General features: G+C 33.2%; 2 protein-coding genes and 1 pseudogene across 2 annotated transcripts; 2 read left to right on the top strand and 1 right to left on the bottom strand.

The window, feature by feature from the left end:
* Positions 1-26,479: 26,479 nt before the first annotated feature.
* LOC114167594 (uncharacterized) lies at positions 26,480-27,392 on the bottom strand. Its single transcript, XM_028052696.2, has one exon. It carries the CDS (start codon positions 27,289-27,291, stop codon positions 26,812-26,814), a length of 480 nt encoding a protein of 159 aa, XP_027908497.2. The 5' UTR covers positions 27,292-27,392; the 3' UTR covers positions 26,480-26,811.
* Positions 27,393-53,778: 26,386 nt separating this feature from the next.
* On the top strand, positions 53,779-57,286 carry LOC146882466 (uncharacterized). The gene is made up of 4 exons (XM_085667414.1): positions 53,779-55,275; positions 55,450-55,518; positions 56,338-57,153; positions 57,248-57,286. Exons 1-4 carry the CDS (start codon positions 53,779-53,781, stop codon positions 57,284-57,286), a joined length of 2,421 nt encoding a protein of 806 aa, XP_085523540.1.
* Positions 57,287-57,324: 38 nt separating this feature from the next.
* On the top strand, positions 57,325-57,992 carry LOC146882465 (uncharacterized; annotated as a pseudogene).
* The last annotated feature ends 14,097 nt before the right edge of the window (positions 57,993-72,089 follow it).

The raw sequence follows: 72,089 nt of genomic DNA, 5'->3' as shown, positions 1-72,089 counted from the left end.
ATTTTTCGTTTTGTTTTCATTTTGCTTTGTTTGTATTCGTATCATTTGCCCTGGATACATACCGATCTTACTACTTTAATGAAAATTTTCATCTTTCCAAACTAATATATGCATTTACTTTCATTTGTATGAATCCAAAAGGGGAGAAAATGAGTAAAATTGAGTTAAAATTGGAAAACCTAAAATAAATATGTTGGAACAATGTAATACTGTAAATTTAATTTGAAATCTAAAGTTAAATCACAATATTAGTGATAGGGGGAGCCTATGCATATTTGATATGTATGTATGCTTGTGTGCTTTTTCTTGGATGTATGTTTGGTATTTTGGTATCTTGTATGCAAAAGCTTTTTAAGGTTTCTCTATGGATCTTAGCTCATCAATTTAACTCGAGGATGTTGGCTTCATCAATTTAGGGGAGAATGTTGGCACAAGCATGCTTGAAGCAAAGAATTTATAAAGTCAAGTGCATGAAGATCACATGTGTTTGATGAAGATTGATAAATATCCACTTGAAGATTTTGGTTTTAATATATTAAATCGTGAAATAATATGTTAAATGTAATGATTAGATGTTATATCATGTTGGTAGGCTATATGACATAGGTTAAATGTCTTGTTAGTCTTAATGTGTCTCTTTTAATATGTTAAAATGAGTTTTAACAAGTTAAAAGGGTTGCAGCATATAGTTTCTGGTATGAATGTATTCATTTAGTTGAATTATTTTTCAATCAACTGATTTGATTTAAGTCAAGTGAAATCAGCTGACTGTACAAAAAATTCATTCGACTAATTTCACTTAAACTAGACTATATATGTTATGTTTTTTAGATCAGAGGTGTAATTCTAGGTTTTAGAGCGTAAAACTTTGTCATTCATCACTGGAAAACTACACAGCTACAACGTGAAGTTTGAAGATCTTAGTTGATCTTGGAGGCATTTTGGCTTGATAGTAGCTTGAAGAACACATGTATGGTTGGCTAGGGAGAGCCACCATCAGGTTTGGATGTTCTTGTGCCTCTAGTGTTTTTTCCTGTTGTGATTTCATGTCTATAAGTGTGATTCTTGTAGGTTAGTTGTCTAGACTTTTGTGTGACTCAAAAATCTCGTGAGGTTCTTTGTTCAAAAGTATAATCTTGGTGTTTGATTTGTAAAACTTTTGAATATAGTGGAAACCAGGCTCAGGTTTTCCTGGTGAACTGGATGTAGCTCTTTGATTGGGTGAACTAGTATAAAAATAACTGTGCAATTCTCTTTTTCTCATCTTATTCACTTTGAATCACTTTAAAAACTCAAGAAAATCAAGTAATCCACTCTTTGTTGTGTTTTAATGCGTTCTTGTGTAATCTGAGGCTGTATAATAGTTAGAAATATTAATTGAAACAAGTCTTGTATGTAAAATATTGTTTTTTGAGTTAAATCTATGAATTATGTCTACTGCATAAATTCCCAGTATTTTAGCTGACTGATTTGTCATTTTGATCGACTGTTTCATAGCTCAGGAGCAAATTATTCTGCTGTTTTAATTTTTGACCGATTAAAAGTGTACTAGTTTGCAGCTTTTACATTCTAACTTTCTAGTCTACTTGATTCAATTGACTTGAAAGAGTTTTGTGCTTTCGAAAAAGTTTTAAATAGTCAATTCAACCCCACTTCTTGGCTTAAATCACTGTTTCAAACCTACTAAAAGCCACTAAAATGTGTTTATACATAGGACCATTAAACAAGTTGATTAGAATACATCCATTATGTGTTAGGAATCAAGTAATACATAGGAGCAAGAATGTGTTTGACAGGACGTCTTTCAGTTCCAATGTTGGGGGCAATATTCTTTTTCACAGGCCTTTCTATTAGAGGGAACCATGGGGAAAAAGAATCAAACCATTCCAGAGGCCAGTGCATAATCATAAAGGCTTTGAGCATGGTAATCCAAGTCAATTGCTTGATGCTTTACAAAGACTTTAATGCTTTACATCGAACCACCCTTTGAGGAAACCAAGTTCCATTTTAAACCTTTGACGTTGCAAAAAAGGGCAAATGGTTCACAAACTATTGGTTGGTGGTGGAACTATACTGTTAACATTTTTTCCAAGACAATGTTGAAAAGGTTTGGCTTAGGAAAAAAGAACTTGGTGAAAAACAACATCATGGTGACTGATTTTTGTGGAAGGTCATCTAGCTCGATGGGTATGATAACATTGAATGTGATAGTGGGGAGTTATATGAGAGCTACGATGTTCATGGTTATCCACTCCCAAGCCATTTTTAATGTCTGTTTTAGAAGGGAATAGATCCATGGGGTAGGAGTAATACCTTTGACGATCCACACGAGGCTTTTCATGTGGAATCTAGATAAGCATCTTGAAGTGATATTGGATATCAAAGTGATTATGTGGCCTATGTTGATCTAGTCGATCAAACCTTGAGAGGTTTAGCTGTGACTAAGGCATTCACATTTGAAACTACCATGGATTTAAATTCAAAGTGTCATACTCTGTTGTAGGTTGAAATGGATCTTGATGAAGAGCTCATCCTGAATCCAAAGGAAGATGAGGAGGCCAACCTCAAAATGATTGATGAAAATGGTTGATAGGGATGAATTCTCTTCTTTCTTGACCAACTTGGAAGCTTATGCTAATAGACTAAAGAGTGAAGTAGGCATAATAAATAAAGCAGTGGACTTAATTGAGTTTGAAGAAATAGGTAAGAACCTTTTGGATTGCATTATAATAATGGTCTATTAGTAGGATAGCAAAAAAATAAAAATAAAATCCTACCATAGATATCCACGGATAAAATTCATGACAAACACTAAATGAATATCCTTAATGGATACTTGTGACTAATGGGTAAGAGTATTGAATTACTCGTTTGCTAATAGGGCGGGCACATGTATTATGTTATCCGACCCACAAATATCTGCTACTTATTCATAATTATTATTTTTATACTTTTTCTTGGAAAATAATAATTAACGAGTTTTATTTTACTATTTTTTAAATGAAGTTATCAAATACAACTACTAGTGTAAAAGTTAATAATTATTTAATAATTATTTAAAATTTGACTTTAAATATTTGTATTTTTTATTTAGGGCTATAAAATTGACATTATTTTAAAAAATATTATATTTTTAAAATTTATAGTTTGGTACAATTCATTTAAATTTGTATTGCATTAAGATTTAAATAAGTAATTTGATTTGAATTGTACTTTAAAAATAATTTTTGATTTAATTTTATATTTTAAGAATTTGGTTTTAAATAATTATTTAAATTAGAAAGAATATATATATATATATATATATATATATATATATATATATGAGTATCTATGAGTATTTACATGTATATAAAAACAAACTCGTAAATATATTTTCACTACCCGTTCTCGACTCGACCTGTTGTTATCCATATCCATTAGAATTTGGGAGGTCAATTACTGCAAGCTCGAGAAACATGTTGTCTCAAGATCCACTTGAAGAAATCATCATAGGGAGTTAAGAAAAAAAAGGTCCAAGTATGTTAATTGGATCTCGAATATAGTTGTAGTAGTTAAGAAAAATTGTAACAACTGAATTTGTAATGATTTTTGAGATCGTAATAAATCTTCCCCAAAAGATTAATATCTCATGCCTATTATTGAAATGTTAATTGATGTTGTAGCTAGAAATAAACTGCCAAGTTTATTAGATGGGTATAATAAAATATTCATAGTTGAAAATGATATTTCAAAAAACTATGTTTCAAGGCCTGAGGGCATTAGGAACATAAAAAATTGATGGGGCTACTTATCAAAGAGTTATTGTCCTCTTTGCTTATATTTTACTATATTATATGAAAATTTGACCATATTATCATAGTAAAAAATAAGTTTAGATAGAGATATTAAATTCATTTGATTTTCGAAAAGAGACAAAGAATACAAAAAACGAATATGAAAATCACTAAGCTTAAACGAATACGATGACCATTCCTGTGAACAGATTGACGATCCCAAGAAAATTCTTCTTTCAAAATTTTTACTCTTTGGAAAAAACAAATTAGTCCAATTCTCCAATGAGAGGGTATATATTCGAAGCATTCAACGACCATTACTATATATTCGAAGCTTTTTTGGGTTAAAGAACCTGAGCTTATGAGTGCCATGGCCTTTCGGGGGAATTGTGAAAATTGGGCTTGTGGAACAATATGGAAATTATGGCTTAAATGTTGGTGTCAGGCAGATATTGAATGTAGGAGCCAAGTAGATTATGGGCTTGGGGACAATGTGGAAATTCAGTTTAAATGTTGGCTTTCAAGAAGTTTGAGTTGACCAAACATTTACTTATTCATGAAGTTGATGTACTTGGTGCATGTATGCATGGTTTGAATTTTTTTTTTTTTGCATTATTTGAAAACTTTCTGAGTGATTTAAAAAAATTCAATTGGTCCCCTTTTTGTTGTTATTCTGAATTCATGGAATGATTTTGCTTTGACATTTTTCTTTTTCTTTTTCCAGTTTTTAAATCAACTCTTTAGTCCAATGACTTTATTGAGAAACCCTATTTTTTATATCATTTCTTCTGAAGCTTTATTTGAATATTTAGAATGGTGCAGTAGAATGATTCGCTTTTGGATAAAAACCAAGAGGGACGCTAAATTGGTTTAACTAATAAAATTAATACTTTAAAAAATTTCCCAAATTTTACAATTTAAATGAAAGTCTCAGTTCCTTTAAACGCAGGTGCTGATAAATAAAGAGTATAGGGAAAAAGATCAACACATGTATTTATACTGGTTCGGATCAATAGCCCCTACATCCAGTTGTTAATCTCTTAAACAAAGAGAATGGCTCAATTACTAAAATAAACATAATACAATCAGATTAAAAGATTAAAGATTTAGAGAACACTTTTCTTGAAGACACAAGAGATGAGATTACTTCCTCTAAGATACATAGAGATTGACTAGCTTTCCTGGCAACAACAACAACACTCAATCCCCCAAAGAACCCTTCTTTGTGAAAGTTATCACTCTACCCACACTAAGCTTTTCAAAGCTATTGTTAAGAACACTAAAAAAGTTCCCTTGCAATCACAAAACTTGATCTTCTGATTCTCAAAAATTTATTTTCGAAAGTGCAAAGAAGTTTTATAAATATAGTTCCAAAATTTAGGTCAACCAAGTGAACAGACAAAATAAAACTGATAGGGATAATCGATTATTACTTACGATTATCGATTATTCCAAAACATTTTCTAAAAATAAAAGTTTGAGCTGATAATCGATTATCCACAGAGATAATCCACTATTCTAGTGAGTCTTATAAAAAAATGAGTAAAACTTAAGATAATTGATTATCGCTTATCATAGTGAATTTTACGAAAATATAAATAATCCCAGAAAGATTGAGTACTAGCTACAATTTTATAAACTTCTAAGCTACCTTAAACTACTTAGTACATCAACGGCTTATTACAAGAGGGCTTTAAACATAAATCAAAATGGTCTTTAAATTATCTTCCAATATTTTCCTGAGGTTCCTTGTCATCATCAAAACTATCAAATCTTCCTGTTCTGCCAACATGAATGACTTGCACAAAATTGTCAAAGGTCTTCGAAAGGCTTGGATGAGGAGATGGAGATTAACTAAGGAGTTGCCCCAATTAGAATTGGTCTCATGGCATAAAATGTGTTTGGGCTTGTCTTAATTATTGGTGGTATGAAGAAAATTATGGGACTATAAAAAGTTGTCGCTAGTGTGAAAGTTTAGGTTGGTCTTAGGGTGTAAGAGTGTGTTTGGCTTTCCTAGTTGAGGAGGTTGAAAAATGTGATGGGGGTCAAGGTTGAAAAATGTGATCCTGGAGGTCAAGGTGAATAATTGCCCTAACTCGGTATGAAAGATGGGAATGTATGAATTACAGACGAAGCAACTACCCTAGTTTGGGTTTTGGAATGAAAGTAATATATACCGATAGGAAAATGTTGATAAAGGTTTAGGCTTAAAGTGGAGGACACGGTAAGAAACAAAGATAGAGTCCATTAAGAATGAAAGAATGAAAGGGATGCCACATTTTCGGCTTCTCAAATAGGTCAATCAAAAAAGAAAGAGCCATAAGGTTTGAAAGTAAATCTCATAACACATTTTCATCTTTGTCTCTCTCTTTTTTTCAACTTTTTCTCTCTTTTTTTCAACTTTTATTCAAAAATTTTCTTACTTTTTTTCAACTTTTATTAAAATAATTTTCTTACTTTTTTCTTCTTCTTTTTGACACCCCTGCTAACATTTGAAAATACTTTCCTCTAGTAACAATCAATCTTTGATATGTTTAGACTTTATTAAACTTGTATCGTGGCCAAGGTTAGGAGTATGGAAGAAAATTGATAGTAAAAGGAAAAAAAATATGTGTGTTACTTGAAACACTGATTTTTGAACAATGTTGCACCTTATATTCAACAATTTTTGGTTTTATTTTCTCTCTTTCTATTCTTTTCTCAACATAACCAAATCATTTTTTGTCTTCATTTATTTTTTCTCTTTCTTTTTTAAACCTTTTCTAATTTATTGTATTAGTGAACCAATAATTAGATGAAATAGATGCAAATATTATGTCATCCTTTTGTGTGAGGGAGACCCTTTTTCAAGGTAATTTGAAGTAAATTTGGTTTATTTTTAAGGATCAAAATAAGTAGCAAAGGATAATTACTTATGTTTTCTTGGATAAAGAAACATGGTTACACATAATTTCAAATCATGATTGTTTTTCTCAACAAAAAACTTTAATCCACAGAAAAATAATTTGGTTAATGTGAGAAGTTGGCTTGGTTTTGTTCTTTTTTTCTTTATTTTCTCTCTCTTTATTTTTCATCTTATTTTTGCCTAGAGTGCCCTTCAACAAACTTTTCTTCACTTTTTTGTTTTTTTAAGAGAGTTTCTTGTAATCATCTTAAGACACTACCCCTTTTATGATGTTACTTCATGAAAAATGAAAAACAAGGTATCTGGTGGAAGGAGATGGAAAAGGAGATGGATTTGAGCAATTTCATGTATGCAAGATTAGATGGATGCTTCAAAAGAAATGGTATCAAACAATATTTTATTTCCTTACTCAATCCACTAATTTGACCAAAGAATGTTTTATTATTTTCTCATTTTTCATAAGAAAGATTCCAAGAATTTGGTAATAAGAAAAATAGGAAACAATTTGAATTTATTATAGCACAAATGATTTCGTTTTTATTTCAAAAATTTATTTCAAAAATTTATGTCAATGCATGCTATGAGTTTGAAACTATGGACATGGTACCATGAATGACTATAAAATGAGAATGTAATGCATGGTTAGGCATCGAAGGACAATTATTGAAGTGATGTGCTAAAGAAATGTATGTCTATGCCTTAGGAGGCATTTTTTTAAAATGATGTGATGATAAAAAGTATGGTAAATTTATTACTATATATAAGAAAAAGGTGAGGGTAAAGGACACAAACAGTCTCCCTTTTATAAGACAAAGTATATGTGCTAACAAGGATAGTTCCCTAATACCTAAAGATTAAGGTCACTAGAGCTATGGTCCACTTCACGACATTTCCCACGACAGTTGGTAAACAACAAGAAGTGGGAGTACCAATGACACAAACAAACTCTAGTTGGGTTCTTTCAATTACCACCTAGAAAGTACATCCACCGTGACACTACTACACAATTTCATTTGATTCTAAGCTACACAGACCCGGGTATAGGGTCTCACTCATGTAATGCACAAAGAGTGTGTGTGAAGGGAGAATGCAATGTATACCAAAACCCCCACCTGCAAAATAGCTAGAAAAGTCACATGCATATATAACAATGTCTTCTACCCTAGGGTTCAATATCCAACAATTATTCCAAATATAAAATTAAAGAAGGATATACACAGGCAACTATTCAAAATATCAAAAAGAGATAAGAATATGCATACCCAAAAAGAAAAGCGAAAGAAAACACATGTAGAAAAACCACATCAATTTTACAAATTTAATTAAATATCCTGACTCTCTAGCATCCCTAATAGTGTCGTCATCTATCACAACCGAAATCACGACGAGACGACAAATATAATTGTTATGTAAAACCCTAGAAAATGGTGTTTTCGAAGTGATAATGATTTAAAAATTAATAAAACTCGATTATTTTAATATTAAAAGGTTTTAGTACAAATAGAATTTTTATAATAGAGTTACATTATTTTAAAACACGCAATCTCTCTAGAAACCATTTTCCTAGAGTTCTTTGGCTTGTCTCTCAGAAGTCTTTATCTCTGCTCGAATGATTAAAAACTGAGACGATTGAAGTGATCATCACAACGAACTCTTCAATATAGACCTATCTATTTCTCCATTTGTAACATCCTAGTCGGATATTACTAATTTAAATAAAACAAAATAATAAATAATAATAAATTGGTAATTTATAAAATCTTTTTCTCAAAATCGCGGGGAATTTATCTTTTTATTGTACGTGCCAAAGTTCAAAATTTAAAATGACAACATTACTAGTTCCAAACTATAAACATCATAATATTCAAATTATATAAAATATTATCAAATATTTTTTTTTTAATTCCCATGCTAGCCCCTCTTTGGCTCTATGCATCACCAGCTCCACTTGAAACATCATCTGCTTTCGTGTAACAAGTTACACGATCATCACCAAACATAAGTAGATAGGGCGAGCTCAATATAATCAAACATACATATAGAATTATTAAACCCTCACCCAAAGCATAATAATAGATCCCAAAACCTCTCTTGAGAACTATAAATCATGGTCCTCCACTATGTTCATCTAGCATCCACACACTTTGATAATGACCTTAAGATGTCACATTCTACCACTCATAGACCAACACGTGTGGAAAAAATCATGTTCCGAACCACCATCTATAACCACCAAGTGGAGCATACTAGTATGAATCGCCATCCATATTCTCAACACTAGATTTCCAACATCACCAGCCACAACCTGTGATGACAATCAAGTGGAGATAGTCAATACGAGCCACCACTTGTATGCTCCCTCAGAATTTCCAATGTCACCAGCCCCAACCGTCAACACCATGTGCTTACGTTACATTACAAGCCACCACTCGTAAATGGGTCTCAACATGTCTTACACCCAAAGGAATTATTCAAAGTTGTGTAACCCATGCAACATAATCCCAAAATTAGCCCTACCCTTATGCTATCGCCTGGCGTAACCCAAGCGTCGCCAGGCGATGAGTCGTTGTAGGCCACCTGGCGAGCACCAAACGCTGCCAGGCACCTTGTGCCCTAAAAGTCTCTGTTTTTGTAGTTATCATCTGGCGGGACAATCCTCACCACTAGGCACCACACATTCTAGTGGCCATTGCCCACACCGCTATCACTTGGTGGGAACCCCGCCCCTACCACCAGGCGTCACGTGCTCTAGAGACTCCCTGGTTTGTAGCTCTTGCCCGAGGGTTCCAACCTCAACATCAGGCGCTACAGTAGTAACTCGCACTGTACTGTTTTTAGACACTAACAAATTTTAGGCACATCAATCATGTAATTTCACACATCCAAAATACCAATGTTCTCATATATGAGACACTACGTATCAAATACCCCCTTCCCTCTTACATGCCTCCTTTTTCTATGCATATTCATACATATACTCCCTTATTTAAATTCATATTAGCCTTCCAATTCAACTTATAAAGAATACCCATTCACATCAAGTATAATCAACAAGACTTTGCAACATACTAACTACACCTTAGTATCCCTACATATTCAAGCCCTAATAGATAAAACTCCATTACAAGTTTCAACTAGGAAAAGAAGCACCATTCTTATAACTAAGACATGACTAGCCATTGCAACGTTTAGTAACTCAGACCACACCACACACTACAATAACCCCCTTATACTCATTCCTTCAATTCTTATTCCATTCCACACCTAGATGATCCAAATTCCTCAATCTTATGTACTACTTAATATATACAATGTACCCATGATCCAATCTTCACCTATTTTCACATAATTAATTCCACTCGAATCCCCCAACAGTTTTCCCTAGTGCGCAAACCACAAAGCCAACACATAATTGTTGCTTCCTTGTTGCTAGGCAATGCATAAGATTCTGCGCATTTTCTAGAATTTTCTGCACCTGCGAGAAAAACCCTAGGACCCCCAACCACTTGCACAATTACCCATTGCATGTGAACCACACATATTCCTGATTCCGATAATTAAACATCTGCAATTTGTCATACAACTTCAATTTGTCCCTAATCACACATAAAATATTATATTTCCCATTCTTTCCTAAACCTTAACATACGCACATGCAAATTCCCACGAGATTCATCCAATACATCAAAACACAACACTAATAAAAATATTTACAACACCCATCAATCAACAAAACACTAAGAACCATTTTTCGCTGATCAGAATCACCCTAGAATGCATAAAAAACAAAAACAAACCAAAATCGCATGAGTCTCCTAGCACTCATTCATCGTCGCTAGACAGTTCTTGCCAAAACCCAGAAAATTGGGTTATTCCTGATGTGTCGCCTGGCAGCCACTTCATGCCGCTGCGCGGTTTCTGGTAGAAACCTAGAAAATAGGCACAATTATATGTGCGTCGTCTGGCGGGCCTTCAACACCGTCAAACAGTTTCTGGAAAAATTCCAAAAATGTGAACACAATCCACAAAAGAAGAACGAATGACACAAAAGCAACTCATACAATCACGAAATTACTTTAAATACAATCAAACGCGAGTTTTAGCTCCCCTAACCTAGATTTCTTACTCAAATTGCACATCCTATAGTTCTCCTTGAACCAAATTTGACTTAGCCCTTGCCTCCAACTCCAAAGGTTCTTCCTAGCCCTCACTTCTCTCTTTTTAACACACGAACTCACTCCTCTTCAACCTTAGTTTTAGTCTCTCTACTAGCTCACCAGAACCTCTCCTTTACCTTCACTTTTCAGCCTTTATTTAATTGGATTAAAATAGCGAAAATTAAATAAAAATATAATTAATGGTCATTCAAGTGCCATTACAAGGTGGTTTCTCAGCCCTTCCAGCTGCTCTCTATGACAGTTAGTGTTTTCTGAGCATCCCCCATCTGGCCAAAATAATCTGGACACAAAATAGACTATTTTGCGCCAACCAATATTCAAACTCACATCCACCCACTCACCAAGCAAATGCATAACCAATCAACTAATTCATGTTTTATTGTCTATTTTTGTGTTTTTTTGTATGTGATCTCTCTTCCACTTGAATGCATCTTTTTAATCATTAGTATGAGTATTTACTGATCAATGATCATAACGGTATATCATGATTGTTCTTGTGATGTTTCTATGTGTAGATAGAGCATCTGGTGGAGTTAGAGATGTTTGGCATTTTTAGAGTTATATAATCTACATAACAGGTAATGGAAGCTAATTGCATTATTTTGAAGTTATGGACATGCTGGAATTACTACTTGTATGACTGTATTATGATTTCCTTGTCTATTTGAGTTGTGGAATGATATATAATGTATGAAACTTTGGAATTAAGGATTAAGTTTGCTTGCTTAGAAATGTTTGATGTTTTAGTATTGAATTTGAGATCAATTGGCAATGATGATTGTCATGAATTTTATTTTTTTATGTTTTTGGCATTTGGAATGACTATTGGACTACTTAGACTATACTAGACTGACATAATTAATGATGTAGAATCAAGTTCTGTAGAATTATGCAGACTCCTTGAGCAAGAATATCCCCATTGAGTGAATCTAAATTTAAGGAGCTTACTGACTTTGTAGTCGCTGAGTGAGAATGTACTCGTTGAGCGAATCCAAAGTCAGGGAGCTTTCTGACTTTGTAGTCGTTGAGCGAAAATACACTCACTGGGAGAATTTTGGAAAAATTTACCTTTATAAATACTGGTGATTTATTTGTTGAGCGAGCCATTTGATCGTTGAACGAGTGAGGCTTTAGGCACTACTCGCTGATGAATGGATGATTTTGTTGAGCGAATACATCATAATATAGTAGTCATTTTATATGCTCAATTTTAGTGTATTGTAGCAAATGTGGATTATTGTTTAGGAAATGGTTGGTATATGATATTGAATTGAGATTGGTTATATGAGGTTTAGTTGAGAATGGTTGATGCTGATCCAAGGAGGATCAATATTGGATTTTGTTACTGTGTGCATTGACATAAGGAAGGCAATAAGGAGGTATCTTGATACGCTAATAAACATTCACACTCAAAATAGTAGAAAGTGTTATATGGATAGAGTGACAAGAGGTCCTAGTCTAGGGGCTTTACCTTCGCCAAAGACGTTAACGAACTTACCTTGTGAGTAGTAAGGTGATAACCCCTTTGTTTATGGCTTTGCAAAGCTTAAATACTAATACAAGTGCACACATCTAGTGATCTCCTATGTCAAAGGCTTGTATCCAAATATTTGAGTCTTGTTTGAGTCATTATATGTGATATGCTGAAGTAACATATTTGGCAAGTTAGTTGCATAATTAGACTAATTAGCATTAGAAAATGTTTATTTTTATCTCTCTCTCTCTCTCCCTCTTTCTCTATGGTTCTCTAGTATTCTCACTTCTTTGTTTTAAATAATGAAAAAACTATCATTCTCTATGTAGTTGGGTGCAATAGCTTTTAAATATGGACCACTCTAAGAGTAATCCTTTGATTTTGGTTGATGATCTTGCATCTAAAACTCTTGGTCCATCTGAAAGTGGTGCCACAAATGAAAAAGAAGTCTCAAATGTTTGGAATTTTTTCAAAAAATTAAGGAAAGACAAAGATGGCATTTAAAAGGTTGTTGGTAAGTATTGTGGTCATAACTATAAAGTTGGCAAAATCCCCATTACTAAAATCAATTATGGGACTTCACATTTAAGTCGGCATGTCAATGCATGTAGAAGTACTGCAAACTTATATGTGGATTTGATTCTTTATCAAGAAGGAAGGTTTGGTACACGAAAAATCATTCAAAAGATTCATCGTAAGTTACTTGCAAGAGCCATAATTAAACACAATTTTCCCAATAATTTTATTGAATATGAAGGAATTAGAGAGTGGATAAAATATATTAATCCTAATGTTGACATGAAGTGTAGGAACACCATTATTTTAAATGTGGAAAAGGAATACATTGAAGAGATGGAAAAAGTTAAGCAAATCTTGTCTAGGATTCCTAATAGAATTTGTTTAACATTTGATGTTTGGACTGCAATTACTTCTGAAGGATATATTTGCCTAATTGCATACTTTGTCGATGAAAATTGGAAATTAACAAGACAGATTCTTAACTTCTGCCGAATGAAACCACCACACATGGGTGTTGAACTAGAAAATATTGTTTTTAATTGTCTTAAGCAATGCGGCATTGATAAGAAAATTTCTCACTTACCTTGGACAATGTTTATGCTAATAATATCTTGGACATTTTAAAAAGCCATTTTTGTGTTCATACAAACTTATTGTGTGATGGTGAGTTTTTCCATGTACGATGTTGTGCTCACACCCTTGATTTGATAGTTCAAGATGGTTTAAAGGTTGTTAAAACAAAACTTCATACTATTAGAGAGAGTGTTAAGTATGTTAAATCATCTCATGGAGGAAGTTTCAAACTCAAAGAATGTGTCAGTTATGTTGGCATAAATATGAGCATTGGTTTGAGATTAGATGTGATTACAAGATGGAATTCGACTTATTTGATGCTTAAGATTCTCAAAGTGGTTGGTAGAAACTATAAAAGTTGTCCATCTTTTGAGGAATGGGATAGGGGAGAGAAAATGGGTCAATTTTTAGAACAATTTTATGAGATTACAAACATCATGTCTAGTTCATCTTATCCCACTTCGAACTTGTATTTTGTGCAAATTTGGAAAAGTGTTAGAGCAAATGGATTTGAATATGAATAAGAAGTTTCAAAAGTATTAGAAGGAGTATAGTGTTAGGTTAGATTTTGGAGCTATTCTTGACCCATGACTAAAGGTTGATTTTATAATGTATTGTTATAAAAAATTGGACATTCTAACCTATGAAGAGAAAACAGAGAAAGTGTTAGAGAATTTCAAGAGGTTGTTTAAAGAATATGTAAAGAACTTGTCTATCCCTGGTGTTTCTCTTTCCCAATCACCTATTGAATCCATCTCAATGTCTCAATCCAATATTGAAGGAAGAAAGTTGAAGGATCAAGGATTATTTCTATAAGCCTTTTATACCTAGTATTCATTGTTTTTATTTTTATTTTCTGTTCTTTTTTAATATGTGTTCGTTGTAGGATTTTAAAATGTATTAGAATGAATCAAAATCTATCATTGGCAAGAACGAGATAGATATTTATTTATATGAACCAACAATAGATGATGATGAAGACAATGAAGATTTTGATGTACCCAAATATTGGAAGACTAATGAGAAAAAATTTCGTGTACTATTTATAATGGCTCGAGATGTGCTTAGTATTCCCATTACTATAGTGGCATCATAGTCGGCTTTTAGTAAAGGTGGGCGTGTTCTTTCGAAATATAGAAGCTCTATTCTTCCTGAGCATGTGCAAATGTTGATTTGTACTCAAAATTAGTTGTATGGATTTTCTGAAAATCCAAGCGGTAAGTTTATATGTTATTATTTTTAAAATTACTTTATATTAAATAAGTAACTCTAGACTAGTTGTTTGATTGTATTTCAATTAGTTGTAATAGATGAAGTTGTTGGAGATATTTTTGGCCATGAGGGAATCACTGATGAGTCTAAACTTGAAGATGTTGAAAGTCATCCAAAATGACACTTCTTCAGGTTCTGTTATATGCTTAATCCATTATCTCAATATATATGGTGTTTAATTCTTTGATATATGCCTATTTGTATGTTATGTATTGAATGGGCATTGCAAGTTAAGATGATTTTTAGTTTTTGATTACTCCTAGTTCCAGTAATTTTATTTGATTTTTAACAAGTGGTTTGTTTATTAATAATGTTAATGTTAATGTTAATCTTAATATTTATGATTAAATTTTTAGTAAGAACTGATGAATGCATAAGATGTTAGTTAATCTTACTATACCATTAAAATTGCCTCTCTTGATATCAGGTCTAAGATAATTGAGCCACCGAAGTCTACAACTCTTCCCACGCCTTTTCAAACCTTAGCATTTATATTGTCACTTCTTAACATGCTAAAATTCATATTGTCGTTACCTAGATGAATTATTTTGATATGTAGATATATAGTTTCTCTAAGAAATTTTATGTAAGTTATCTTTAATTTATGAAAAAAATTTAATTCTCTATGTGGTTGTGTCACTCTTAGAGTAATCTGTTACCTTGTGTTTGGATGAAACATTTCAACAATGTTTAGAAATTGAAATGCTTTGTATTTGAATTGTTTACAATTAAATTCCCTTCATTTTTTGAACAAATTGTTTGGATAAAGAAATTACAATACTTTACATTTCAATTTCTTGTTTGGAAAAAACAATTGAATATCTTGTGAGATAAATTTAATTTTAACAATATTTATTTTAGGTTTAATTATGTTTTCAGTTTATTATAAATTTGGAAATGGGTTCGACGACCTAGATGGGTCGGGCTGACCCGATTACCAAACTGGATTGGTCTGACCCAATGACCCACTTGGGCTGGGCCAGCTGGGAAACCCAGATAGGCTAGGTCGACCCGATGATCCAAACAACCTGGCCTAGTCTAGCCCGCCTCGGTCATTGGCCCAACTTAGCCTCACTAGGTCATCAACCCGCTCGGCCCATATAGGTCGTTGAGCCTGTTTGTGTCAACCAGCCTGCCCTACCAGTTTGTGACATTGGGTTGTGGGGTCAGTCGGGCATGCCTAGGTCATCGGGTCAATCAGGCCTGTCTTGGTCGTCAGGCACGTCTAGGTCGTGAGATCGGTTGGCCCCATCTAGCCTATCGGGTCGGTAAGGCCTGTCTAGGTCATCAAACCGGTTTGGCCCATTTAGGTCATCGAGCCGATTTAGGTCATCGGGCCGGTCGGGCTCATCTAGGTCGTTAGGCAAGTTAGGCTTATTGGATCGACAGGTTAGTCTGGCTCGTCTGGATTGTCGGGAAAGTCATGCTTGTTGAGGTCATCGGGCCTGCCCAACACGTTTGAGTCTTCGAGCCTGCCTGACACCTCTAGGTCGTCCAGCCCACCTGGCCTGTGTGGATTGTCAAGCCCGGCCAACCTGTTGGGGTCATATGGCTCGCTTGGCCCGTCTTGGCCGTTGGACCGCTTGACCCGTCTTGGTCGTTGAGCCCGCCCGACCCATTTGGGTCATCGGGCTAGCTTGACCCATTTGTGCCGTTGGGCCAACCGGTACGTTTGGGTCATTCGACCCACTCGACACATTTTGGTTGTCGGGGTCGCTTCACCCATGTGGGTTGTCGGTCCTACCTGACCTATTTATGTCATCTGGCTAGCCTAGTCCATCTGGGTCATTGGGTATGCCCATCTTGTTTGTTTCATTGGGCCTGCCTAACCCGTTTGTGTCGTCGGGCCAGTCCGGTCCATTTGCGTCCTCGGGCCTGCCTGACCCGTCTCGCGCGTCAAATCGTCAACCTGGCTCGTCAAGCCCGCCTATAGAGTAGGTCAAATTTACAACTCTACCATAGAATCTAGAATGTGAGGTTGAGTGAGAAGAATTTCAAATTCCACCTATTTTGAGGGTATTTGAATTTCTACTAATTTAGCTAATTGAAATCCTTCAAAAAAAATGCTTGCATTTGAAATGCTTTTTAATTTCTCTATCCAAACAAAGCATTTCATTACAAAGAAATCTAAATTCTTCAAAATAAAAATGAATTGCTTCATTAAAATACTCTATCAAAACACACCATTAATGTTAATATTTATAATTAAGACTATATCATGTGCAAGTGGTGGGGTTTATTGTGTCTTTATCTGATTACCAAATATAATTCAATTTATTTTATTTTATTTTGAAGAGCTTAATTGGGAATTTTCATTAGATTTTGTGATAAATCCTACTCCTGCACGCCAACTAACGACATATTTTCTTCTTATCTTATTGTTGCAGACTTTTAGACCATCATGGAGTGTGGTGTTTGGTTCATCATTAGACTTATTGTTACTATCTATGGATCATTGGTGTTTGGTTCATTTGCAGCAATGAAGTGTTTAATCTAATTTTTGTTTTTGGTTCATTTGAACCTTGCTTGTATTGTTGTTCTAATTGTAGAAACTAGGTCTCCCTCTATGATGATATAATTTCCAAGGCTTTTCACGGAAAAATTCTATTTCTCTCTCTACTTTACTTTTTTGGGTGATTTTGGGATCAAAATTTTGTATAAAATACTTTCTTATTCTGATGTTTTATGTGAAAATTATGTGATATTTTATCGTTGATTTCATAGTTGTACATGATGGTTTGTTGCCAAAAATTTACCTTTTTTACTTTTCGGCACATAGCTCTCATGTTTCTTCAACAGGATAAAGACTTTGTTGAATATTATTGTTTCTGGGTGCCATTACAATTGAAAATTCCCTAGTGCAAAAATGGGATATTAGATCAGGCATATTAGATCGGTTGTACAGGAACCGATATAACAGATCACATGGTGGCAATTTTGAAAATAACTTCATTTACATTAGATCGGTTGTGTGGGGAACCAATCTAACATGTATAGATTAGATCAGTTTAGGGGGGAATCGATCTAATGTTCTTTTTTTAAATTAAAAAAGGTGATGCTTTTAAATATTAGATCGGTTAGAAGCTGCTTGAGCTACTATCGCCGTTGCTTGACATCCTACCTCCATTTTGAAGTTGCTTGAGCTATTGTCGTCGCTGCTTTGTTTGTTCCATTTTCCGCCATCACTCCTACCTCCATTGGAAGATTACCATCACTTGCATTGATAAAGGTCAGTTCCTCCAAACTTCATTCATTATATTAAAATTGTTGACTGCCCTTTTTGGGATTTGAATTTTGTTGAATGCGTTAAATTGGTTCTAGGAATTTTAGTGCATATAAAATTGGTCAGTTCCTCCAAACAATTTACTTTGAAATTTAAAGCATAAGAGTGGATTTTTTGCTTGTGGTTGGTGTTATGAATTTGATCTTTTATCAAGTTCATTCATTTATCTGTTTGTAGAAGTAGTTAAGAGAACCAATTGAGTCACTAAATAATAAAAGTATATCGTAATTAGAGTCACTAATGAAAGCACCTGTTTGCATAAGAAATTAAGTCTTTATCACAGAAATAATATTTATTTAAACCAACTTCTCATGTCGTGTAGTAATGGATCGAAGTTGGATGAATGCAATTTGAATAAGTGATTTCTATGAGAATGGCGTTGAAGAGTTTCTAAAATTTGTTGAACGAAACGGGACTACCTTGAATGGAAAATACTTTTTCTCCCTGTGTTAATTGTTTGAACGTGAGACGACAATAAGTTAAGTTGATACGAGAACATCTTTTATGTGATGGTATCCTGAAGAGTTATACAACGTGGACCTGACATGGCAAAGTTGTACACCTTCCAACCTTATCTCAAAGTCAAGAGTTTAATCCATACTGTGAGGATCGCATGGAAGATATGATTGAAGATATTGGACAAGAAAATTTGTCGTACAACACACATATATGATTCATTGAAAGATGATTCAGAAAAGACTTTATATCCTGGTTTTACGAGTTTCACTCGTTTGTCAGCAACACTAAGATTATTTAACATTAAAGCTAAAAATGGGTGGATTGATAAAAGTTTTAATGAGTTACTAGAACTGTAGCATCTAATGCTCCCAGAAGGTAATACATTGCCAACCCGTCATTATGAGGCGAAAAAGATACTATGTATGATAGGTATGGAGTACCAGAAAATTCATGCTTGTCACAATTATTGTATTCTTTATAGAAAAGAGTTCAAAACATTAACTAAGTCTCCAAGATGTGGAGTATCGCGATACAAAGTTAAGGATGATGACGACGATGAAGATAACATGAAGAAGGGTCCCCCTACAAAAGTGTTATGGTATCTTCCAATCATACCTCGATTTAAGCATTTATTTGCTAATGTTGATGATGCTAAAAACCTTATGTGGCATGCAAATGGAAGAAAAATTGATGGATTGTTACGCCATGCAGCTGATTCACCCTAATAGAAGAAAATTGATACCCTCTACCCACAATTTGGGAGTGATCCAAGAAATTTGAGGCTTGGTTTTGCAACTGATGGAATGAATCCTTATGGTAATTTAAGTAGTAAGCATAGTTCATGGCCGATTTTGCTAATCATTTATAACTTTCCTTATTGGTTAGTTATGAAGAGAAAATACATGATGTTATCTATGATGATATCTAGACCAAAGCAACCTGGAAATGATAATGACGTTTATCTAACTCCGTTGATAGAAGATTTAAGATTCTTATAGGATGAAGGAGTTGAGGTGTTCCATGCATATGGAAAAGTGAATTTTAATTTGCGAGCTCTCTTATTTTGCATCATTAATGACTTTCCAGCTTATGGAAATTTGAGCGGTTATAGTGTGAAAGGACACCATGCTTGCCAATCTGTGAAGAAAACACAAGTTATCATCAACTAAAACATGGGAGGAAGACTTGTTACATTGGCCACCGAAGGTTTTTGAGACGTAACCATCCATATGGTCAATTGAAAAAGGATTTCAATGGATGTCAGGAGGAAAAAATCCAACTGCCACCCTTAACTAGAGAACAAGTTTATGAGCGTGTGTTCCAAGTAAATATCACGTTTGGGAAAACACAGAAGAAAGTTCTTGACAAAAGCATTTGGAAGAAGAAATCAATATTCTTTGATCTCCCATATTGGACAAAATTAGATGTCAGACATTGCATAGATGTCATGCATGTGGAGAAGAATGTTTGTAATAGTATAATTGGAACACTACTAAACATCAAAGGGAAAACAAAGGATGATGTTAATTCTCGTAAAGATCTAGTTGAGATGGGTCTTCGTTTGGTGTTAGAGCCAGAAGCTCACGGTAAATGAACATATTTACCTCCTACTTGTCATACTTTGACTAAACTTGAGAAAAGAAGTTTTTGTGATAGTCTACGAGAAATGAAAGTACCACAAGGATACTCTTCAAATATTAAAAGTTTTGTCTCAATGAAAGATTTGAAACTTGTTGGTTAACAATATCATGTTTGTCATGTTCTCATCCAACAACTTCTTCCAGTGGCTATTCGTGGCATCTTACCTAAAAGTGTTAGACATGTCATCACTCGTCTTTATATGTTTTTTAATAGTATTTGTCAGAAAGTAATTGAGTCTACCACATTGGATGACTTGGAAAATGAAGCTATTGTTATCTTGTGTCAACTTGAGATGTATTTTTCTCCTTCATTTTTTGGCATCATGGTCCATTTAATAGTTCATCTAGTAAAGGAAATTAAAATATGTGGACCAGTGTTTTTAAGATGGATGTACCCAGTTGAGAGATACATGAAAATATTGAAGGGGTATGTGAAAAATCCATATCGTCCAGAAGCATTAATTATTGAGAGGTATATAACTAAAGAAGCAATTGAGTTTTGTATAGAGTATATGTCTGAAAGAGAGACTATTGGCATTCCATCGTCTAGACATGATGGAAGGAATGAAGGTAAAGGCACACATGGTGTAAGGGTGGTTCGAAAAGATCAACGTGAAGTTCTCCAAGCACATTTGTATGTATTGAATAACACTGATGTCGTTACTCCTTTCATAGAGGCACACAAAAAATTGATAAAATCTATGAATCCTCAGGAAAATGAAAAATGGTTGTTGATTGAGCATAACAAGACATTTCTGAAGTGGTTTAGATTGCTCAATTAGATTGTGATGTTGAGGAACTAAAATGGTTAGCACGAGGACCTAACTTTGATGTTATAACATGGACAACATATGGCATTAACATGTCCTCTTTTTATTCAAAGGAGGAATATGATAAGAGTACTATGCTAAATAGCGATGTCAACCTTGAAGTAGAATCCATGAACTTTGCTAGTGCAAAAGATAATAATCCTGTTATGGCTTCTATAAGTTACTTTGGGGTCATTGAAGAGATATGGGAGGTTGATTATGCCAAGTTTAGAGTCCCTGTATTTAAGTGCAAATGGGTTGATAACAATACAGAAGTGCATGTTGATGAGTTGGGATTTACTTTGGTTGATCTTAATAAGGTGGCTTATAAGGAAGACCCTTTTATCATGGCATACCAAGCAAGACAAGTGTTTTATGTGAAAGATCCTTCAAATGAGAGGTGGTCAGTGGTTCTTAAAGGAAGGATGCCATCAGATACTCATGATCACTCAAGTCTTAATCTTATAGATAGTCCTTCAATCTTAAGGCGAATACCTCATCTAAATGAGGAAGTCCATAATGATGAAGAACATGTTACGTGTAATGATCATAATGAAGGAATATGGGAGAACATTCTAAAACTTCCATGATAGGTGCCTTTTTTCATGTTCTTGTTTTTATTGTTCATTTTTTTTAAATCAATAATTATCTAACAGGTGTTATTTTGTACAGGTAACATGGAAGAGTCATCCAAGAAAAAGACTAGAGCAGCTACCCGTCTACAAAAGCAAGCTCTAAAGCGATTGAGTAATGCTAAAACACATGTGGGCATAGACCCTCAGACAGGCAAGCCTATAGGGCCTAACCGTTAGAATTTTGTTACTTATCTAGGGGTGTTGGCTTGAACAAAGGTGTCGATTTTGGAACCTGATTGGGATCATGTGTCAGAAGTAGATAAAAATATGATTTCGCAGGATATTTGTGTAAGTTAACCTGTGAACTTATGAATATTTACTACTTATTTCTAATGTATGTTAATAAATAATATCTTATATTATTGTGCAGGAAAACTATGACTTGGACACTTCTGATTTCATACGGAGAAGGATAATATCGTTAGTAGGAACAAAATGGAGAGCATTCAAGACGATGTTGTCAAGCTTATATGTATTTAGGAAATACAAAGAAAAGTCACCTTGTGAGATGTATGGCATAAACGAGCAAACATGGGAATCATTTGTTCAAAGTCGACTAGATCCCTCTTCGGAGGTATATTTCATTATTCACACTTCAAATATTAAATATATGTAATGAAATTAACCATTTATATAAATTATTGTTTCAATAGGAAAAATGAAAGAAAACAAGCTATGCAAAGCAAAAATGAAACACCACACGGGCTTTCTCGTGGAGGGTATCTTTTGCTGAAACAAAGAATAATGGAAGAAAACCTAAAACAACAAATGGATTCAACAGGTTCGAATGAAGGACCGTTCAATCCTCCATCCCCTCCTAGGCGACATGAGAAATGGAAGTTGGCTCGTACTAAACTAGGAGGGTAAATGACATTTGAGAAATAAAAAATTATTGCTGAAAGAATTGTAAATTAGTAACATTTGATGCCTTAACAATTTACTATGTTTTGTGCTATGAGTAACAAATTATTTTTACAGGATTCTCTTGCAGAACAAAGTACACAAGGAAGTTTTGTTCCTCAGGGTCGTCAAGACATATTGACCATTGCTCTAGGTACTGAAGAGCACCCTGGTCGTGTACGTACTGATGGCTATGGTGTGGGTGTGAGACAATAGTTTGGAAGTTATCAACACCAAAACACCACACAGATAGGGCCTATCACACCAGAGATGATAGAGCACTTGACTCAGATGGCAAAAGTTGTTGAAGAATTAAGGTATGAATTTGATCAACGATGGGAGTCCATGTCGCAGCAACATAATGTGGTACAAGAAGACAATGAAGAGGAGGTCACAGAGATAAATATCTTAAACAAGTGTAAGTTGTATGTTGGAGAGGTCCCTCCTCGTTTAGTTGCCATTGGGAGATTATATCCAGGGAGATCAACCATGCATATTGTTCAAATGTCAGATGATTTGGCTAAAGTGGTAGTTGAAGATGTTAGGGATGTCACAACTCCAGTTCTAGTGCCCACAAAGGAGGTCAAAATAGTTGGAGATGAACTAGGAACATTCATCTCATGGCCTAAACAATTAGTTAAGGTTATTTAAAAAAAAGAAGCAGGTATATTTTTCTTCTTTACAATGATATACTTCATAATTTAACACAAACTTCGTATTTAACTTTGTTATTATATTGTGTAGGTTAATAGTAGACAAAAGTCCCCAGTTGCATGTGCTTTTAGCCTTAAGGCCCATTCCCAACTCCAACCCAAGCAAAATTTTAGTCCAATTCATGAGTTGGCTAGCATAGTCGGAGATCTTTTTCAAAAACCACTTTGCATTCCTTGGGATAAAATATTCTTCGGTGTTGACAATTGTGATATACCACTATATGTCCATATGAACGATGTGTACAAATCATCCAGGGGCATTAGATGCTAAACATTACAATTATTCAATTATGGATACTGGGAGTACATTTTATGTTATATTGTGAAATCAATAATTGTCTCTAAACTTAATGGTTTGAATGCAGGTATTTAAACAAATATGTTTCCAAAACAGGGAATATTGATGTCTATGGTTTCCTTGAGCCTCAGCATATACAAAAGTCTAGAAATAAACATATGGAATGTCAGACGTACATTCAAAATTGGATGGGGAAATCAAAGAAAAAAATTTACATGACACCTTATATTCATGCGTAAGTTCATCTTAGTCACTTTAGCTATTAATTGACTAATTCAAATCACTAATTATATTTCTTTTTCAGGTCTCATTGGCAATTGGTGATTATTTTTCCAATGGAGAATATTGTAGTTTGGTTATGCTCATTGCACAAATCCATCCCCTCAACCATGAGAAATATACTACAGAGGTATGTTGTAGTCCCTTTATAATGTGTTATTTATGTCATGAAATATGTTGTAATTGACTAATGACTTAACTTTTTAGTACTTTGAATGTGTACAATGTGGTGGGTGGTAAATCAACTTCATCTTCACAAAATTTCAAAGTGATTTCTCCTAAGATATAAGTTTCCATAGTTTATATTATATGGTTTGTACTTTTTTTCATATATTAATTACTATAAATTTGATCTTCTTAGTGTAATAACCAAAAAGGAAGTTTTGAGTGTGGATATTATGTCATGTACTAGATGTGGACCATAATTCGTGTTGCTCTAAAAGATTCTTGGGATGAGATAAGGAATCAAAAGACTCCTCTTTGAAACATGTTTTTATGAAATACTTAACTAATATGCATTCATTTTTTTGAACTACATGTTTTTAACAATGTTGAACCATTGGGATCTGAGAAGATCGATGAAGTAAGGACTAAATGGGCCAAATACTTCTTACAACTTAAAAATGTTTATATGTAAAACTTTTTCTTTATTGCATTAGTTTTCTTTCACTTAGGAAATATTTTGGTCAAATCCATTGTTGGATTTTAATTGTTGTTTAATTATGCACTCTATAAACTGCTGGAACTACATTGTCTGTATTTATTTGGTTTTGAATGCAATAGGTTTTGGTTAGTTGCAATTATAAAATGCACTTTTAAAAAACAACAAGTATTAGATCGGTTATGGTCTTAACCGATCTAATATATATATTAGATCGGTTAAGACCATAACCGATCTAATATTTGTTGTTTCTTTTCTAACAAGTGCTCAACATGTTAGATCGGGTTAGACCACAATCGATCTAAAAGACTTGATCATGATGCATTCGTAAAGAATAATGTAAGATCGGGTGACAGAAACTGATATAATATTGATACATTACATCGGTTTATTTCAACCAATCTAATAACTTACAAACATACTACATTGCCTTATATTAGATCGGTTTGGGAACCGATTTAATACACGCTCTAGAAGCGATCTAATATCCTGTTTTTGCACTATTGATTGTCTGGATTCTTGCATGTATAATTAATAGTTTTTTATGTTAAAGAAGGCCCATGGGTTGGCCCTAGCCCCGAGACTTTTGTGGATATTTGGGACCTACGGGCTTTTTCTATTAGGAGCTTTTTGGTCCTATGAGCTTTTTTGGTCCCAAGCCATGTAATTTAGGGTCAAATCATATGAAATGGGTTAAATTGACAAGTCTAATAAAATTAGAGTGGTGGAAGTTGGATATTAACACATTAAATTTTTCTATTAAATTAAGCATAGTATATGGCGTTTGACACACAAACTGTTTCAGGTGTAAAAATTTTTATTTTTTCTTCAAATTATTTGTTTCATCAATATAATTTATTTTTATCGACAATGAAATTATATATTCACATAAAGTTGTGCAAAAGTTCATGGCTTCATCAATATAATATTAAGGTTAAATTACTCTTTTGGTCCCTCTATTTGTGACACGTGGCACAATTGTGAAATAACATGTGTCAAAAATAAAAAAAAAAATTTAAAAATTTTAAAAAAATTATAAATAAATAAATAAAATAAATAAATAAAACTAGAAATTGACACATGGCGTTGACTTTAACACCGTTTGATCAAAGTTAACAGTGAGAACCAAATTGAGTCATTTTTAAGAAAATGAGGATCAAATTGAAACAACGAAAAACTTGAGGACCATAATAAAATTTCATCACAAATAGAGGGACAAAAAAGTAATTTAACCTAATATTAGTTTACAACTTTGGAAGCAAGATCATATAAGTAAAAAATACAACTGACTGATCTATCTATTTTAAAAATTTACGCATATGTATACTATATAAGCATTATAAATTTTGGATTCTTTTATCCTAATTTATTTCAGAAACACTCCTGAAATTTAGCATTTCCTTTTCATTCGAAGCAAAATACCAAAATTCGAACCAAAAGCACATATCACGCGTTTCAGTATGGAGAAATAATAAAGTTTTACAAAATGTAAGCTATCACTTAATAGAATTTTTTTCTGGTCAACAATGATTCAATATTTTTTTTATTTAATACTATTTCATTTATTTTTTATTTATTGTAGTTTTTACATTTTTTTAAAAAAAGAATCAATATAATTCTTGCGAGCGTTAACTTCATTCATTTATCCTTCCTGACATTAAATAATAAACGTGTAAAAAGTACAGGTAATTATTGGTATATATATATATATATATATATATATATATATATATATATATATATATATATATATATTCTAAACAACGTTAAGTTTATTTAATAGAAAGGATCATTGAGTTTTTCTAAAAAATATAAAAATTACATTAAATAAAAAAAATTAAATTATTACTAAAAATATGAAACCAAAAATACTATTAAATCATTCAAAATATCAATAAAGCACGTGAGATTGTATTATATATTGGTACATGCCAAATTTCCTAAACAAGATTGACCCATAAGAAATAAGCTATGGTAATCGTACCATAAATCTGCATGAAACAATTACGATGCAAGAGGAAAGTGAAGAGAAAAATGGTGAGTGTAATGACGAGAGGTGGAAAGAAAATGGATTGTACAATTCAAAGAAATAGTTTATACCACAAGCAAGAACCCTATTCTCTTTCACTTAGAAAATAAAAAGTTCCACATAGACTAATATTGAAACAGCCACAACCATTTCCCGTAAATGCAGCAAGAACAAAGTGCTCGTTACGTTTATACTACCCCCATAATTAAGAATTCAATACAGAATATTAACAATTAAATGCAATGTCTAAGCTTTCCCAAGTTCTCATAAGCATATATAGCAGTCATAAACGTATTAATAAAAATTATAGGAACTTGATAATTTCATTTCATACTATGAACTGTGGACACAGCACATAAAAAAGTAGAACACATAGAAGCAAAGAGGGTTGAGAAAGTAAGAGACTAATTAAGCAGGCCAATATTTGAAAGAGGCATCGAAGTAGGTGGGGTCTTCACCATGGAAGCTGCATTGTGGTGGTGGAAGATGAGGAAAATTGTGCATGTCATGATCAAGTGGTGGATTTTGCTGAGGGAAAATGAACTGTTCAGAAGGGTCAGAAGGAAAGTAGAAATCAGCAAGGTACATAGGGGAAAGTGAGTCGTTATCATCTAAGAAATTGATCATGGTTTGGTGGAGCCAAATCTGGGTTTTGAGGTACTTCACATACTGAATGGCTTCCTCCAACATGGACACTGTGTCCATCTTGCTTCCACCAGGAACCATGCTCTGCAAGATCTTGAACCTGTCACTGATTCTGTGCCTTCGTTCTCTTGCTGCCACGCTCTGAGGATCGGTGGAGAGCCTCACTCCTTTGCATTTCTTAGCACTCTTTGAAGTCTTCGAAGAGGATCCTGCGTCAGATGAAGCAGGGTGAGTGTGATCCATTGTTTCTGCTACAAGGGTGTTGCAGTGGTGAGGTGAGAGGTAGTGGAACTTGACTTGGATTTGGTAGGGAAGTTGGTCACTTTTAACACGTTGTTATATAGAGAGAAGAGATATGAACTTTGTTTGATCAATGATTTTGATTTTGATTTTGATTTTTGAACGAATGAAAAAGGAGAGATGTGGACGTGTGAGTCTGCCCAATTTTGCTTTGGGTATGGATAACGCGTGGAGTATTCTTGTTGTAGGTATAATCAATCAACAATTTAGAATAATAAAAGTTCTCAAATTTATAATATAACCCTTAAAATCTTAAATGATAGGAAAAAATATGTTAAATATATATATAAGGATTAAATCTTTTAAAATATTTTTCGGTATCTCTTAATCCGATTCGAGTGGAAAGTATATGTAAGGATTAAATCTTTTAAAATATTTACTAAGAGTATGATATATCTAACAAATATTATTTCATATACATAAGTATAATTAAAAATGTTCTAACTAGATATATAAAAATATAGTTAATAGTCAATTATCTCATACTATATTTATATATCAATAGGTAACACTACTGAAAAAAAAAAAACCTCTCAAATGAAAAATTTTAATGACCAAAAATATATTTAGAGACTAATTTCTTAATTAAAAATTAATTTAGAAATCAATTTTTTTGGTAAATAAAAAATGATTAATTTAAAGATTAATTATAATTTTTTAAAACTCTTTTAGTTATCAATAGTTTTTTAAGTTATAAATTGATATCTAAATTGATTACTTAATAATTAATTATTTATTGTCATTTAAAATTTTTCATTATTCCATAATTGTAGTGAAACATGTGTGAATTTAAATCAATAAAATAATATACTAAAAATGTATATACACTCCTGAATAAAAGTCTCATTGGAGGTGTAAAAATTGAGTCAAAATGTTTGTATTTCGGTGGAAATTATAAGTTCGTATAATTTGAGGATGTTTTATGGTTATAGATAAGTTGGACAAAAGCAATCATTATCAAATTTATGTTTAGACCCACCCTAAGAGTTTTTAATTTTAATTTCACACTTGGTCTTCTTTTGGATATATCTCACAAATGTTTTGTCTTTGTGATTTGTTAACTTTGATTAGGTATAGTACATATATCTCATCAAAATGTGACCCACTTGCATTGCAAGAGGACTGGAAAAAGAACAAAATCACAAAGTTCTTTAGCAAAAAATTAATTAGGTCATCTGTTCATCTTTTGATTCTAAAGCTAAGAGGTGATCAAAGAGAAAGTGAGTCCCTTTCCCCTCAAATCGAAGCAAAAATGTTTTATGGTTGCAGCATGTCGAAATCCAGTAACCTAATAGTCCATTAGTTTCTCTCTTTATTGTGTACGGTTTGTGCTTTTCACCCTTAAGTTGAACCCAGTTCAAAGGAACAACCTCTATCAAATTATGGCTTAATTATGTTATTTTATTCTATAAGTTTTCATCTGATTTTAGAATTGGTGAATTTAGTCCTTTAAGTTTAATGTTTCAAACGCATTTCATAATAACATTTAAGTTGTTTATACACACATTTTTATTTCAACGTTAGTTAAAAAACTATCATAAAACGAATTTAAAACATAAAATAAATTTAACAAAATTTAATTTAAATGATTAAATTCATATAGTTCTAAAGTTCGAAGACTAAATTAGATCAAAATTTCAAAAATGAATTAGTTCTGATTTTTATCTATCGAAAGTTAAAAAAAAACATATTTAACCTTAAAAACTGTATATCAGTTATATCAGTTATATCCTTACACTTTATAAAGTTTTATCCTTAAACTGTATAAAGAAATGTACAATGTCATTTACAGCTAACAAGCCAAATGTTTGTGACAAACAGTGTTATATAATATATTAAAATTGAATGCCCTCACAGTTGTGTGAGTTGATATTTATTTTTAATCCATTAACGTCTATAAATTATGTAATGTCATGGACAAGGATGTTATCCATCCATCCATAAAGTAAGAAAATAAAATTTGTACAAACATTACGACTGAAATGAAATGCAATTTTAAGTAAAAGTTTAAAGAATAAAAATAGAATTATTTCTAAAATGATTTAACTTTGTACTATCTCAAGAAACAGGTTTTGTTTTTTTCTAGGTTTCCTTCATGTTACTATTCATGTTTTTGGTTTCATCTGGGTAATGCTGTTTATATGATGAGATCGGGAAAGAGCTTAAGGTGGAATCAAGCAATCAGCACATCTTTTGAAGAAAAACAATCAAAGTAGTATTCCACTTGAATAATAAAGCTTTAAAGCTTCAATTTTAAAATCCCACACATCCCGAAGAAAACAAAGTTCTGTTTTTTCATCTGTATCTTTGTTGGGGCATCTTCTAAAAGCAATGTTTTATTTAACATTTCACTATATCTCATTAAGAAAATTTCATATCACTTTTGCATCATGAAAGGGTCCAACATGCACCATAAATCTGAACAAAGTGACCTCATCTTAAATTGCTTCTTTTTATTTATTATCTCCTTTTTGGCACTACTTGGAATTAGGGGTGTCAAAACGGGCCAGCCCGGCCCGTTTTGACCCGGCCCGATTTTGGCCCGTATTAAACGGGCCGGGCCGGACTGGCCCGACACGGTAAAACGGGCTACTTTTTTGGGCCCGGCCCACGGGCTGGCGGGCTGGCGGGCTGGCGGGCTGGCCCGCCAGTTTTTCTGATCTGTATACTTTTTGAATTTTTTCACATCTGTACAGCAATAATGATCTATTCTCACAACACAAAAACAGCCCTGGAATGCAATATATAATAATATAATTGATTCAGTTAAGCATCAGGCAGGTTCATTCAGATAAGAAAATGATCACAAACAATAGTCAGGGTGGTCTGCATTAATACAATAGTCCATGATTTAATGTAACCTAAAAAGAGGAGCATCATCAAAGTCCAAACAAATTGAAATGATTAAAAACACATGTAAATGACGTTTTGCTCTCTCCAACTGCAAGTCATCAAGTCTCCAACTGCAGCATCAATAACATGTCTGAATCAGAACATCATTCGGCATGGTCCATAACCAAAGTGCAAGCAACTACACAAATGAAAAATAGAAGCATTTAAGACTAGCATAAGCAGATTACACATAAAAATAGATGTGCATAAAAATTAATACATGTGCTGCAGTGTGAACTTAAAACAAACAAATGAGTGGCATAAAAATTGTGGCAGCAACGGGAAGAACCAGTGGCAGAAACTGTATAGCCTTGCTTTCAATTTAAGTTAATGGCAAACAAAACAATTCCAGTTTGAAACATGCAGAGTACAGTACACACATGTAAATATGAACCAGTGGCAGTACTTATTAAATCTGATTCACTAAATCCTAATACAAACAAAACAAATAGAACCACAAATAATGTTCAGCTTTAAAAGTGATTCAAAAAATCAAATAACCGAAAAACAGCAAGGGTGGTGAATAATTCATGTTGTGGCATAATTCATCAAAACAACAAGGGTGGTGAATAACAGAAAATCAAAACAGCAACGGGTGGTGAATAACAGAAAATCAAAACAGCAACGGTGGTGAATAATTCATCAAAACAGCAACACACATGTGGCAAGACTTCTCTATTGATCATCAGTAGGCAAGATTTAGAAACATCCAGAGGACAGTACACACATGTTAATAACAAGCAGTGGCAGCAATTACTTATCAACAAACAATGTATCTGTAAACAGCAACACAACACCACTCACTACTTCTTCTTCCACTCCAAAACCCCTTCACACCTCGCCACCCTTAAACCCAACACCACCGCACCAATTTAGAAAACAACACATCTCGTTGTCTACGAAATTGAAATTGGGGGAAAATTTTAAGCAAGAACAGCACAACAATTACGATTTACAGAATGGGTCCAATCAAACAAGGGCAAATCGCAGCAACAACAACCACACATACACCATAACCTCCAATTTAGGGAAACCAATTTTAGGGTTACGAAAATCATAAATTTAGGTCACAAATCGAAAAAAAAAGAACCAGAACTCAAATTACGAACAAACCTATCTTCGCGGTGGTGGTGGCCGTCGGAATCGTCGTGAATCGCAGTCCGATGGTGGCGTCGTGAATGGCCTGCACTCTGCCTTCGTGTTTCCTCGCCAGCGACGTGGGTGGAGGAGAAAGAAAAGTGGGTGGTTTCTGCTTTCCCAAAACGCGGGTGGAGTGGAGAGTGTAGTGGAGTGGAGGAGAAGAGAAGAGAAGAGAAGAGAGTGTGATGTTTGGCCGCGGGTGGAGTGGAGTGGAGTGGAGGAGAAGAGAAGAAAAGAGTTTTTCTGGTTTCCCAAAACGCTGCTGCACTGCATCTGCACGTGTTTTTTATGTATAATTAGTAACGCGTTTGGCCCGCGGGCTGGCCCGTTTAGGCCCGCGGGCTGGCCCGACGGGTTATCGGGTTGGACGGGCCGGGCTGTCTCGGGTTGGCGGGCTGACTTTTCTAACCCGGCCCATGTTTTTTTGGTCGGGCTGGCGGACCGGCCCGTCGGGCCCGGCCCATTTTGACATCCCTACTTGGAATACTCTACGTTTTCTGAAAATACAATAATGATGACATACATAGATGAAGCAAAGCAGGAGCAGAATTTGTTCTGCTACAGAAATGATGAGATAGAAGCTTCCTGCGAACACAAAGTAAAAACATTGGTAGTAATATAAGTAACTTACAGGAGATGGAAAAATTAATGAAGTCAGAGACAAAGGGGAATACAAGTACGAAGTAGACAACTACAGCCACATGTGGTTCTGGCTTTCATGACAGAGGACGGAAACAAGTGTGTATGTACTATTTAGATGGAGATATATAAATTTAGTTTCAAAACTATATGAAATAGATATTTAGTTCCTCTATTATTATACATCATTTTTCTAAAATTTCTTTTCCTTTTCTCATCATATCATTCATTATTACGTGACAGTTTTTTCCAACTCTCTTCTCTTTCAACCTGATTTATTAAGTGTTTTTTGTCGGTTTCTTCATAATCAATCTTGTTATAGCAGTTTCTTCGTAATCATATTAAAATACCAGATGACATCCTTTTAGAAGAAAAATTATATGATTAACTTTTAAGTTGAGAAATTAATTCTAGATTACAGATTAATTAAAGTAATTTTTAAGTTGAATAAAAGAATTATATCAATTCCTTTTTATCTTTATTCAATTTGTTAATTTTTTTTAAAGGAAATATTAGAATTTTTCTCTTTATATGATGAACGAACAATTTTAATAGTACTTGTTGGATTTTTTTGACAAACATATATTCAATATCAGTCGTACATAACAAAATTATTTAAGAAAATAAATATTATCTTTAACTCAAAACTTTAGGATAAGAGTGATTATATATTAAATTTTTTAAAATCTATTCTAAATCCAATAATATATATTATATATATAATATAAATTTATTTTAAGTATATCATACTTATTTTGATTTGTTCAATCCAATTTAAAGTGGAATAAATCTATTTTTGTCTATTATACTAATTTCGACACAAAATCAACCTAATCAACCTAATGTGTCACATGGTCCTAAAGCTTGAACTGACTTGACTTGAACGAGATGCATGCCAACTTTGCTCGACCTCTTCTTAAGCTGACTCGAATCTACCTACACTTGGACCGATTCAAGTTAACATGGGCCTGACTTGAACTGGGCTTCATTGAGTTGGACCCCATGTGGTCTTGGTTGGGCTAAGACCAACTTGATTGTCTTGGTCAAACTATGTTTTAACACAAATTATTTTGATGCATAGAGATTTGATGAAGATATTGCATAGAGACTTGATGAGGTTATGATAGATTGATGAAAACTTGATAAAGTAATGAAGACTTGAAGAAATGATGTGTTGATCAAGCTTGAAGTGTGCTTAATCGGGCTAACACATGAAGATCTTGAAATTTTAAGATTATAGCTGAACCTGAAAAGCATCTAACATTGAGTAGGTGTCTGGTATTGTTGTTATAGTTCTAGTATTGACATATTCAATCAGCTAAAAATCATTCAATCAACTAATTTCACTTAAATCAAATGAAATCAACAAATTGAACAGATAAATCAACTTGTTGAAATAGTTAACTAACAAACTATATAGGTTGTTTTTCTCAGGGAGGTCAATGACAGATTCATTTTGAGCGTGAAATCAATGTGAAATCTTTAGAAATCTCATCCTCTATGAATTACACAATGCTGAAAATGTTAGTGAATTGCTTCTTGGAGTTTTTGAGCCTTTGTGGCTTTCTGTGGGTGCCATGAAGAAAGCTTCTTTTTTTTTTTGCTAGGGAGAGCTATCACCAAGGTTTGGTCTTTCTTGGGTATTTGAATAGGGAAAGTAAAGTCTCAATTTTTTGATAGGGAGAGCTATCACCAATGCTGAAAATGACATAGGCCTAGTCCAACTCTACTGAATGTGAGTTGGCCCCAACTATAATGAACGTGGAGACATCCAAACTTGACTGAATGAAGGTTTGCCTTAACTTGGGCCAGGACAGACAAGATTCAGCCTAGGCTCGGGTTGATTGTGCTTCTCATGAGCCTAGGTCGACTCTCCTCTATTAGACCCAAGTTAAATTAAGTTGACATAAACCTAGGTCAAACCGCCTTCACTTAGGCTTAAACCAATTCAGCTCCACCTGGGTCTGGGTCGAGTTGACTCCACTAGACTTGAGCTAAATCGTCTCAACCTGTGCTTGTATTGTCTCGACTGGAATGAGGTCCAAGCCAACTTGTGTCGAGGCCAACTTAACTTAACTCGAGCTTAAGTCAATTCATCTCAACATAGAGCCAAACCTATTTGGCTCCACCTATGACCTAACTTTGTTGGACCAAGGCTTGAGTCCACTCAACTCAACTCAGGTCTAATCAATTTGGGTCAACTCTAGCCTAGGCCAGCTCTAGTTAATTGGGTTCAAGTCCACTCAGCTTGACATAAGTTAGGGTTAGCTTGGCTAAACCATGGCTTAGGCCAACACAACGAAACCTAGGCCCGAGCTAACTTAACTCAACTTGATTCGAGTTTGGGCTTACTTAGCTTTTCTTAAGCCTCATTCAACTCGGTCTTAATCGAGCTAGGCCTGACCTAATATTGATTGTGTTGGGCTTGACTTGGTTTTGATAGGGCAAGGTTCAAATTGGTCTTGATGGGTCGAGGCTCAATTTGGCTATAGCCTAAGACAATTGAACACATATCGACCTTGAATCGGATAAGCTTGTACCCCTCCCGACTCGGTTGAATGTGGACATGCCCCAACTAGGCTAGATCTAGACCCAAACCAACTCAACCTAATATGGGCTTTGGAAAACTTGAGTCAACTAGGGTTGGGACAACTTGGCTCAAATTGGGTCTGGTTTGACTTGAGTCAACTCTACTTGGACCTAGATCAACTAGATTTGACAAGTGCTTTAGTTGACTTGGTTTGACTTTTACTTGTTTTAACTTAGTCCTACCTTGCATGACCGTTACCCAATTCTACCTTGGGTCTGGCTCAACCTATCATTATGGAACTTGAAATGAAATAGATGCATTTTGATTTTGGATTTTCAAATTCAACAAAAAACATTCAATCTATATCCAATTAAATGGATTGGATTTAAAATCCAAAATAATGATTTCAATTTGAGATAAATCCATTTAAATAGACTTAAAGCAATTTGGATAGTTATGGATTAGATTTGATAATTAGATTTTTGGCCCTCCTTTACTTTAAAACAATGAGTATATGAATCTTTCTCTTATATTGATCATCTTGTTTGTTTCTACATGTGACACTCCAATAATAAATGAATTTGTTTAATATGTGAGGTAATTCAAAAAGAAAAGTAAACTTTCATCTAACTGAATAAACAAATATAAATTTATCTTTAAATATTATTATCAAATAATGCTATTAAAAGTTAGTTGTAGGTATTTAAAAAAATTTCTTTCTCTATAATAATTTTAGAATATATTTTTTTAAACAATAGAATTAGAAAATCGAGTTTCTAGTAAACAAAAGCATATTCAAGAAATATGTAAAAAAATAAGGAAGAAAAATGTTATTACATATAGTTACTTTTAGAATGTTCCAAATTAACTTAGTTTATTTAAGTGTTAGTCTACTTTCAAATTCATATTACAAGATGGGAATAATCTTCAAAAAAATTCATATTATAAATCTTCTTCCAAGACTTAACGTAGAATTAATAAAAGTTTAAAATGATATCACATAAAATATGAATGTCAAAAGATCGAAATTAAAGAGTAAAGAGAACAAATTCAAAAAAAGTGTCTTGATGAAAAATATTACAAAAATTATATGTAATTAGAGTATTTTTCAACTTTTTAACGTGTTTTTGGATAAATATAACTGATTTTGTTAGGTGATAATTAATTAATATGTTTCAAAAAATTATTTCAAATATTTTTGAAAAATGTAACATCTCATTTAATAATATAAAACTACTAAATAAAATATTATAAGATCGATAAAATAAAGCAGATAGCTAGTATATATATATATATATAATATATATATATATATATATATATATATAGTATTAATATAATTATCCCAAAATAATAATAACAATAGTAGAATATATAAAAAAAAAACTATTGAGAAAATGAGTCTTTCAAAAATTAACTCCTATACAAGGAAATCATTACAAGCTATGGAACTATTCTATAGTATCACAACATTCCTTCATAGACACATCACCACCTACTTTCGTTCAAATTGGTAGGTGGATCATTGGAAAAGTGACAAAAACACACACAAAAAGGTAAGATAGTGTACACAAGAGTTATCTAATACCAAATAAGTCATGTTTAGATACAATTCAAGCATGAATGAGTACAATGTATTAATATACACACAAGACAGATGACTCTAAACTCAATTATCTGGATATATGCAATTGATGTTGGTTTCACTGGACATGTGCATTTGTGGTGATCTCTACTACTCTATAGTGTAATGGCCTATATTACTCGACAAAGCCATGGCAAATGATTTTCACCCTACCACAAAAAACAAATAAGCCCATAGACTATAACCACCTATAACTCTTTACCACATAACACATTTTATTGTATTTGAGTATGAATGGTTACTAAAGGATTAAGATACCCGCTTATTGAATCCATTCATCAATGCATATACTAAAGTTACAACAATAAGGATTTCTCCATGGAATTCCTTAAACTCCACCATCATTCATGCTCACAACAACACTTTCACTTCAATTCATTAAAAATTAAAGCCATAAACAAGATTTATTTCCACAACAGAACTTCCAAAAAAAGCTAAAAAGAAAAGAAGGGTTAACCGAGAAAATTGACACTCAACCTTGTGCTCAACGCCAAACCTATCACAAAAAGTGGCACTTAGTGACATTTCTGGCTCTCACCGCCAATCTCCTTGCAAAAGGTGGTGCTCAATGATACCTTGATGCCACTCAACACCATAACAATCGCAAAAGTTGGGACTCAACGGTACAGTCTGGTGCTCAACTTCTGAATGTAAAATGCTCTCAGATTTGGAGCACAAAGCTGGCACTCAGTGTCAATCTGCTTCCGCTCAACACTTTATTAGATCTCAAAAAATGCAATCTACGATATGAGGGAAGTTGGACTTGTTCAATTGATCAATTTGGTGGCCCTCTCTTAGTTCTTTGGTTCAAAACAATTTTAAAACATCGAAGCTTGTTCCAAATGAAGCAATTACTCAAATTCGAATTCTCTCAATTATCACAAGATCAACCTAAACAAGCACAATCATTGTAACATGCAACTATAAACCAAATCATACAAGATCACCTCATCAATTCACACTAAACCAGATCTAGCAAAAAAGACAATTTCATCACCAAACCTTTATAACAACAACATGCAATTATCAAATTAACAAAATTACACAACACAAATCAAGACTAGTTTTCCTTAACTTGACAGAATAACTTTAGAGTTCTAAGACATCAACCACATCTTCCAACTCACATGATGCTCTATAATTGAAGAAAACTGACAAGATAAAAGAGAATAGCTCGTCGAGAGGATCACCGTAGCGGTCTTCAATATTCAAATAGACAAATAGAGTGTTAAAAATTCTAGAGAGAAGTCAGAGAACTTTAGAAAAATAATTTCTAGAAAGAGTATGTATTTTAAAATGATGAAACTGATTCATAATACTTTTTTTTATTTAAAACTTTTTAATATTAAAATAAAAAATCTCACTATTTTTAAACCACTAAAAATTTTAAAATATTATTTTTGAGATCTTCACAAGAATCCTTTTAAGTAAAAATGAAAGTTTTAAGATGAGTATGCCTTCAATTCTAAGATAAATTCATGTTCACATTTCTTCAATTATAAAAGCTATAATCATTCTTCAATAATAAAAGCTATAATCATTCAGTATATAGTGTTTCATCATCTAAATATGAAATCGTTAATAAACTTTCCACCCTTGTTTAGATTAGGAAGGAAAGGTGAAAGAGTAAAAAAAGAAAATAAAATAAAGAAATAAAATGAAAAATAATATTGTATAAATTTTAAGGAAAATAAAGTAAAAATGGAATAAAAATAATAGGAATTTATTAATGATTTGATTATTATGATAGAATAATTTTGTATAAATTAGTATATTTATAAAATGACTAATATACCGTTATATTAAAACTAAAATATTATTAAATTATAAATACCTATTATCGGTCTCATATTAAATAATTTGTCTCAGTACTCTTTATAAAATTAATTATTATTTGATATTCCTTAGTTTCCGTAATTTTATAAAATAAAATTTGATGTTTAAATCAGGTTTTAAAAAAATAAATATTCTGAAAAATGTTCAAAATTTACATTATTTTTTTTATCTTAGTTATTTTAATTATTTATTTTATTACAATAAAAGTCATAAAAAATAATGAAATACTAAAAAGTTTAATTATATGGAAGAACTAGCAAAAATATCTTAAGAATTATCTACTCTATTACAAAGAAAAGCTTTTAACATCTGATATATTTAAGATTTTGACATTTTTTGAAGTTCTAACGTCATAGATGATGACATTAGATTGATGTTTGTTATCTCTAAAGATATGTTAATTTGTGGATTTTTTTTAATTTTTTTCGCTAATAGTTTCTTTTACTGAACCAATGAAAAATTAATATACAATACAAGTTACATCCACAAAACTTTTAGAGTTTTCTACATACTCTGGGTATCTAAAAAAAAAGCTATAAAGTATAAAAAAATGGTGAAAAATACTATGAAAATAAAAAATATACCTTAAACAATGAATTTTTAAAAATTTTAGAACCACAATCCCATTTTTCACCATTTCCAACAACTTTAACTTTTGTAGTATCCCCATCTAAGATCTGTAACAAAAGTTATGACCTTTTAAAGTTTTTCACTACCACAACTTTGAATCTGAAATCAATATGTAATATATATGAACACTAGTTATTTTAAAAAACCCTAAAAATAGGAAAGAAGATGAGGAAACACCAACCTTTGTGAAATACAATCGAAGAGAATGAAAACTTGAGCCCAAACGACTACCACAATGTTAACATGGAGTGAAATGGGTTAAGATGGAACTCCATCGTTGGGAGAGCTTTCGCGTAAACGAGAAAGAGAAAGAACAGTGAAGAGATTTCATCTAAATAATCTTGCGTTGTTTCTTTTATGTTTTTAAAATGAGTTTGATGTCAAATGAGGTTGTGACCGATATCATAAAGTCTTTTGATGTTAGTTATAGAGGGACCCCACGCTAATTGACATCTGTTATTGAAAAGACCGATGTTAAATTTAATTTAGACATACATTGAAATGGGGTTGATGTCATTTTTGTGATTTTTGTAAGGCCTGTTTATTTTCTGCCTTATTTTAAGGGCTTATCCTAAGTAGATGGGCCTAAAGGCTGTCCCAAAGGGTGTCAAGGCCCCTAAAGCAGCCAGGGCCCCCCATTCTGCACTCAGTTGCAAACATCTCCTTTCTCAAACACTCTATTTTCCTTACAGAAGGCTCTACTAGGGTTTATCTCTTGGTTCTCGTCAAGTTAGCTCAATCCCGTCCTCTTGCTCCACGTAAGTCGTTTTCAACTTGTACTTTTCCATTCAGTCTACTCTTCATGATTTCCAACTAGGGTTTTGTTAAGGTGAGCTCGTTTTAAAATTGGTTTACTGTTTTCAGCTCTTGAATATGCTCTTAGAGCTATTGTGCTCAATTGTCAGGTGTCGGAGCCCTTTTTTTTTAACTATTTCCAGGTAAAGGAAGCTAGGACCTTTAGTCCTTTCCGTAAATTCCTGCTTTCAACCTTACTTCATGTTTGTATGGATTGTATGCTACTGTGAACATGTGGAATGCCTGGTTATGCAGTTTTGGTGTGCATGTATGGCTATTACAGGGAGAACAATGGCGAGATATGATGTTCTCGCCCAAGCGGGTTTGTCTCGCCTAGGCGAGACTTGCAGGAATAGTCCCAGGTTCTCACTCGAACTCTCGCTCAGGTGGAGAGCTCTTGTTTTGAGCGAGGAACTATCTTGCTCAGGCGAGAGAGGCTCACCTAAGCGAGAACGCGTGTGAGCTTAAGGCATGTCGTTGTAGTTGTAGCCCAAGCGAGGAACCTCACCTTTGGGCGAGCAGTGACCTCGCTCAGGCGAGGAGGGCTCGCATAAGCAAGAAATCATAGAAGCCATTGTTCCACTAGTCGAGCCCTCGCCTAAGCGAGAAGAGGCTCGTTGAGCGAGGTCTTCTAACCTGAGCGAGACTGGGACAAGTTTTATGCTATAGTGTGAATGGTTCACTAATGTGGTTGCTTGCTTGCCTGAATTAAATGCTTTACTAGAAAAGTGTAATGGATGATGCCATGATTATTGCATGAGGTTGAGATGAGAACAAGATGTTGCTATATTGTGTATGAATTGGGAAATATGAGTTGTATGATTGGTTGTTTATATACATATACATACCAACATGATATTAGTATTTATGGGAACTTCCTGATTGGTTGGTGAAACATGTACAAAGTATGAGTATGACGTAATTCCATGACTCTTGTAGTGAGAGCTCATGGTGGTGCCTCATCTAATGGACGTAATCCCATGGACCTTCCTAATGAGAGTCCATGGTGGTGCCTCATCGATTGGACTTATTTCCATGAACCTTCGGGTGAAAGTTCATGGTGGTGCCTCAAATTATGGATGTAATTCCACAAGGGTGTCGTGGTGGTGCCTCAAGGCCAGGACGTAATTCCACGAAGGCCTCGTGGTGGTGCCTCACTGCTAGGACGTAATTTCACGGGTCTTGTGATGGTGCCTCATTATACGAATCTGGATAGTCAAGTCTTGGAGTCTTAAATGGTTTGGTATCTCATGTGTGGATGTCTGTTATTTATGCTTGACTATGAATTTGCATGTTAAGTGTTATGATATAAGAATTTTTTTTACTAGTTTACCCTTTCACTTGCTTGTATGTTTGTGTGTGGTTTTCTCCATTGCGATGATCATCAATTTTATTGGTGTGAGCAGATGTGAGGATCCCTGACAGTAGTAATGACCATAGGGATGTTGTAACTTGATGGTCATGGACGAGTATAGGGCTCGCTATGGAGCCCATAACAGAAGAAGTTTTATTAGCCTATGTTTCTCTTGTCTTGGACAAGTACTACTTTGAACTATTGCACCTTGTTTCTGGCAGTGTGGTGTTTCTTGTTTTTATATGAATATATTTGGTATAATGTAGACTTTTTTCATATCCTAAATTTTATACTTTATGAATGTTTATGTACACGACGTTTCATTAATATGAGATTATCAATTATTTGGTGCGTTACAATTTTCATTTAAAAATGTCATCGATATTTTTTGTAGTTGATTTTTTTGAATTCTAATGTCGAATGAGCGAGGTTATAAGAGATTTTTTTGTCAGTGTATTAGATAATACGAATGACATAATTAATTATAATAAAATGTTGGTTATATCGTAAATATTTTATTATATTTATTTATAAAGTTATTATTTTTTGGTTTTATAATATCAACAAAATGAAAATTTCTCTTTCTGCATTTATTTGGTAGATGTAATGGAAAAGACACGGAAAAGACAAATAACCTTTAAAATTATTTCAGGTTTCCAATCTAATCACAAGAGATCTTGCGCATATAAAATTCACCACCACCAGAGACATCAATCTCTGCCACGAAAAACAAAGAACCAAATCTAATAAAATATTTCCAAGAACAAAACCTAATAAGACACCACACACATCAATCATTCCACCATTTCTTTTCCTTGCAGGTACAAATGGTGATGAAGATCATTGAAGTGAAGAATTATGTGTTTTGGTGAATTTAGTGAACTGGTGCTGTTATTGATTGGACCTGATAAGTGGTAACAAAATGAGTTGTGAAGGAGTAGGTGAACCTTGGGATAACTGATTTGATGGTGAGGATAGGTTGAATGATTAGGTTTTGGTCCCACTCTTGTAGCAGAGGTAAAACTCTGTTACCAATTTCCTAATAATGGTGAGACATTGGCTCTGAAGAATTGGTACAGTGACTATTTGGGAGAGACATACATGGCTATGGTTACCAATTACCAATGGTTGTGTTGTGGTAAAGAAAAAACAAAAACAGTTCACGATAATTTTTGAGTAATGGAAACGTTACCAAAAGGTAGGTATATTGATCACACCTTACATATTTACCTTTCAAGTAGAGCAAAACGCGTCGTTCTTCTTCTTCTTCAATATTTTTAAGTAAACATAATTGAAACATAGGTATAAAATTATAGATTGTATGTTTTATTTTTCTATTTTATAAGTTTTATTATTTAAGTTTTTATCTCATGTCTCATTTTTAATTTTGGTTTAATGCCATTTTTTATGTTTTTCTTATGTTTGTAATAATTATTCAATATTTTTTATTTATCTTTTTATTTAATATGGTTTCGATTTGTATTTTAAAAAATTAATATAATCCTATAGTTTTAACACCTTGTTTCCATTTCACATCTCCAATAACAAATACGTTAAAAATTTATATGATTGTATTAATATGTGGACGTTCATCTTTTTCTAAAAGACCTTGACGCTAATTATCAATATTAAATATTTTTAAAAAATATAGAAAGTATATTAACTAAAAAATAAATAAAAGAAAAATATTGAGTTATTATTGACCAAAAATATTATTAAAGCATTCATTTTTTTATATATTATTGATATATCAAATTTTTAGCATGTCATTGATCTCAAAAAATTGAAAAAAACAAAATAAGTGACTTGCTTAACTAAAATCAGATAGTCAGAATGGGTCAGAACTGCGAGTTAACCCAACTCATTACGGGTTAGAGTCAGACTAAGTTATGAAATTAAAAAAATTTTCAATTACGAGGAAAACGGTTTGGACTCACTTAACTCATAAGTTATGTGAGTCCGAGCTATATTGTGCTTACTTAACTCACAACTATCTTATTTTTTTAAAAAAATCTATTTTAATCTTTGAACCAGAAAAATAAACATTGATTTTATTGTATTTATATGCATGTTTTGATATTTTTGAGATCTTGGAAATTTTAATATCCAAAAATGGACAATTGTTTTTATCCTACAAATTTGAATATTTGAAAATTGTTAAAAAAATATTTTTTATTTTATGTAGGTTATTGAGTTAACCCACTTAACCCACCAACCCGTATTGAATTGAGCCGGGTTGTAAAATTTCTAGCTCACCAGAAAGTGAGCCAGATTAGATTCACTTATTTCTAACTCAACTCATAGTGAGCCAATCAGACTAAAATTTCCAGTTTACATGTCGAGTTGACTCACTTTGACATCCTTTACTAGAATTGGTGAGAAACAACGTATTTTATAGTTCTAACTTTACCTGACTCGTTGTTACTCTGTTAAGAGTTTAATAGATCGATAAAATATGGTAAATTAATTCTTTTAATAATAAAATGTGATGATAAAATTTACTAAATGTTAATTGAATGGTAAAATAAGTTATCTTAGGATGAACAATTGATTAAAAGTTAAAACTTGGGGAATGAATTAACTGAATATTTTATTTGTATAATTAAAAAAATAGGGTAAAAGAGAACTTTTACAAAAAAACATGTTAAAGGTAAAAAAAATTGGACATTAATTATAAACTAGTGAAATACCATTTTATTTCAATGCAGTCAGTGTACAAAAGTACTCATGCATAGCCTTTGTTTTTGCATAGAAGCCGTTAAGTAACGTTTTTTCGCTGATCACACTATTTTATTTCAAAATAAGTGTTCATGTTAAGTATTATTGCCATGATTTTATTAAAAAAATAGAAAAATAGAAAAACATGGCCCACGTCATAATATTTCATTTACTGTACAGGTTATTTATTATTTATAATATTTTATTTCAGTTGATTTATGAGAATTTTAGATAACAAATTTGATATAATTTGTAGAGAAAAGTTGGATATGTAAGATCTAGAGATTGGTATTTTAAGACTGAAAGTGTTTAAAATATTGATTCTCGATTAATTTTAATTTTAAAAAATTAAAGTATAAATAGAAGTTTTATAAATGAGATTTATTATTTAAAACTACACAATCTCTCAAAAAATAACTTTTAGAGTTTTCTCACTTCTATCTTGAGTTTGTCACTCCCTATTCCTCTATTTGAAGATCAGAGATTGTTAGTGTGATCCTCAGAGCAAGCTCTCCACTTCTATACTAGACTCTCTATTAGAATAAGTTGGTTTTTTACCCCTATTCTTCGTTTGTTTGTTTTTTCCTATGCGTGTGAGTTCCTCTAGCTTGCATGTTGTGTTTGAGTCTTCTATACAATTCTCTGTTGATCAATGGTCCTAAGGACATACCTTGTTCCTAGGTATGGATAAAGCATCCTATTAGTTTTAAGGAGATTTGTTACTCTTTAGGCTGTTTGAGCAGTCTCACGAGTAAAGAAAACTAATTGTATTGTTTTTAAGTTATAACTATGTTGAACTTACCAATTGTATGATTGTATTGTGAATTTTACGAATTGATTGAGTTGTGTGATAAGTATTATATGTTGAATTGGGGTTAGAGATTCTAAATTGTATGAGTTGATTGTCTTATGAAATTTGGAAATGTTGTCTAATTAGTATTGCAAATGTGATTTGACCCTATGTGTAATATCCTCTATTTTATATTAATTATATTTACTATCTTGTTTAGATATGTAGTATAAAGTAATTTTATGATTTCATAAGTAAATTGACAAAGGGATTTGTACAATGTAAATGATGATTTTTTTTTGGGTGCTAACTATTTCTTATTTTCAAGTTGCCTAAGTAATATTGTGATTAAGGCTACATTAACCATTGGATTAGGCTCCATTTTTTATACAACATTCTCAAAACATAATTCTTCACTATGAATGGTGAGATTTTGAATTGGAGGTATATGGAAGGAGTAGTAAGTCCCGCACTTTAGTGTAAATGTTAGGTCTCCACTTGCTATCTAGTTCTGAGTTGCCTTGGTAAATATGTTAAATTCCCTTTTCGTTAACCTTTGGATCGGGATGAAATTTTTATACAAAGTTCTTAAGAAATAATACTTTGACCGTTTGGATTTTGATTTAGAGGTCTGTGGTTAGAGAAATAATTTTTGTAGTTTGAATTGGCGTCACTCACGTCCTACTTTGAGTTATTAGAGTAAAAGTTTGATTCCCGTTTCACTAACTGTTGGATTGAGCTCAAATGTTTTCGAGATGTTGTAGAGACATAGGACTTTAGCTTCATTATCTGGATTTACAAATCGAGTTGTGTGGTAAGAGATATGAATTTTACAGTTTTGAATAAGAATAAGTCTTCTAGAAAGTCAACAAGTCTTCTTGTAACTAGCATGAAGTTGCCACCTATGGGAATTTGAACCAAGTTGTTAGTTTTGAAATGGTTGAAATGCCAAGAAGGGGGGGGGGGGGGGTTGAATTGGCTAGTTAAAAATTTAGGCTATCTTTGAAAGCTAAAAACTACCTTTAATTGAATCAATTAGATCACCAAGTTAGTATGCAAGTACTATTAAACTGTACACTTTCAATCGATCAAAAACAGAGTTAATCGATTGATTTTACTAAACAGATTCTGTTCTGGTATAATCAACCGATTGAAATAGAAAAACAATCAACTGAAATATTGGGAAAAGTGCAAAAATGCTGATTTAAGTTTTAAACCAGGAATAGTGCGCAAGAATGATCAAGACAAGTTCTGAATGATTATGCAAATATGCTCAATGTTGCAGATGTCATGAAAACATGCAAAAACATGAAAAAGATGATTAAAGCACAAGTTCTTTAAACTTTAAAATGAATATGCAAGAGAGAAAGGTTAGAAAAGAGAAGAGACCACGAGATTTTTATACTGGTTCATTCAAACCTGAGCTACATCCAATTTGTCAAGGCAACTTAAGCTTGACTTTGCACTATTTCAAAAGATTTACAAAGTATCCACCCTTATACTTTCAAAATATGCAAAAACCACACAAAAGACTCTTGAATCACACAAGAATCACACCAGCACATCAAGAACCCTCTTGTAGACCTGGAAAACCACCAGACACACACACAAAGCTTTAGAAAGATCAAACCTCAGTGGTAGCACAACCCAACCTACCACAAACCACTTTCTCCAAGCTTCAAACAAAGCCAAAAGCTCCAAGAATTGATCCAAGATCAATCTTCAACTACTGCAAACTGTATGATCACGAAAGAGAGAGTTTTCACAAGTTTCCAGAACAGGTTCGCGCTAAAAAATGATCAACAGGCATCTCTTTCGAAAATCACAACTTTTATAGTCAAATTGTTACGAAATTCAGAGGGTTGGTTTCCAAATCAATCGGTTGATTCCACTTGACTTTAGTGAAATCAGTCGATTGAAAAATAAATCAATTGATTGAATTTGTTGCAGTTTAAGACTACTACAACCAACCTTTTAACTTGTTAAAAAATTATTCAACATATTAAAAGAGACATTCTAACCTGTTGAAAAACCGTTCAATAGATTAAAAGACACACCTAAGACCAAATACATCTAATTATTGCTACAAGGTCTACAATATGAATTACAAACTTCAAATACACTTTATTAATGATGTAACCATGTGGAGAGCACACATTCTAGCCTTGATCAACATGGATATCATCAAATCTCCTTTCCTTCATCAATGTAAACTTCATTCTAATGGTAATGGCTTCAAGATAGTTCAAAAAGGGCTTCATTAAGTCATCATCAAATCTTCAAGAAGCATACCACATTGGCTTCACATGTTAACACAAGCTTCTCTATATTGTCAAAATAAACTTATCCTCACTAAGGAATCTCATAAATCTACCATCAATTAATCCTTATGCATTTGTCCAAGGTTTTCCTATAAATAAGACTTCATTTCCCACATCTTCTTCACAAAATTCTTACAAATTAGAGAAAGAGAGGTCTAAAATCTTGTAAGACAATTGAATTAGGAGGGGGAAATCCAACATCTTGAGGTCTTCATTTCCATCTTAGAGTATAATTAGCATCACCAAGGCATGAGGGTCTATCTCAAATCTCTAAGTCTTTATCTTAGCAAGTTTTCTTTAAGTATACATTACATCTTCTTGATTTTGAAATTTCCAAACATTATCTTGAAATTTTGAGCTGAAAAATGGATTCCTTGGGTGTGAAAACCTACGGTTAGATTTATAAGATTTATAAGTTTTACATAAAAAAGTTATAAACAAAACAAGTTTGCTATTTTATTTATAAGATTCTATACGAATATCATGTTTTAATTATGATTAATGTTTTGATTAATTTTATGTAAAGTTATTGTGAAAGAATGATCTATGCTTGGTTGTTGATTTTGAACTCTTTTTAATTTGGTTGTTTTGACTATTTTGAAAATTATGAAAAATTAGAAACGCAGTCGTTATGCTGCCAAAATTTTGTAAAAGTCTCAATAATTGCATATAAAGGTAATGTAAAAGAACGATTATAAATTAAAGTACAAAAATAAAGAATTAAAAGGATTGTATGGATAGTACAAAGATACATTGGATATAGAGTCTAGAGAAAGGTCTGGTAGACCAAGGAGATGGAAGGTGTTGATATATATACCAGGATTGACGTATACAATTAGTCAGGTATTCAAAAATTCACAAGCCTCACACTTTATTCTCGACTGTCCTTTTGACTATATTGTAAGACTAGGAAGGTGGAATAACACACACGTTGTATATGTGAGAACTTTTAGCCCGTTGGCACTATCCATATTGGCATAAAACCATTATGATTCAAAAAACTCTAATGGTAGTGTTTGAGACCCACAATATATAAAGAAAGAATATGAGATGAGTTGAAGCTCGAAATTATATGGAATATGATTATTAAAATATAGAGGATTATGATATCCTAGATTCAAAACATATGGTAATTATTATTTTATTGATTCACTTGATTTTGATATTTTTAGCATGGTTAGTTATGTTTTCATGATATTATGAAGATTTAAACTTTTGTGAAGTTATTTCATTGAATTGCAATTTTATTCAAATAACTAGGTTTTGAAATGTTATGATGAAGTTTTAGAATTAAGGAAAAGAATCACCCTTACTTTCTTTATTTTTAAGAGGAAGAAAATGGAGACCTAGAATGTAACAATGAGATTGTGTAGCTTAACTTTTCATGTAACTTGTTTCCTGTTAAAGCTATAAATGATATAGTGTAACTTGTTTGTAATGTATTTCAAACTAAAAAGTATCTTTAGTTGGTTGTAAAAGTATAAACAAACTTATATTACAAACACCAATATGTATATTAACATTTTATTCATATAAATATCATGTATGTTTAACTAACTATACATTTGAGTAATGCATTTTTTTTTGTTTGGTATTTGTTAAATGAATAAAAATTAATTTCCCTTACACAAGTAAATGATACATTAGACAAGTAAAGAACATGTTGTAGCACCAAGTTTTAGTTGGGGTGTTACACTATGAATGTTGTGTAAATTGTAATTGGTATGTCTAAACTTTTGTTTGTGTGGTATTGGCTAGACTTGGAATATGTATAATAGCATAAATATGCATAACCGTGTATTTTGTAAAATTATGCAAACTCATTGGATGAGGACCTATGTCGATGGGCGAAACCAAAGTTAGAGAGCCCTGACTTGGTGGACGCTGGGAGAGGATATTCTCATTGGGTGAATCCAAAGTCAGAGAATTCACTGACTTGGTTGTAGTTGGGCAGGATAGGTCTCGTTGGACGAATTTTAGATGATTTAAACTTTGTGAGTTTCAATGTCAATGTCAATGTCATTGGATGAGATGTATGGTCGTTGGACGAGTGGGCCTTCGAGCACCATGCATTGAGCGAATGGATACTCTTGTTGAGCGAGACTAATAAAGTTTTATCCATTTCCATGTTCACTGTTTTTTGGTATGTTTGATGAACTATTATAAGTAGTTAAAGGAATTATTTGTATGTCATATGTAAAAGGATGGTTGATATTAATCCAAGGAGGATTAGAATTGGGTTTTATTAATGTATTCATTGATATAAGGATTCAGTATTGGAAGTTATCCTAGTGCTCTAACAACTATCTAGTCTCATGTAGAAAAGGATATGGTATGTGGTAAGAGAAGCAGGACAACATATTCTAGAGTCTTTACCTTGACGAAAGATGATAATGGATTAATCTTGTATGCGGTAGAGTGAAATCCATTGGCAATGGCTCTACAAAGTAGTAGAGGCCACCACAAAGTGCATAACTTGCCAGAGTGTGATATCAATGCATGTATCTTGATAATTGAGTCCTTTATAAGTCTTTATTTGTAATATGCTTGTTTGTATGAATGCTTTGAATGAAATATTAATTGTATTACTATTATTTGAAAATCTATTTTTGAACATTAGCTTACCCTTCTTGTATGTGTTTTGTCTTATGTTGTTTGTTTTCTTTTGCAATGATCACCGATTTGAGTAGATGAAGTTGTAGTAGTTGAACCATTTAAGGAGGAAGATGTTTTGTCTTATGTCTGCTTAGTTTTTCTTTGTGTAAGAAGAATTATGACACTTAGGCCATCTCCAAACTCAAATATGCCTAATTTGGCAAGGGTCATTGAACCTATGGATGCAACTCTTCAACAATAGAGTGCTACCATGATACAAAAATACTAGGCATCCTTACAACAGATGGAAGTTGCTTGGGTATCTTCTGAAGCAGCTCAAAAGCAGCACTTGGCTACCTTGTATTATCTGGAACAAATTAGAACAACAACAGGCTCTTCCTAAGTTTCTACCTATCAAGGAAATGAGTGGAGTTTGGAAGACTTCTCAAAGCACCAACTAGCTAAGCATGTGGGGAGTTTTCAACCTTGCTAATTTTTGAAAAATGGAGGTGTATGAAGTTTGAGAATGGGTTGAGAGGTGACATCAAGATGATGGTGGTGCCACTCTCTATTAAGGAGTTCCCTGCCTTTATAAAGAAATCCAGGGTTATAGAGGAGTTGAAGGCTGAAGTTGAGGCTCAACAAAGGTAACAACAGAAGGTGGGAGAACCTTCTGGTCCAAGGCTAGGCAGGAAGAAAAAACGAAACCAAACATTAAACCTCAACCTGAGGGGTTTAGAGGGAGTTCTTCCCATTAATTCCAATAGGGCAGGGTACAATGTTATCCTTGTGGAGGACCATATTTTAAGAGTGTTTGTCCTGAGTTGGGTGGTTACAACAGGTGTAACTTATGTGGTGTGGAGGGGCATTTTTCAAAGGATTGTCCTTGCAGCAGAAGAATAGTGGCCCAACCTTAGTAGTTATCTCAGAATAAGAATACGGGTGACAGACCCCAAGCTATAGGGAGCATGTATGTTGTAACGTCCCTACTAGAAATTACTTAATAAAATAAATAATTAACAAATTCAAAACGTCATAATTTATTATTCCTAAATATACGAAAATTTAAAATTTATTCAAAGCACGTAAATTGAAATTATCAAATACATAAAACCAATTGTTATACAAGTTTCCAAAAGTAATTGAATAAAACTAAAACCATAGATAATCATAACCAAAATCCCATATACGCTCTTTCATCTTCTCTATGTGTCTCCAGCATCACCTAGAACATCATTTGCTCACGTGTGACAAGTCACACGATCATCGCCAAACACAAACAAAAAGAGTTAGCTCGTAACAATATAAACATATAATTGAATAAAATAGATATTCACCCCGAAGACTACTTTATTTTAGTTAATACTTGGCAAGAAACCTTATTGCCCTAAGGTTTTCCAACACATAAATACTTGACCATGGATGTAACATCCTTTTTTTTAAACTGTATTATTTATTTTAAATAAAACAATTAGAAAATCTTCTATTTTTACTAACGTTTCATATTTTATCTAAATGTAGTTTAAACAGTAAAAATATATTTTATCATGATATACTTTTTACTTATTAAAAATAATTATAAGAAGAAAACAAAACTAATAAAATATGTATATATATATATATATATAAATACTAGGTAAAAATATTTAATTAAATAGGTGTGTGTAAAAAAAATATATATGAAGAATTTTCTAAAAGAGATAAAAAAAAAAAAATAATAATATAGAAAAAAAAAAAGAAGAAGAAGAAGAGATAAGAAGAAAAGGTAAGAAGAAAAGATAAGAAGGAAAAGAAAAAAAAAAAGAGATAAACATTATCTCTTAATTAATGAAAGCAAAGCAATGATGATTTTGGCACATGGAAAGGCTTATATATATGTAGATGGAAGAAGAAGTTACGGGAGAAGGTAAGAAAGTGAGAAAAAGAGAGAAGAAAGAAGGAGAAAGAAAAAGAGAAAGAGAAAGAAAGGAGAGAGAGAAAGAGAAAGAAGAGAGAAGAGAGAGAAAGAGAAAGAAGAGAGAGAAAGAGAAAATAGGGTAAGAAAGTTTAGAGCAAAGATTCAAAGAGATCCTAGTCCTCTTGAAATATTATCGTGCTCTTCAATCAATAAGGTAAGGGGGAGTGAGGTTAAGCTCTTATATATTAATCTTGATAAGCTCATGAGTTTTATATTAATCTTTTATTTATTTTGACTCATATATTATTCTTTTTACTTTCATTTAACTTATTTTCATTTATTATCCTCTTATATTTATTTTATTTAATCTCCAATTATATACTGATCCTGTTTATTTATTTATTTTATTTAATCTCCAAATATGTATTGATCCTGTTTATTTATTTTATTTTATTTATCTCCAGTTACGCACTGGTCCTATTTATTTATTTTATTTTATTTATCTCCAGTTACGCACTGGTCCTATTTATTTATTTTATTTTATTTATCTCTAGTTACGCACTGGTCCTATTTATTTATTTTATTTTATTTATCTCCAGTTACGCACTGGTCCTGTTTATTTATTTTATTTTATTTATCTCCAGTTACGCACTGGTCCTATTTATTTATTTTATTTTATTTATCTTCAGTTACGCACTGGTCCTATTTATTTATTTTATTTTATTTATCTTCAGTTACGCACTGATCCTATTTATTTATTTTATTTATCTCCAGTTACGCACTGGTCTTGTTTATTTATTTTATTTTATTTATCTTCAGTTACGCACTGGTCCTGTTTATTTATTTTATTTTATTTATCTCCAATTACGCACTGGTCCTATTTATTTAGTTTATTTTATTTATCTCCAGTTACGCACTGGTCCTATTTATTTATTTTATTTTATTTAATTTATCTCCAGTTATGCACTGGTCCTATTTATTTATTTTATTTAATCTCCAATTACGTACTGCTCCTGTTTAATTTATATTTTTGTTTATTTATAACGTTCTTACCCTTATCTAATTATTTATTTAAAGTTCTTGCTTTGATTCTTATTTTATCATTATTTTTTCAATTAAAAATAAATAAATGTGAAGTGAAAGTATATATTATTTTATTTAGTGAGCTTGGATATAAGAAAATTGTATGTACATTTTATCGTTGTTTTATATTCTTTGTATAGTTTATACGATGACATGAATTGATAGTCATCACATTTAATAACCTTTGAAAATATCCAAGAGTATGTCGGTTAAGTAAGAGTTAAGTCTGGTTTCAATAAGTTGAGATTAAACCAGTGTCAAAGTGTTTGTATTTGGGAAGTCACAGTTTGGTACACTGCGGGATGAAAGGCAGGGACCATGGTGGGGTCTAAGGAAGTTTTACCAAGTAGGTGAATATCTGGATTGTTCAGAATAGCGCCCTGGACTAGGATATTCATAGGCCAAACTTGGAACTATCCGATACCTGCTCGGCATCGCCAAGGTTAGGTAGTGAGTATATATCTCTTTTGTGAGCCGATGAATGGCCAGTATTCTCGAGAAAGAAATAATTATGATTGTACCAATATTTTATGAGAAATACTCAACTACCTAATCACTTCCCAAAGTAACTTTTGATGTTCAGATTGGATCATCAAAAGTGAAATATGGATCCATATGTCTAGTAAAACAAGATCAAGTTTGGTGGTTATAGGTCCAAATCTAGGCCCCCGGTGTCTGCATTGTTTGTTGAGTTTATTAAAATTGATATTTAAGGCTTATAAAGACCTCAGTCCTTTCATATTTTTTTTTCTTTCATATGTACCTGTTGCACGAGCAGAAGAGGAACCTGCTCAGTGAGGGTTGTTCGGGATATTATTGGTGGATCCTCTAAAGATTGACTCATGGATAATTTCTATTAGTATCTTTAGGAGATGTTAAAAATATAGAAAATCTTCTATTCTGATGTAGGACTCTTAATATTTAACAAATATATATTTTTGTAATATTTCATGAACAATTACATAGATGCAGACTACATATATGAATATGAAGTTATGTTATTATTAATGTTCTCTCAAGGGTAATCGTATGAAAAAAAAAATTGATTCCATATCTTTTTATCAAATAATAATTATTTAGTATAATAGTCAGGGCCTCACATTGAGTGGTATCAGAGCGGTTCCTTCTGTCAAGACCTTGGGTATGGTGTCTTCCATGTTTGTAGTCTCTACTAGTAAGTAAAGGTGTAAGTTGTTTGTTCTTACATTTTTCTTGTAAAAGAGAAATGCAAGATAAGTAGACTAATAAAAGTAAGTAATAACAACAATTAATACTTGTAGTAAGGATAAGTTTTAACAATAGTTAAAAAAAAAAAATCTAAAGAAAACTAAGGAAATTGTTCATTCTTTCAGGAAAAGATGGATAACGGACCAAACATTACCAATGAGTTGTTGGAAAGAATGACAATTGTCCTGGAAAATATGAGCCAAAAACAAAATGTTGAACCCATGTAAAATCAAGGATTAGAAACTTTTCGCAGGAATAATCCACAAAAATTTAAAGGGGGATTTAATCCTGAAGGTGCTCAATCATGGATAGCAGAAATTGAGAAAATTTTCATCGCAATGACGTGTGCAGATGCAAATAGAGTCACATTTGCTACATTTATGCTCGTTGAAGAAGCTGAAAACTGGTGGAGATTTACAAAACAACAATTGGAGGATGAAGGGAGACAAATTACTTGGGAAGCCTTCAAACAAAAGTTTCTGGAAAAATATTTTCCAGAGGATCTTCGAAGGAGGAAAGAAGTTGAATTCCTTAATCTTCGTCAAGGAATCATGTCTGTAGGAGAATATGCAGCAAAGTTTGACGAATTGTCCAAATTTTGTCCTTACTTTCATGATAGAGTTGATGAACGTTCCCGTTGTTCCAAGTTTGAAAGTGGACTAAGACCTGATATTAAACAAGCAGTTGGTTATTTAGAGATTTCTTCTTTTCCCATTCTTGTAAATCGTTGTAGGATTTATGAGGATGATACTAAGGCAAGACAAATTCAGTGGAGACAAGGAGGGCCTTTGAGGCACAAAAGAAATGATTTTAATAATAAGAAACCTTACCAACGTCCATCTCATGCTTCGTGGAATTCTTCAGGACAAAGACATTCCTCTGCTGCCAATAATTCAGGTATAACCAACCATATCAAATGTTTCCACTGTGGAGGACCTCATCTGTCAAGAAACTGCACCACAAGGACTATAACTTGCTTTAATTGTGGGAAGTTGGGTCATTATCGTAATGAATGCAAAGAGTTAATTAAGGAGCAAGGAAGTGGGGGAAGCAGCAACAGAGGAAATAATCAACTTGGAAGACCAAAGACAACCGGAAGAGTCTTCACAATGAATGGTACTGAAGCTGTTCAATCTGAAGATCTAATCCAAGGTAAATGCATCATAAATGGTCACCTCGTTAATGTACTATATGATTCAGGTGCTACTCATTCTTTCATATCACATGAATGTGTCAAACATATAAAGTTACATGTCTCTTTATTGCCATATGATTTAACTGTGTCTACACCTACCAATGTTCCAGTCACGACTTCACTTGCATGTACAAATTGCAATATTTCTATAGGGAATAGAAAATTTTCTGTAAATCTTATATGTCTACCCTTGTCTCATTTGGATATTGTTCTTGGAATGGACTGGTTATCTTCCAACCATGTTCTCCTAAACTGTCACGATAAGACTTTAATTTTTGAATCACACATAGGTGAAGTTTTTGACTCAAAAGAATTAAAAGAGAGTACTACCAACCACAATGAAATCCCAAAAGGATCTCAAGTATACATGATCTTAACTTCTTTAAAAGTCAAGGAAATTCCAGACATTAATAAGTTTCCTGTTGTTTGTGAGTATCTTGATGTTTTCCCTGAGGATGTCCCTGGGTTACCTCCACAAAGAGAAATAGAATTCACTATAGACTTGGTACCAGGATCAAGACCTGTGTCTATAGCCCCTTATAGGATGTCACCTCTAAAGTTAGCAGAGTTGAAAAAACAAATAGAAGAGTTATTGGATAAACAATTCATCAGACCTAGTGTTTCTCCCTGGGGTGCACCCGTATTGTTAGTCAAGAAAAAGGATGGCACGATGAGGTTGTGTGTGGATTATCGTCAGCTTAACAAAATCACCATTAAGAACAAATACCCCCTACCAAGGATTGATGATTTGATGGATCAATTGAGAGGAGCTGTGGTATATTCCAAAATTGACTTAAAATCTGGCTATCACCAGATTCGAGTCAAGGCAGAAGATATTCAAAAGACAGCATTTAGGACAAGATACGGTCATTATGAGTACTTGGTAATGCCTTTTGGTGTGACCAATGCTCCTGCCATTTTTATGGATTATATGAACCGTATTTTTCATGAATTTTTGGATAAATTTGTGGTTATTTTCATTGACGACATTTTAATTTATTCCAAAAATCATGAAGAACATGAGAGACATTTGAGGATTGTGTTACAAATTCTAAGAGAGAGACAATTGTATGGAAAATGGTCAAAGTGTGAATTCTGGTTGAGAGAAGTTCAATTTTTGGGTCATGTGATATCACAAAATGGCATTGCAGTTGACCCCTCAAAGGTTCAAGCGGTATTGCTTTGGGAACAACCAAAGAATATCATAGAAATACGTAGTTTCTTAGGATTAACAGGCTACTATAGAAAATTCATTGAAGGATTTTCTAAATTAGCATTGCCTTTGACTAAGTTAACACGTAAGGGAAAACCTTTCGAATGGAATGAAGCATGTGAGTTTAGTTTTCAAGAATTGAAGAAAAAATTAACATCTGCGCCTGTTTTAATCCTTCCTGACCCTACAAAAAATTTTGAGGTATATTGTGATGCATGTGGACAAGGATTAGGATGTGTGTTGATGCAAGAAAGAAAAGTTGCAGCTTATGCTTCACGACAACTCAAGCAACATGAGCTTAATTATCCTACACATGATTTAGAATTAGCTGCAGTGGTGTTTGCATTAAAAATATGGAGACATTACTTGTATGGAGCAAGGTTTGAAGTTTTCAGTGACCATAAAAGTTTAAAGTACCTTTTTGATCAGAAAGAACTAAACATGAGACAACGTAGATGGATGGAATTTCTTAAGGATTATGACTTTTAGCTGCAATACCACCCTGGGAAAGCAAATGTTGTTGCAGATGCTTTGAGTCGAAAGTCTATACATGCATCCATGATGATGGTGAAAGAATTGGATTTGATAGAATCATTCAGAGACTTGAACTTAGCTGTAAAACTTAGACCCAATAGCATATGCTTAGGAATGTTAAAGATATCAAGTGAATTCTTAGAAGAAATAAAGAGAGCCCAAGAAAGAGATCAATTTTTGCAAGAAAAGTTGATAGCAAAAGTTGAAGGAAAGGAATCTGAATTCCACAAGGATTCAAATGGAATCATCAAATTTAGAGATAGAATTTGCATACCCACAAAAGAAGAGTTGAGAAAGTTGATAATGGAGGAAGCTCATAAGAGTAGCTTAAGTATTCATCCGGGTACTACTAAGATGTATCAAGACTTGAAGAAAATGTTTTGGTGGTCTGGGATGAAGAAAGAAGTGGTGGAGTTTGTTGCACGTTGTCTAGTGTGTCAGAAAACAAAAGTTGAACATAGAAAGCCTTATGGGGAACTACAGTCCTTAGATGTCCCAGAATGGAAATGGGAAAGCATATCCATGGATTTTGTGACAGGTTTACCAAAGACTGTGTCTGGTCATGATGCAATTTGGGTCATTGTAGATAGATTAACAAAATTTGCTCACTTTCTACCTATTAATATTAGATTTTCTTTAGAAAAGTTAGCTCATTTGTACATAAAAGAAATTATCAAGCTGCATGGAGTACCTTCTAGTATAATTTCTGATAGAGACCCTCGTTTCACATCTAGATTTTGGGATAACTTACAAAAATCTTTGGGAACAAAAGTTAGGCTTAGTTCAGCCTATCACCCTCAAACTGATGGACAATCAGAAAGGACCATTCAATCTTTAGAAGACTTGTTGAGAGCCTGTGTTTTAGAACAAACTGAAAGTTGGGAGAAATTTCTACCACTTATAGAGTTCACTTATAACAACAGTTTCCACTCGAGCATAGGAATGGCCCCATATGAGGCTTTATATGGGAGAAGATGTAGAACCCCGTTGTGTTGGTATGAGAATGGAAATTCCTTAGTTTTGGGTCCAGAGGTAATTCAACAAGCAACTGAGAAGATTAAAATGATCAGGGAAAAGATGAAAACTTCTCAAGATAGGCAGAAAAGTTATTATGACAAACGAAGGAAACCTCTTGAGTTTGAAGAAGGAGATCATGTTTTCTTGAAAGTTACACCTGTAACTGGGGTTGGTAGAGCTCTCAAATCTAGAAAACTTACACCCAAATTCATAGGTCCTTATCAAATCCTGAAAAGAATTGGTTCTGTCGCATACCAAATTGCTTTACCTCCAAACCTTTCAAAACTTCACAATGTTTTTCATGTGTCTCAACTTCGTAAATATATTCATCACCCTTTTCATGTGATAGAACCTGATATAGTACAAATACGAGAAAACCTTACTTATGATGTGCTTCCTGTAAGGATTGGAGATCGAAGGATTAAACAACTTCGGGGAAAGGACATACCTTTGGTAAAGGTATTGTGGAGTCAACAAGATGAAGGTGATGCAACTTGGGAATTAGAAAGTAATATGAGACAGATGTATCCCCATCTTTTTACAACCACGTGAATTTCGGGGACGAAATTCCTAAAAGGAGGGGAGAAATGTAACATCCTTTTTTTTAAACTGTATTATTTATTTTAAATAAAACAATTAGAAAATCTTCTATTTTTACTAACGTTTCATATTTTATCTAAATGTAGTTTAAACAGTAAAAATATATTTTATGATGATATACTTTTTACTTATTAAAAATAATTATAAGAAGAAAACAAAACTAATAAAATATGTATATATATATATATATATATATATATATATATAAATACTAGGTAAAAATATTTAATTAAATAGGTGTGTTTAAAAAAAAATATATATGAAGAATTTTCTAAAAGAGATAAAAAAAAATAATAATAATATAGAAAAAAAGAAGAAGAAGAAGAAGAGATAAGAAGAAAAGGTAAGAAGAAAAGATAAGAAGGAAAAGAAAAAAAAAAAGAGATAAACATTATCTCTTAATTAATGAAAGCAAAACAATGATGATTTTGGCACATGGAAAGGCTTATATATATGTAGATGGAAGAAGAAGTTACGGGAGAAGGTAAGAAAGTGAGAAAAAGAGAGAAGAAAGAAGGAGAAAGAAAAAGAGAAAGAGAAAGAAAGGAGAGAGAGAAAGAGAAAGAAGAGAGAAGAGAGAGAAAGAGAAAGAAGAGAGAGAAAGAGAAAATAGGGTAAGAAAGTTTAGAGCAAAGATTCAAAGAGATCCTAGTCCTCTTGAAATATTATCGTGCTCTTCAATCAATAAGGTAAGGAGGAGTGAGGTTAAGCTCTTATATATTAATCTTGATAAGCTCATGAGTTTTATATTAATCTTTTATTTATTTTGACTCATATATTATTCTTTTTACTTTCATTTAACTTATTTTCATTTATTATCCTCTTATATTTATTTTATTTAATCTCCAATTATATACTGATCCTGTTTATTTATTTATTTTATTTAATCTCCAAATATGTATTGATCTTGTTTATTTATTTTATTTTATTTATCTCTAGTTACGCACTGGTCCTATTTATTTATTTTATTTTATTTATCTCCAGTTACGCACTGGTCCTATTTATTTATTTTATTTTATTTATCTTTAGTTACGCACTGGTCCTATTTATTTATTTTATTTTATTTATCTCCAGTTACGCACTGGTCCTGTTTATTTATTTTATTTTATTTATCTCCAGTTACGCATTGGTCCTATTTATTTATTTTATTTTATTTATCTCCAATTACGCACTGGTCCTATTTATTTATTTTATTTTATTTATCTTCAGTTACGCACTGGTCCTATTTATTTATTTTATTTATCTCCAGTTATGCACTGGTCCTGTTTATTTATTTTATTTTATTTATCTCCAGTTACGCACTGGTCCTGTTTATTTATTTTATTTTATTTATCTCCAGTTACGCACTGGTCCTATTTATTTAGTTTATTTTATTTATCTCCAGTTACGCACTGGTCCTATTTATTTATTTTATTTTATTTAATTTATCTCCGGTTATGCACTGGTCCTATTTATTTATTTTATTTAATCTCCAATTACGTACTGCTCCTGTTTAATTTATATTTTTTTTTTATTTATAACGTTCTTACCCTTATCTAATTATTTATTTAAAGTTCTTGCTTTGATTCTTATTTTATCATTATTTTTACAATTAAAAATAAATAAATGTGAAGTGAAAGTATATATTATTTTATTTAGTGAGCTTGGATATAAGAAAATTGTATGTACATTTTATCGTTGTTTTATATTCTTTGTATAGTTTATACGATGACATGAATTGATAGTCATCACATTTAATGACCTTTGAAAATATCCAAGAGTATGTCGGTTAAGTAAGAGTTAAGTCTGGTTTCAATAAGTTGAGATTAAACCAGTGTCAAAGTGTTTGTATTTGGGAAGTCACAGTTTGGTACACTGCGGGATGAAAGGCAGGGACCATGGTGGGGTCTAAGGAAGCTTTACCAAGTAGGTGAATATCTGGATAGTTCAGAATAACGCCCTGGACTAGGATATTCATAGGCCAAACTTGGAACTATCCGATACCTGCTCGGCATCGCCAAGGTTAGGTAGTGAGTATATATCTCTTTTGTGAGCCGATGAATGGCCAGTATTCTCGAGAAAGAAATAATTATGATTGTACCAATATTTTATGAGAAATACTCAACTACCTAATCACTTCCCAAAGTAACTTTTGATGTTCAGATTGGATCATCAAAAGTGAAATATGGATCCATATGTCTAGTAAAACAAGATCAAGTTTGGTGGTTATAGGTCCAAATCTAGGCCCCCGGTGTCTGCATTGTTTGTTGAGTTTATTAAAATTGATATTTAAGGCTTATAAAGACCTCACTCCTTTCATATTTTTTTTCTTTCATATGTACCTGTTGCACGAGCAGAAGAGGAACCTGCTCAGTGAGGGTTGTTCGGGATATTATTGGTGGATCCTCTGAAGATTAACTCATGGATAATTTCTATTAGTATCTTTAGGAGATGTTAAAAATATAGAAAATCTTCTATTCTGATGTAGGACTCTTAATATTTAACAAATATATATTTTTGTAATATTTCATGAACAATTACATAGATGCAAACTACATATATGAATATGAAGTTATGTTATTATTAATGTTCTCTCAAGGATAATCGTATGAAAAAAAAAAATTGATTCCATATCTTTTTATCAAATAATAATTATTTAGTATAATAGTCAGGGCCTCACAATGGACCTAGGATATAACATGCTTTCACGAACCTGCCCGCTTGTGGTCCTGCCTCTACTAACCTCTCCGCTTGTAGTCCAACTCTATAGATGCTCCCACCCGTAGTCCAACACACTTGATCTACAGCTACAAACCTCCTCGCTCGTAGTAGCCCTCAAGTGTGAGCACAAAACATATGTGTAAATTTTGAAATGGTTGAAATGCCAAGAAGGGGGGTTGAATTGACTAGTTAAAAAATAAGGTGAATTTTAAGGGCTTAAAATTGTCCTTAGTTGAATCAACCAAACCAACAAGTAAGGATGCAAACACTTCTAGATTGGACACTTTTAACCGATCAAAAATAGAATTAGTTGATTGATTTTATTAAACAGATGCAATATTGATATAATTAATCGATTGAATCACAAAAACAGTCGACTAAAATATGGGAAAAAAATGCAGATTCGTGATTTAAAGCAAGATCAATGTAAAAGATCAGTCAAGACAGGTTCCAATAAGTTATACAAACATGATCAATGCTACAGATAATGCTAAAACACTCAAGAATGTCAAAACGATGGTTTAGATCACAATTCTTTAAACTTTAAATGAAAATGCAAGAGAGAAAGGTTAGATAAAAGAGTAATGCACAAGATTTTTATACTGGTTCACTCAAACCTGAGCTACATCCAATTTGTCAAGGCATCTCGAGCCTGACTTTGCACTATTTCAAAAGATTTACAAAGTTTACACCCTTTCACTTTCAAAATATGCAAAAACACACACAAAAGACTCTTGAATCACATAAGAATCAAACCAGCACAACAAGACAACTCTTGCAGACCTGGAAAACCATCAGACACCTTGAGAAAGATCAAACCTCAATGGTAGCACAACCTTGCCTACAACAACCACATTTTCCAATCTTCAAACCACAGTGGTAGCACAATCTCTATGATCACGAAAGAGAGAGAATTCCACAGTTTCCAGAATGATTTCGCGATAAAAAATGGTCTTGCTACGTCTCTTTCGAAAAATATAGCTTTTATACTCAAACTGTTACAAAATTCAACAAGTTGATTTCACTTAAGTGAAATCAATCGATTAAAAAATAAATCAATTGATTGAATAAGTCATAGTTAAGACTACAGCAGCTAACCTTTTAATATGTTAAAAATCCATTCAACAGATTAAAAGACACCATTTAACTTGTTGAAAAATATTTCAATAGATTAAAAGACACAACAAAGACCCTGTACTTCTAATTAATGCTAAATGGTTTACAAAGTGAATTACAATCTTCAAACTTGTTTTCTCCATGATTGATCTATATAGAGGACATGCATATAAGGCTTGATCAACATTAATAACATCAAATCTCTATATCTTCATCAATGTAAGCATGGCTCCAAGGCAATGGCTTGAAGTTCCTTCATCAAAGCTTCATCAAATCTTCAAGTAACACACCATCCAAGCTATGCATGTCAACAATATGAAGCTCCCCACTCGTATCCTTACACAAGAGTATCATAATATGAACCTCCCCGCTCATATTATCATATGTTCACCATCGACCATGAACCTACCCGCTCATGACACAATCAAGCATCTCTTGGTCCATGTCCCACATCACAAAACATCCTAATGCAATTAAGAAAAGCCCACTATCCTATGCGCTATCGCTTGGCGCTGCCTTAGCACTGCTAGGCGAATTCCCAACGTAGATCGTTTGGTGGAAACATCTTACCGCTAGGCGCTAGTCAAATTCAAGACCCTTTATTTTAAGGCTATCGTCTGGCGGTCACGCACCACGTATTTCAGGGACTTTCCTGATACTTCTATCACCTGGCAACCACTCTTGTACGCCAGGCGCCACACCAATAACCTGACTCTACTGGTTTAGCACCTACAACAAGTTATAATCAATCTAACCAACATCCAGATTACTTATTTAAGTGTTTATATCTTGCGTATAGTTTAGCCAATTTTAATTCCCACAATATACTCCAACTCTTATAATCAACCATATTTGTACTCATGTACACTCATGCCAAGTCTTGAAATTTACCAATAAAAACATTCCAATATGAATTCAACATAGAAACCAATCCCAATCACAATCCTTATGTGGTAACATTCTGAATGCCTAAAGCACACACAACAAACTCATTTTCCAAAATAGCGTTTCCCAAAGCTCTTTTCAATTCATGTGTTATATCTAACCTATGGTTTACCCTTCCACCCCATTTTGATCCCCTCAATATAACCACTAATTCATTTTTGCATAATTATCATTTGTAGGATTTTCACTTACCATCATGGAACCCAAAACGCGCACAAACAGTCAAAGACTGCATTTGTCGTTGATGCCACGTCTATCGCCTGGTGGCACTTTCTTGCTACCATTGGACACATAATATTATGGGGAAAAACACATATTTTTCTCGCACTAGTGAAAAAACCTAAACCCCTAATTCGCATTTCAGTCAATCAAGTGTATGAAACCACACAATCTTTGTATTTACTTCTAGCAAAAGCATACGATCGTAATTTCATCTTGAGTAAACTACAAAAATCAAATTGATAATTCAATCACAACCCTACATGACCCCCTCATGTTGATGCTTTCCATTCAATCACCATGATTCATACAAAGATAACAATAACATCAATCTCACAATTTTGTGCATTCAAATCGTGCACAAAACCATTACTAGAAATTTTGACATCACAAAATCCATAAAAAAATGCAGAACAACGAATCAAGGTTCGCGTCGCCTGGCGAAGTCACCATTGTCGCCAGGCGGTTCATCTAAAAAACCTAGAAATGGTTAAATGCTCATGCATTGCCTGGTGGGCCTTCAAAGCTTCCAAGAAATTTCTGGGAATTTTCCAATCTCACTAAGATCCAAAAATGTAGAAATAGAGAGAGTTTGATTATACAATGGTATCACATTCACGCATTAGACTACAAAAACATCACAAATTATGTATACACGTAAAAGAACTCCCCTAACTTGGATTCTCCTACTCCAAATGCGCTCCTATAGTTTGCCTCCGAAAGGCTCTACCAACCAAACAATCCCCTCTTCTCCAATTTTCCACGCACCAACAACTTCTCCACTCTCACTCTCACTTTCTCTGCCAAATTTTCCAGAACTCTATCTCTTTCCTCTCCCCTTCCACCTTTAATTTAATTAAATTAAATAAAAAACGAATGTAAGGGTTAATGGCCATCAATTCTCATTAACCTGATGGTTTTTCAACCCTAGTTTCTAACATTGACGGCTAGGGTTTCTGAACCTTCCATTCATGCCAAAAGGAAATTTTGCAAAAAGAAACCTATTGTGCAGAAGCCAAGGTTCAAGCACACAACCATAAAATTATCAAAGAACGAACAACCATTCAACCAATTAATGTTTCGTGATAATTCCTACACCTCTAGGAATATAATATCACGCACCATGATAAAAATATTATTGAAATAATAAAACAATTAAATTAACACAATTGACATACACAAGACTTGAACCTAAGTCCTCTCAACATGACCAAGTACTCTCAACCAAGTGAGCTAATACTATTCCACATCATAATTGCTCACATTAAATGTCATAATTATTTCTTATCCCCTAATTATATTAAATAATTATTTATTTAATTATTTAATTTTTCTCAGGTCTTACATATGCCATGTCAAGAGTAGAGACAACTGGTTCAAGTAAGCTTATAGTTGGTAGTTGTTGGATAATTGGTAATAGTTTGAGTGTTTTGTATGATTCTTTAAAACACCCCTTTGTGCAAAAAGTTGTGTTAAAGAGTGAGTTTGCTTGTGTTGGAGTTGTAGTATGATCTAATTGTTTCTACTCCAGCTTTAGGATTGGTCAAGACATCAGTGTTCCGTTCTAGATGTCTAGATGTTGTAAAGGGGTGTAAGTTCATGGCTAATCCTATATGCCTACCTCTACAAAGTATTGATGTGATATTATGAATGAATTAGTTATCTGCCAATCACATTGTAATTGATTATAGTGAGAATAAGTTCTTTCCAACCTTGATGGCAAACCCCTAGCCAAGGGTCCAATCATATGAAGCATGATCAAGCAAATTCAAGAAGAGCTATAGTCATTTATGCAAGGTGAAGCTAAACTCCTATTCACTTAGGCCATCATAGAGCATCTCAAATAGTGTAGGAATTTGTGGACCTTGTTATAAAGGTCAAGTAGTGTATGATTTCTTTTTAGGCCTTGTATTGAGAGCTAAGTAGTATAGGATTTTTGGTAAAACTTGTGTAACCAAAAGTCAACATAGATTTGACCTAAGATTGGCGCCTAACTTAAGACTAATCATGGGTGATTAAGTTTTGTTCCCTACTTGGTGCCAAGGTGGAGGGCATCCCACTTGAAAAATGTTTTCCATGTGGCAAGCTCTTAATAGAAAGTATGTTCCAAAGGTATTGGCCATGTGTCACTTTCCTAATGGAGATGCTTTCTGCAAAAGTAGCTTTCCATATGGCAGTCAAGGAATGGAGAAGCTTTTCTACAAGTAGTGACCACATGTTCTCCTCTCAATGGAGAATATTTCTCGACATGTACCTTTGTGCCTTTGGTAGCCAAGGTCGGAATTTTAGGGCTTTGTGACTACACATTTTACATACATCTTCTCTTATAAATAAAGGTGTCCCCCCTTTGTAAAATAACTTTGAGATATGCAATGAAATCCTGCCAAAATTTTGTGCCATCATACTTGTATCATAAGTTAAGGCTTGAGCATCCCATGTGGTGTCCTCCCGCCACTTTTCTCTAGAGTTGGTCGTACCTCTCAAGAGAACCGTCAAACACCTCCATCCCATCACAACATCATTCAAATTGGGACATTTCTTCTCTTTCCCACATTGCTTATGCACTAACCATCACCTCATTAACTCACATTCTTGCTTTGGCCCAACCTAGCTTGAGGAGGAGCCAATCCTTTGGTATCAAGAGCTTTGGTTCTACAAGAGCAAGGTTTCTTAGTCCTTACATGTCTTATTGCTTTTCACGTTAATGTATATTTGTTTTCATGGTTATAGTTTTCGCTCCTCTTTGGAATCATTAGATTGTTCACTTCCAGCTTCCAAATACATGTGTGTTTGTGTGCTTTTTAATTTTGTTGAGTCATGCTTCATATATATTCGGTCATATCTTATTTTTGGGTCATTTTTATTTTTAAATTCATACATGTTTTCTAGAGTCATGTTTAGTCTATTATATTTCATTTCTTCCAAGTTTAACCTTTTGAAAAATCACAAAAATATCTGCTCCACTTGGTTTTCAAAACTGCACAATATACACCCATTTCAGTTCTTTTACGTTGCATATTTGTATTCATATTTGAATTCATATTTGTCATTAGATCATTAACAAGTTCATAGATTTAAGTTTACCGTATGTTTTGTTGAATTTTCGTTCACTATTTTTTATTCTAATAGGTTTTATTCTATTTTTTTGCTTCTTGATATTTTTGAACTATTAAAGAAATATATACATTCTAACTTGTGGTTTGTGGTGGTCACGGTTTATTATTAAAAAGAGGGAAAAATATTTGTACAAAGAATCAAAGAAAAGGGCTACAAAAAGAGTACCAAAAGAGCCAAGAAATTTTTTGAAAATCACGTGTTTATAACCACTGCCACTAGCTTGTTTTGTGTGAAATTCTTATGGCCTTTTGCTCACTATTTTATGAGAATATTGCATTTTCCAATAGTTATATTTATCAATCTTGATGCTAAAAGAGGATCCATAGTGCACCATTAGCTCCTTGCTTGTGTAGACATGAAGCACCACCTTCTGTTCTAGTTATTTTGGTTTTTGTGCATCCATTCTAGTGCCTTTATTTAGGTTTTTCTTTTGAGCGCTTAAACTTTGTTCTTAAGCTTTATTCTCTTTGTTGTCTTTCCTTGTTACTCATGGTTTTGTCCAAATTAAAACTCCTTTTGTGAAGCCTTGTTTCATTTAAGACCTTTTCTTGTGTTTTTTTCCTTGGATTTCCTCATGGTTTTAGGCTTATTTTTGGTGCAGGAGCTCTCTTTGGAGGTGAACCGACCCTTAAGTATCATCCTAAGGGAGTGGAGACCCATTTGGATCTTAAAGCCTTGAAGAGGAGACAAGAAGAGAGTGTGAAACATCTTGGAGAGGAACAAGTTTCATTGTGATTGTCTTGCCATTTAAGTTGTAAAATTGTCTTGTTTTTACCTTTTTAGATCATGACCAAGTTAGGTGTCTTGGGGGAGTCTTTGGTACTCAATACCATCTCCTAACTTGGACCTCTTATACAATATTGAATTGCTTGTAGTTGGTAAAGACTTGAGAGTTTCAAGTGCCTTCTACTTTACCATTAGGGTCGCATAACTAGTTTAATTGCTTTCTTTCTTTCTTATACTTTATTGTGTGTTTACTTGTGTATCAAATCTAATTCCATTTGAGAAGTTTGGTGCAAGAGAGCTTGAGTTAAAATTTGGTTCGGAAAAGCCTGGATATTATGTAATCCTTAATGATTATCTTCCCTTTCCTAGAAGTGAACTTCAAATCCTTTTGCATCCTTAAGTCTCTTAAGGAATTGATTTTTGAAATACAAGTTTGTTTGTACAATGCATATTTTCGAAAATCGTAAGCATGTCTCAAGCTCTATCCTACCAAATTGGAAATGATTCTAGTGAAGAGGCCCAAGCAAGTTTAAACCATTTGTTCTAAGAACTAAAATCACTTAAACTTTGGCAGAAGCAAGAAGCAATCCTAAAAGAAAATAGAAAAATGAAAGGGATGCTCATCTTTCTATCCTAGAGAAAGATCTAATAATACCTATGCAAAAAGAGGAAATGATTCAAGAAAGGTTGAGAGCTAGGAGCCAATCAAGGAGACGCTCCAAAACTCCTACACAACTCACACATTATGAATAAGATAGTAAAATTGTCAACCAATACTATCAAACTCGTCCACCAAGAGTGAATAGAAGGGATAATGAAAGAGAGCATGCACAAAAAGAGATTAGAGTAGACCTTTCTCATTTCCATGGGAAAGAAGATCTAGAGGCATACCTAGATTGCAAAATGAAGATAGGACAAGTTGTTGAGTGTCCTTAAGTGAGTAAGGAAATAAAGGTCTCCCTAGCAACCCTAAGTTTCCAAGGGAATGCCATGTATTGATGGACTTACCTAGTGAGAGAAAGAAGACTCTCCAATTTCCCACAAGTCCAATATTGGAATGATTTGAGAAGTGGCATGAGAAGAATGCACATATCCTCCTACTATCATAGAAAGCCTATTGACAAACTCTAAAGGCTCCAACAAAGAACCATGAGTGTAGAGGAGTATAGGCTAAAGATGGGACTTTTCATGAAGAGGGCGGGAATTAGGGTGGAAAAAGAAACAATCATCTATAAGTTTCTAAGTGGTACCAATCTTCAGATTAGAGATAAAGTGAAATTGTTACCCTACCAAGATTTGAATGATTTGTTACAAATGTGCATAAAGTGGAGTATCAACTCTTGAGAAAATGTTTTAAAACTCTCTACTCTAGCTCTAACATCAAGAAATACTATAAGAGGTAGGTAAAACAAGTGAGAAAAAAAGAATCGTTTAGAAAACTAGAAAGGAAGAAATCCAAGGAGGGATCAACATCATCCATGTGCACAAGTGAGATTAAGAGTTTCAAGTGTCTTGGTAGGGGTCATATTACATCTCAATGTCCCATTAAAAAAACCATGATCTTAAGTGCTGTTGATTAATATAGTAGCCAAGAAGAAGAAGAAGAAAACGTAAGTGAGTATGAGAGTGAGGGGTCAAAAATTGAAAAATCATACCCTTGTAAAGGAAAACTCCTCATGATGAGAAGAGTTCTCAAAATTCAACCTAGTCCACAAGCTCTAACCCAAAGAGAGACCATCTTTCATATAAGATATAAAGTTTCAAACAAAACATATTCTCTTATTGTGGGTAGTGACTCATGTTGCAATTTTTGTAGCACTAGGTTGGTGGAAAAGTTAGGTCTTGCAATCAAACCCCATCCCAAACCTTACAAACTTCATTGGCTAAATGAAGGACCGGATTTGAATATGAACCAACAAGTGGAAATCAAGTTATCATAGAGAATTATGAAGATAAAGTGCTTTGTGACAGTCTCTATGAAAGCTTGCCATATTTTGTTAGGGATACCATGACAATTTGACAAGAAAACTTTACACAATGGTCTTACTAATGAAATCACCATTCACCACAAGGATAAAAAGTTTGTGAATCATTCCTTTGCACCTTCAAAGTGTTAGAGGATCAAATACAAATGAGAAAAATGAGTGATGAAGAGAGAATAAAAGAGAGAATGCACACAAGTCCAGGGGAGCAAGCTCCTAACTTATGCATACATGATGAGAAAAAAGAGGGGGAAAGTTGCTTCTCCTAAGGTCACTCATAAGGAGAAACATTTGTCTAAGAAAACGTTCAAGAAAACTCTCCTTTGTGAGTAACCTTTATACCTCTTCTTTGTAAAGGAGCACTTGCATTCATTACTTCCAATATAAGTTTCTCTCATTTGGAAAAACTTTTAGAAGAATATGATGATGTATTCTCTCAAGAAGACCCTAACTAAGGGACTTCCTCCAATTAGTGGAATAGAAAATCAAATTGATTTTGTTCTTAGGGCAAGCTTACCAAATAGGCTCACATATAGGTCAAACCCCCAAGAAACCAAGGAGATGGAGACTTAAGTTCAAGATTTTTTAGACAAAGGTTGGGTGCAAAAGAGTCTAAGTCAATGTGTTGTGCCCATGTTGTTAGGTGTACAAGAATCAAGTATATAAGAACCCAATTCCAAGGCTTGATGACATGTTAGATTAGTTGCATGGGTCCACCATGTCTTCCAAAATAGATCTTAAAAGTGGTTATCACCAAATAAGAATAAGAGAGGGTGATGAGTGGAAAACCATATTTAAGACCAAGTTTGGTCTATATGAGTTGTTATTAATGCCTTTTTGCTTAACTAATACAACTAGCACCTTCATAAGATTAATGAATCATGTCCTTAGGAATTGCATTAGGAAATTTTGGTGGTAGTCTACTTTGATGACATCGTAGTGTATAACAAAAGTCTTGATGAGCATTTAGATCATTTGAAGGTTGTTATCTCCACTCTAAGACACAATCATCCTTTTGCAAACAAAGAGATGTGAACATTTTGTGAAGATAATGTTGTCTTTCTAGGTTTAATATTCAATAAGCATGGTGTGCATGTTGATCTCACAAAAGTTCAAGCCATTCAAGAGTGGCCAATAAAATGAAGTTAGAAGTTTTCATGGGTTAGCTTCCTTTTATAGGATATTTGTCCCTAACTTCTCAAATATAGCTTCACCTCTCAATGAGTTGGTGAAAAAGGATGTGAAGTTGGAGCGGGAGAGACCAAAGTTGGATTTCAAGCAACTCAAGGAAAAGCTCACCAATGCACCCATTATGCCTCTTCCAAACTTTTCATAATTTTTTTTGATAGAATGTGATGCAAGTCATGTGGGCATAGCAGGAATTCTGTTGCAAGAAGAGTATCCCATTGCATATTTTAGTGAAAAAAATCAATGGTGCCACTCTCAACTATCCCATTGATGACAAAGAGTTGTATGTCATTGTGAGGTTTCTTAAAACTTGAGAGATTATCTAGTCTCCAAAGAGTTTTTCATTCATAGTGACCATGAGTCAGTTAAGTATTTGAGGGGACAACATAAGTTGAACAAGAGGCATAAAAACTGGATGAAGTATTTTGAACAATTCCCATATGTGATCAAATACAAGAAAGGAAAAACAAATATTATGGCAAATTCTTTTTCAAGAAGGCATAACCTCTTTTAAAAACTTGGAACTCAAAATTCTTAGTTTTGATCACATGGGAGAGTTGTATGAACAAGTTGATTTCTTCTCCTCCATATTTGCTAAGTGCCAAAAGAAAGCACATGAGTGTTACTGTGTGTCTAAGGGATACTTGCTTAAAGATGGTAAGTTGTGTGTGCCTCAAGGTTCTCGTAAGAAATTGCTTATCAAGGAGTCATATGAGGGAGGTCTCATGTGACACTTTCGAGTTGACAAAACTATAAACATTCTTTAAGAGAAATTATATTGTCCCCACATGAGAAAGGAAGTTCAATGGCATTTTCATAAGTGAATTGCATGCTTGCAAGCTAAGGTTAAGATTATGCCTCACGGCTTGTACACCCCTCTCCTTATTGATTCATCCCATTGGGAAGAGATTAACATGGATTTTATCCAAGGTCTACCCAATACTTGATGCTTGTTTATGCTTAATTGTCTTTTGTTAGTGCATTTTCCTTAATTGGGCTTCATTGGGCCATTATTTTGAATTTTGAGTAATTTGGAATTAATTCGTCTAATTTTTGTCTCTAAATATTTTTAGATACTTTGTGAAGCAAATTTTTGAGCTTGGATGCTAATCATAAGGTCAAGAGAGAGTTGCCACATGATTTCCACATCATTGCCACATCTGCGCCATGTCAATTTTTCTGTCCACATCATCAGGCCAACATTTTAGCCCTTAGTGGCATTTTTGTAATTTTGTTGTGTAGAATGACATTTTTGTAAATTTGTGAATCTGTATTGATGTGACCACGTGAGGCGTTTATGGTTTTGTAACCAGCACACTCATTTTTCGTTTTTAATCTCCTTTTTGCGTTTTTGGATATCTTGGAACAACCATTGATGGCAGCCACCCTATTTTTCACGTTTTGGTGCATTTAGACAACACCCATGTTAGGGTTTTACATTATGGTTTGATAATTTACATTGAAATTCAATTTTGCTTTGTTTATGATGTCTTTTGATTTTGGTTTATGCAATAACTCGAGTTCCATGGAGAACTAATTTGGAGTATTGATTCTATGATGTGATGAAATCTTGAGATTTTGTGCATATTTTTCACTATTTATGTTGCTCTTCATCATTTTAATCGGTGGTTTGTTATTAGATACGAATTCTGGGCATGCTTGGTGTTTGGGTTTTCGTTCATGCATTGAAACAGACTTGAATTCGTACTTAATGATTTTAGGTGTTGTTTCTGGATACTCTCACATATGCTTAATCGGTGGGTACGATTAGATGATGTGATGAAATAGTGTTAATCCTCGCTTAGTGGTTTAATTACAAGTTCACAAGATTTTATGGACAGTGTATGTAATTTTGGTGATTTGTGATAGTTGGATTTACATTCGAATAAGAGAATCTATGCGTTTTTATCAATTATGCAATTATGTATTAATTTTTGTGTTAAAATTGTGAATCTGCCAAACCCCCCTTGTGTTGAATTTCATCTGGAAAACAAACTTTGAATGAAAGGTTTGGTCACTAGGAGATGACCTTGGGTTAACACTAAAATTACATTTAACTGTTCTATTTGGTCGCGCACGACCTCGATCAAGCGGTCA

Source organism: Vigna unguiculata, chromosome 10, assembly GCF_037176805.1.
Source record: "Vigna unguiculata cultivar grain cowpea cultivar isolate G323 ecotype 2 chromosome 10, ASM3717680v1, whole genome shotgun sequence".
Taxonomy (NCBI): Eukaryota; Viridiplantae; Streptophyta; class Magnoliopsida; order Fabales; family Fabaceae; genus Vigna; species Vigna unguiculata.
Note: the sequence above shows the minus strand (reverse complement) of the source record. Positions and strands in the feature narration are given on the sequence as shown.

Bases quoted from the DNA above. Each gene is read 5' to 3' on its own strand.
- LOC114167594 (XM_028052696.2), bottom strand. From the start codon at position 27,291: ATGGATCACACTCACCCTGCTTCATCTGACGCAGGATCCTCTTCGAAG.
- LOC146882466 (XM_085667414.1), top strand. From the start codon at position 53,779: ATGACGTGTGCAGATGCAAATAGAGTCACATTTGCTACATTTATGCTC. The intron at 55,276-55,449 runs GTATTGTTAGTC...GGCTATCACCAG, and splicing joins TTTCTCCCTGGGGTGCACCC to ATTCGAGTCAAGGCAGAAGA. The intron at 57,154-57,247 runs GTTAGGCTTAGT...CCTGTGTTTTAG, and splicing joins AAAAATCTTTGGGAACAAAA to AACAAACTGAAAGTTGGGAG.